The sequence below is a fragment of the Hemibagrus wyckioides genome, linkage group LG04, assembly GCF_019097595.1.
Source record: "Hemibagrus wyckioides isolate EC202008001 linkage group LG04, SWU_Hwy_1.0, whole genome shotgun sequence".
Taxonomy (NCBI): Eukaryota; Metazoa; Chordata; class Actinopteri; order Siluriformes; family Bagridae; genus Hemibagrus; species Hemibagrus wyckioides.
In genome coordinates this window covers 12,225,035-12,285,982 of record NC_080713.1, presented here as the reverse complement: position 1 = coordinate 12,285,982, position 60,948 = coordinate 12,225,035, and the positions used below count along the sequence as shown (strand labels likewise).

The window sequence follows — 60,948 nt, the reverse complement described above, 5'->3', positions numbered from 1 at the left end:
GAATGTTCTACAAGGAAAGCACTGTGCTTTCGACATGCCCCCTAGAGTCATACCAGGAAAGCTTGTTTAACTTTACTAAACTCTACTTTTGTTCTATAATACACTGCTAAGAATTTGAAATGGATTATTTTCATGCTTTTTTCATTTGTATGTGACCATTTTATCCTAAATAAATGAAGAATAGTATATATAATAATGAAATTATTCATAATAATAATAATAATATAATAATTAAAATGTCATATTATATTATAATAATAGATAAATAAAATAAAACAATAAATAAAGTTAGGATTATTTGTAGATATGGTATTAAATTATAATAACATACATTCAGTGGGAATATTCAACATTTGCAAACGTGTCTGTGTATAAGAGAGAGGGGGGGGGGTCAGCGCACAGTATATGTGTGAATAAGTAAGATGTTACATACTGATGAAATTCCCAGAGAGACCAGGATGGATAATGTGATCTAGCCTTGGTGATGCACAAACCAGATGGGGAGGTGATGTCTCAAATCTCTCTAGCTCTCTACACACACATACACACACATACACACACACACACGCACGCATGCACACATGCATGTCTTACCCAAGTGATATATGGTAAATTGGTCACGTTGTGTGTTGAGAATTTTTCTTTACCACTGTGCTAAACCCTCACCATGAACAACTTGCCTTACAATTTAATATAAAGTGGAATTTTAATACTGGTGTTAATACAGTGTTTGGGTATGAAAAATTATTTTCAGCATTGGTCTTTCATGCCTGACATTTGAGGTGGAAAAAAAGACATTAAAAGTAGTCAACCATTTATTTTTATGATAATATAAAAGAAATGATGAAAAAACATGGCATGATTGAAAAGGAGAGAGAGAGAGAGAGAGAGAGAGAGGGAGAGAGGGAGAGAGAGAGAGAGAGAGGTGGATTTTTGTCTGACAACTAAAGGTTAAAAATAAATCCACATCTTTATCAAATAACATGATAGAACCACATGAATTTCGGGCAGTTTCAGAGTGTTTCATTTGTCATGTGTCCACCAAAGACAGAGTGATGAAGCGGCTCTGGACACATAGACATTCTTATGCCAGAGTTAAACATTCCCTCCCTCGTAGTTTGATTCAGCAAAACCTTGAACCCTGACCTGTGAGCCTAACCTACTGCAACCTTTAGTACTGATGGCACTCCTATTATCTGAAATAACCTTCATGTGGCTGGGAGGACCAGGGTATCATTGGACCTGTTGACAGTAGAAGTTCTGCCTTAGCTCACTTTGTAGCTCTTAAAGCCTCAGCTGGCACTACCTGTACAATAAATAATACTGACAGCTTTAGCATCTGACAGGTGGTTTGATGCTTTATAGACGGAATGTTGTTGATGATCCTTAAATGTTTATTTTTGGAAAAGGTTAAGATATACTGGGTATATTGATACAATCATTTCTACATGTTTTACATAGCACTGAGTATGTGATGCTATTGGATGTTTTCCTGTTAGTGTCACTTGCTCAAAGAAAGAAAGACAGCCAGGCCATTGAAGACAGATACAGAACTAACTGGTTAGTGAGTGAAAAGTGCCAATGCTTCAGTTCTTAGCATGGTTATGGCATCCCCAACTGTGCTGGCTCTCACCTCTGGTCCTGGCTCCTTTCTTTTATGCACAGTGTAGGCCCCTTCTCACTATGGTCTGCTCACTTTCTGGCCTTTCACATGTGAATGTGTCCAATTGCCCTCGTGTCCCCTACCCAGGATTTTGTCATGAACTCCCTCTTTGAAAGAGTTCCTCCTTTTTCATTGACATGGTGCCACTGCAGGAGCCGGTGCAAATCTGGCTCCCAATTCCAATGAATTAAAAACCAAACCACTACATAAAAGAATGTGGAGTTTTACTATAGTGAATTGCAAACATTAAAAACTAAATATTTATCTCTTTTAAAACATATCTTACCAATGCAAAGTCAAATCAATCAGCATCTAACCACAACATGAAGAAACTGTCATATACCACCATTCCCTGATTGATAGATGTTTATTGATTTTATAGTTTTTAGCCATTAAAATGGTAGTAAAGCTGCTCATATTCCGTTTTTTTAACAGTAGCATAAGAAATTTTGCTTCTTGTCCAGTTCTTTGGCTAAATGGGAAATTATTTGGCCAATTAATTTTTCTGAGACAGAGTCAATAGCTTTGGTACATTCAAACACTCCATACTAAGCGTTCATTTCTTCAAATGTGTTTATTTCATTAAACCTTCAGTTGAATCTTTGCTAATTGCTGAAGTTTGTGTCCAAAACTGTCTGGATTTTTGATCTGCATCATTAGGCTTTCTAAATTGTAATTTTCAGACATTCTAAAGGCATCAAAAACCTTTTCTGAAGTAAGCAAAAAAGAACCCGTATGTAGTTTTAAAACTATACTATATGTCCAGAAGTATATGGACACCCATATGTGGGTCTTCCATAAACTGTTGCAACAAAGATTGAAGCGCATTTGCAAATCAGTTCCACAAACCTTCCATGTCACGAGTGTGTACAGTCATACAATATAAAACATACTCATCACTCTTCTGTCTTGTCCTGCATACATACACTGTATGTCCAAAAAGCTTGTGGACACATGACCACTTCACATATTTGGGTCTTCCCCAAACTGTACCACATAGTCTGTAGTACACAATTGTCTAGAATGTCTTTGTATGCTGTAGCATCAATAATTTTTCTTTGGGGGATCTAAGAGCAAACCTGCATCAAGACTCCTCTTTGCTCTGGCACCTAACTAGTGAAATGAATTTCCCCTAGATGTCCGAAACACTGAGTCTCACTGGCTGTCTTCAATGTCAAAAAACCTCTCTTGCTAAAGTACTTAAACTAATTGCCTATGTGCTTTTCTTGCTATAGGACCTCCCAACAGAGTTTTATAGACTGATGATATTCTTAGTCAGTGACCTAGTGAACCAGTACCTATGCATTCATTGAGTCTTTAAGGTACTTCTGTAAATTGCTCTGGATAAGGGCACCTTCCAAATACTGTAAATGGAAATGTTAACCGGTTGGAGCATGGTTTGCCATAGTTGGTGAAAAAAAATTCACGTGTCCTGTACATAACTCTGACCTCAACCACAATGAACACCCTTTGGGATGAACTGGAATGCTGACTGCATGCCAGGCCTCCTCTCCTGACATCAGATGAATTATCACAAATCCCAGGTCCATAATCACTCCTCATACCAGTAAAGCTATAATGTGCAGTCTACACTTTCAAAACAAAATTTCAATTCAAAAGATACACTTGTGAATAATGAGTCACATTTCTCTCTCTTTCCTTTTTCTGCCTTTCTTGAGTCAGGGTTTACTAGGCCTAGATTACTAAAAATTAGACAGAGGAGAAAGTGAATCATCTTTCAGCACTCAGACGGCACAGAGCACCTGCTGTCCTGGTCTGCATAGATGCAAGGACACATCTGCTGTTTATACATGGCCATGCATACAACAGGTGTGTTGTGTATGTTTCACAAAGGCTTAACCAGCCAAGAAGTTCCACCAAGACTTGTAAACATAAACTCACACACACACACACACACACACACATACACAAACCCCTACTGTAGAGGAAATGGTTCCAGCCACTGAATAAGATGGCAATTCATCCAGCAATTCTAAAGCCAAAAGCAACCTGTGACCATTAGTTGCACAAATACAGCTTGTACTGAGTCATATTAACGAGCTTTTTATATTGCCTTGCTTCAGCCACTGTTATGGTCAAATTAACACACAGTACATGGATTAATATTAAAAGTGAGTTTAATAGAGAATAATTCAGGCATGCAATTTCTGACTCATACAATGATGCTAGTAAGCTTTCCAAGTGGTCTGTAAAAATACACCTTCATGCTTCATGAACACTCTGAGGAATATAAGAGTGAGCTGAACTGGGGTGCCACTTGCCACTGACTGTATTTTCTCCTACTCACATTCAGAAAGGTTGGCACGGCATTTTGGAGACATTTCTTAAGTAGTTGTGCATACAGTATAATGGGTTTACTCAGTGCTTGAATTTGTGTAAACATTTTTGACCATTTTAGCTGAACATACTGCAGTACAATAAACTAGTAATGTTCTATTAGAACTAGTTAAAATAGAAACTTCTAAACTCGGTTCCTTAAAGTGTGACAGAACAGGCATGAGAAAGATTTTTTTTTAACAAGGAAACAACACCAGCCACATTGATTTTACTTACTGATGATATATACATCAGTGCCTCTTGTACTTGCCCTTTGCAATGTGTGGCAGCATTAGCTAAGCCTCGCAACAAGTTTATTCCTAAGCTCTCAAATATAATTTGACAATACAAATTAGCTGAATGCTAAGAGTCAGCCGTCACAATGCAAACTGTCTTGATTAATACAAAGTGTACTCAGAAAAAGGATACAGAAATATGTATCAGGTCTGATACATAAGTGTGATTTCATAGGAATTTACGTAGATGAAGTCAGTAAGTGATGCTTAATGTCAACACATGTCTTACAAATAAGCTCAATAAGTGTGTTAATACAGTGAGCAAAAAATAGATATTTGTCTTTTGAAATGTAAGTAAAAGCCAAGTCAAAAGGATTCAACCTGTAGCACTGCCATACTACCTCTGGCTGCTTGAGCAAGGCCCTTAACCATCTCTGCTCCAGAGCTACTAGTTCATTGTTGACTTAGCTACCCTGACCCCAAACTTCCTAACAAGCTAGGGAGACATTTTCACTGTATTGTAATGTATATGTGAAATTACATTCTCTCTCTCTCTCTCTCTCTCTCTCTCTCTCGCTCTCTCTCTCAAAAGTATTAGGTAAATGGAGAATTCAAGTAAACTGACATTTTTTTTCCAATTTATTTTGTACAGTACATATTTTGCAATACACATATTGCACGATCATACTGGACGATTTTTGCAGATGTGCAATCAGCATAAATCTCATTCTCTCTCTCTCTCTCTCTCTCTCTCTCTCTCTCAAAAGCATTAGGTAAATTCAAGTAAACTGAAAAAAAACCCCATTTTTTTTGTACAGTACATATTTTGAAATACAATATATTGCACACTTTTTTTTTTTGCACAATTTCTGCAGATGTGCTGATTGCACAAATGCTGTTCAGCCACCAATATTTCTACTTTTTTTTTTTTTACTCCTGTCTGGTTGTGTATGTGTCAAATTTGGAAATCGCAGATATTTCGATCCAAGACCTAAGTACAGTAACAGTTACTTTTCACCACTGCTAATAAATGATCAGTTTCTCTGAAACTTTGCAATGCTGTGCTACATAATAACACCGAGCACACCCTACACTTTGTAATCATGTGTAACTCGTCACTTCGTGCGCGCTCAGTTAAAGAAACTGCACTTGGTTATGCTCCTGGACCACAAATGACAACAGGTATATTTAGGAGAGTCCATTAAAAACATATGCTCTTGTGGTGGCTCTTTTTTTCCTGCGCGGTGTAAGGGGGGCTGCGAGGCCTGCAATATTGCTGTGCTGCTGAAAGTTTGCTAAGAGAGTGGCTGTAGGGCTGTAGGGTTGTAGGGCACCCCCTCCTTCTTCTACTCCGGCACTGCCCTGTTGTGGGCTTGCGGGGTTGGAACATTCCTGGTTTGACGACCAGCCTGCGCCTTCACTGCCATGATTTGCTGAGCAATTCGATCCTCGCCTCGAGGATGTGAGTGTGTGTGAGTGTGTATGCGCGGAGAGAGAGGGGGGGAAAAGACAGTTGCAAGGCGAGAATGAGAAAGCAGCATAAAAACTACAGAGAGCGGTCCGTGTAGTACGTGCTGCGTATAACTTGAGTTGTCTTTTTCTGCTTCACTTCGCCTAGTTGACTTTGTACTCCATGAGCTACGCTGCCTATCAACTCAGCCGCTGCTACCTACAACGAGAGAAACTATAAAGCTGTTCACTCGCTTTTTATTGTTTTATATAAAAAAAACTTTAACCTCCATTACCCTGAACATCGTGTCTAATGGAGGGTCCGGTGCGGATTTGCTGCTTTAAGAATGCTTTTTGCTGCTAGAGTGTCCGGCTGTCTTCGTTTTCCCTCCATCAGAAGGTAAGAGTTTGTGGAAGAAACGCGCAGGAAAGGTTGCTCAGGTTGCATGCCTTCAACACACACACACACACACACTCTCACAAACACAACACAATACACATTTTATGCAGACGTATGGACTGCGAGAAGTAAGTGTTTGGAGACTGTTTAGTTCAGGGTTTTGTATTGTACACCTTGTAAACTTGAGAATAAAGAGTGTATTTGTATGTACTGATTGTAATTTTACGGAGCTGAACAGAGTTTCCTTCAGTAGAAAAGGGGGCGCCATGACCGCGACTTCTCAATCTTGCGCGTGAAAATCTACATCTAGTGAAGTTAAGGGTTTTGTTTTGTTTTGCTTTGTTTGTTTGTTTACATTTCTGTAATTGCAACACACGTATAGACTAATACCTGCACAGTGCCTTTTGTAAATGGAGTTTTAAACAGCCTACTAGCTAACGAGCTTGTTTTAATTATTTAGGGTTTATTTCACCAATTAGTAGACCATTAGAAGTGTGTATGTATGTATATATATATATATATATATATATATATATATATATATATATATATATATATAGTATTGAATAATGGTCAGCTAAAATATTTAAATTGTACAAGCTTATTATTATTATTATTATTAATAATAATAATAATAATAATAATAATATGGCTCTGGCTATTAACAGCAATATTGTTAAAGATCTGATCACTGTGCCAGACTTGAAACAGAATATCTGTCTGCTTCAGTAAAAGGAAAACCTTGTAGAAACAATAATTAAAATAATAATATAAAAAAAAAAGCTCATAGTAGTTAATATAAAAAGAAATTGATATCTCTTCAGAGGCGCCTGCAGGAACCGATGTCAAAATAAAGGATTTGAGCCCTCTGCAGCTTCTGTTTACAATAACAAAACTGATTTTCTTTTGCTGTAAGTCACAACCAGTGATTGTTTCACCATGAATGTGGTGGTGAAAGTATGGCTATTATAAATATTTGAAATAATACATGAAAGTAATAGCAATACTAAGAAAATGCATGATTAATAAAATGGATAGGACACCACAGTCTTCGAGGTCATGATATATTTTGTAATTTTACTGAACAATAAGTTAAGAAAAAACAGGAAACTTGTATGCAAATATGCATATATACACTTATAAAAATATATATATGATGTAATTCATTAACAAGGAATCTAGTCTGAGGTATCTTCTGTTCTCGTTGCTAGACACAAGTTTATGATGTTACTGCGTCTTGACAAGTACACAGACAAAAATATTGACTTTAGTTGTGATTAACATGCCCAGTAAACTGATCACAATGCGACGATTGTAACCCAAATATATAAAAGTATTTTTTTGTTTGGTTGACTTATGGATTCGGACTGTGATGGGCGCCGTAAGATTTCTCCTACAGAACTGCTTTTGACACAACTCTCCCAAAGACATGTAAATGGATGCCTACATGTGGCATGTGAGTGGCTTTTGTCTGATCAGAGAGGTTAAGAAAACATCACTGCTGCACAACAAAACCCCCAATGCTCCCTTTACAGACAGAGAAAGCGAGATCCTTTTTTTGCTGTTTTACCAACACAATATAATTTTCTAAAGCCATGGAGTTAAAGCTATAAATGTATATGAGGGAAGATATTTCGGCGGTATATGTGTTTTGTTTCATTTACGGAATAATTCACACTTGTATTTCGCTTGTTTCATTTAAACCATCATGCTTTAGTAAATGGGTAAAAGCAGAAAGTTATTAACTAGTAGAAAGGACTGAAGGTTAGACTATGCTCATGTTATAAAAGTTACTGAGTCCAGACTTTTCTCTGTCACATCAGATCATCTGTTAATGCTCCTTTTATTGTGTTTTTGTCTGTCTTTCCTTTTCTTTCTCTATGAAAAGTACATAAAGAACTTTGTTGATGGCTTAAACATGTAGTACACACTATAGCTGTAGTATACACTATATTAAAATTGTAGCATTTAATTATAAGTTGAATTGTTCATTTTACTGCCGAAAATGGAATAAGCGTAAATGATAGCAGTATGCTGTGTTTGTACTGGATGAGTCCATGAATCACGGCTTTGTTTTTCTTAAACACATAAGAACATTGGTTTGAAACTAACCAGAAAATTTGCAGAAATATTTCTTAAACTGCATTTTGGAAATGCCGTATATGTAATGTCTTTTAGAGCACCTTTTTTTTGACAGACTTGCATTACATAATAATGGAAGATGGACTGGTAAACATCAACCGTGGGTTTTTGGTAAATGAAAACAGACCAAAAACAAGAATTGAATTTTTAAAAAAGTACACTTTAATTTAAAAAATGGCAAAAGTTTACATAAACCAAGGCTAAAGACATTTAAAGTTCCATACATTTCCTCACTTAGGGTATCTCCTTTATTTACGTAAGTGATCATTTCAAAATAATATCTGAGAGACTAAGGTTTATTTCAGTTTTATGTCAAAAGTTTGCAAAAGCTTTGTAGACTTCAACAAGCATCTCAGTACTTTGCCGGAATTTTTGCTGGATCCTTCTTATAGAACTGGTGTAAACTCGGTCAGGTTTGTGGGCCTCCTTGCTCAGACACACTTTTTTTTTAGTTCAGGCCACAAATTTTCTGTGATCAGATCAAGGTTGTGTGATGGCCACTTCATTACTTTCAATTTGTTGCCTTTATACATTCTGTTACCACTCTGGAGGTAATGGTTAGGATCAGTACTTTTCTGAAAGACCCCATTGTGACTGTTTTAACTTTCTGGCTAAGTCTTGAGGTTTTGCCTCATTATTTATAGATTTCCTTCCTCGTGATGTGGACACCTGACATCATACCTGTGTGCTTGGTAAGCATCCCATTTCAACGTTGGTTCCTTCTGTGCTGCTGTAACAGCCTCTAGTCTTTTGGAAAGGCTCTTCACTAGATTTTGGATCTAGCTGTGGGAATTTCCCATTCAGGCACATTAAGAGCATTAGTGAGGTCACTGACTGATGTTGGGCAAAAAGGTTTGGTGCACCATTTGTGCATCTCCAGTTCATCCTGAAGATGTTCAGTGGGGATGAGGTCGGGGCCTGTGCAGGCCACTGTAGTTCTCCCACATCATCCTTTAGCAAACCATGTCTTTCTGGAGGTTGTTTTGTACATGGCGCTGTACCTTGCTGGAGCAGGTTTAGCCTAGGCAGCTTAGATCCCATTCAGCCCTGCTGTTAACATGCATCCTGTGTGATCGGATCACAGGTTAGTGCGAAGTACAGGTGTGAAAGGGTGAAGCATTGTGGTTTCACTCAATCCATGCATACTTTCCTCCGAACATGGTGCATATCATCATGGTTAAATATTAATTTTTGATTAGTTTTGTTAAACTTGGAGTCAGGAGCTTCTTTATTTCATAATAATTTTTCAGGCCATGCCACTTTAGAAGTCTCTGAATGGTAGATGTACATACTTTTTACTTGATATCTCATGAGATTCTTTGTTGTTCTCTTGAGAATTTATCTTACCCCAAGACATTCATACCAAAGAACATTTGTAGAATTTATCCCCCCTTCCTGAATGATGTAGTTTCTGTGCGGTCCAAAGTTTTTTTTTATATTTATATACAATTGTTTGTACAAATGCATGTTGTGCCTTCAGTTGTTTTGGAAATTGCTTCTAAGGAGGAACAAGACTGATTTTTATTTTATTTTATTTATTTATTTATTTATTTATTGGCTTAGTTAGATTTTCCCATGGTATCAAGGGCAAATTGATATGAGCAGACTCTTTAATAGCCACAGGTGCACTTCTAGTTAATCCCTAATTATGACAATTGGCCAATCAGAAGCTTCTAAAAATCATTAAATCAGTTGGAAAAAAAAGCTGTTGAAAAGGATAATGAACTTTTGGAAACATTTGACCCACTGGAATTCTGATGGATTTCCTGATGAATATAGTGAATTAAAGCTAAAATAAATAAATTTAGCCTGGGTGTGTATAAACCTTTGCCTTTAACTCTTTACTCTGAACATGTTGTATATTTAGCTTTTATTAATATGCATCCTAAGAGGTAAATGAATGGAAAACAGCAGATAAGCAGATGATTTTTTGTGGCAGTAATGCTGTAATAATGCAATAATGTTTTTTGCAATTTCCAATGCCACTTTACTCTTATTAGCTAATAGTAATAAAAGTTTTACATTTCATTTTTAAGTTTCATTCAAGTAAAGCAAGCTGCTTAGATGCTGATTGGTGGAACCTCAGTGCGTGTTTATACTACAATATAGTGATATCTTTTTCCTCTTTGCTTTAAAAACATGACAAAAATGATATCCTCTGCCATTTCTTACCCTTTGATCATTTCCCAGATATGTAAGCAGGTGAAATAGATACTGTTTTATTGAACTCAAACAACTCTTGACTGGTCATTGTTTATTTTGTTTCTGCCACTGTAGACTAATGGCACCCCTATCACACTAGTGTTCCCTAGTGACTTTTCTTTCATAGGGGCTGTATATGGACTAAAATTTTCAGAGGAATGAGGTTGTGATTAATCAAGTGTGTGAAGATGAACATAGATGGGTGCCTGGGAAATAAAGGACCAGCAGGTACCAATAATGTACTATATTGTGTATTTGAGCTGCTACTCAGAATGCAAGTATTGGTTATGATATTTTCTGATGCACCAAACTCGAAAGGAGCTGCTATTGGATTTTTCTAAGTAGGGTTACTGAACCTGGAACCATTAATCAGATAACTGGGCTACATCCTGTGATTTCAAAGGCATCATCCATCAGTGGCTCCAACTATAGGCATTAACAAATCATTAGCATACCAGAGCTTATCATACAGCCTGATTCTAAACACTGCTGTGCCATTACAAGGGCTAGAATAATGTTTGGCCGATTAGAGTGTTTTGGCTAATTCTAACCACATGTGGCTGCTGGGGAGGTATGTTATGTGGCCAATTTGAATGTGTGCTAGTGTAGTGCACTCACAGTCGACTTTTTTGCTCCTTATGCCTCGCTTGTGTTGTGCGTCCTTCTATGTGAAGCACACTCAGTGTGCTCAGGTCGGTCAGACAAGAGGGGTATGGTGATGGCAGCATTGCACTAGTTCAGTGGATGGTTTCGGTACTATGTTTGGACAAAAAAAAAAATGCATAGTGAAATTGAATGATAAATATGTTGTGGTGTAATGATGGGAGGCAGACCGGGTGTGTCCACCAGAGAAAGAGCGAGACGGCGCGGTCTAAGTTTATTTTGGAACTCCTTGGCTCAGACATCATTGCAATACGGAAGTTATGCAGTTTGCTAATCCCGTATCTGGCCTGGAAAGGATAAAAGTGAGTTTGAACTGCTAAATCAGTGTGTGGTTGAGCTATTTTTTTTTAAGTTTCATTCTCCTTTCTTTAGAAGAATCAACCGAGACAGAAGATGACTTTGCAGAAACATCAAGTTCATCAACAAAGAGAGCAGCACAATTCACGTTTCATCATACATGTGCATACGTGTACATATAACCGGGCAAAAATTGTACACCCTATGTCTTATAGAATGTATTGTATTGCATAGGAGGTTTACTGCTAGAACTTCCCTGTACTGTAGAATACTGAGTTTCTCTGTATTTTTTAAGTTGGTTATATAACACAAGAATGAGCGATTTGAGCCCTCTGCTCACTTCATCTGTAAACAATCTACTGGAAATGATCAGGTGTTATGTATTTTTTTTTTCCTTGCACTTTTTTAGCTAGACAGTGCTAGATGCACAGAGTCTCAGGGAAAGCCCCTAACACTCAGCTTGTGGTCTGGACTCAGCAACATGCTGCAAGATCACAGTAGTGCTAGATATTTGCATTCCCTTTGAGTCCTTTTTTTAAAAAAAAAAATAATCCTGGTACTCAGTAATTGTGTAAGTCACATTAATGTGCAAAACAAAGTCTCTTTAGTCTCATACTTCTATAATACTGAGCAGTTGTGAGTCACTAATACATGTGTCAAGGTGTGAACAGTATGCACACAGTGAGCAGAGAGCTGTTTTTGAATGCAATTTAGTAATGTTAAAAAATGAATCTTAATTAAACTTTTGTTAGGCAAAATTTATTACCTATGTAAAATATATGCATACTATATATATATATATATATATAAGTCCACATTCTTCATTACACTTTCTTCATCATTTTGAATGTTTTCCTGTAGAATTCATTATGACTGGGTGGGTTGCTTGGTAAATATGTAATTGTAAACACAAATTGACCTTTAATAAGCAGATCGAGAAATAGAATCTATAGTGAGAGCCAAACTCATATTCCCAAAATAATTTCTTTGGTGACTAGCCCTGTAACTCCAAAGCCATAGGTATACAATGGCTTCCAAAACCATGTTGTCCGCACATAGAGGATTGTTTCCTACCTTTGAGGACACGTAACAGTATGATGTGTTAAAATATTAAAGGCAAAAGGATGAGCTGGAAGACAGTCCAGAAATTTTTGTTTTAATACCAGTCCAGATGCAGGTCTGATGCTGAATTATGTCCACTTTATATTCTTAATGGTCTTGTTGGGAGAAGTTATAGGAAACAACACTCAAAAACATAGATTATATATATTTCCATGTGAATCTTTGCAAGTGTAACTGGAAGTTTCTGAGAATTGAGAAGAGGTTGTTAACCCTAAGTTGAGCAGGTGATATTATATCAAAAAAGGGCGCTCATCCAATAAAGTACCATTTCCCTACTTTTAATTGAGACTCAATGGTTGTAGCACTGACCGTACAGTTCACTGCTTCAGTTAAATTTATAGGCCATACGGACCATACAGTTCACTAAGTTTAGCTGGCTAGTTTAGTGCTAACAGGCTTTCATGGAGGCCTTAATGTTTTTATGCACTTTGTAGGTTGAATGAGACAAGGTTGAGAGGTATGTAACTCAGAGTTTCAATTTTTCCCTTCTGGGTTAAGTTGAATGCCGCATTAGATTGCGCTTAGCCTCATTAGTCCCTCAGGAAACAGTGGAGGGATGACTGTAGATGACTGGGCATTTTGCTGCCAAAACAACCATTTTATTTAATCCTCACGCTGATGAGGCTGTAATTTTTTTTCTATATCTGGGTTCAATTGAGAACAAATTGTCAGTCAGGTGAAACATTTGGACAAGAAGTTATAGACTGGTATTTTGCTGTCAGTTCCACTGATGAATATAAGTATGGTTAGCCATTTTGTATAATGATGTCTATGTCCGTGGCAACTTCCTATTTGCAAGGTTATTTTTTGGGGCCTTTCCCTATACATAACCCTGTCCACTGTTCTGAGAATGAGCTACTTCTGTCCCAGCAACATTTCTTCTTTTCCTTTAGGTTATAACCGATTGCCAAGGTTTTTAAGCTTGGCTTTCAAATACTTTCTGCTTCATTGTATTTGTAGCATTTCATAGGGGTTAAATATTCAATCTCAGTGACTGCTATTTTGAAACCAGTGAAGAACATCAGCACCACAAGACTATATTTTTAGTCTAGAGCTGCTTTTGGATCCTGAAGTGCAGCAAGACTGAACTAGTGCTGTTTTAAAACTGGGGATTAATTACTGAAGTTAGTCAGAATCCATCCATCCATCTGTTTATTTTCTGTACTGTCTATGCATGGCCACAAGGGGGGCCTTAGGGGACTTGGGGCACTCTTAGCAAGGATCTCTGGTGAATGTCCAATATGCTTCCAAATAAATGTACTTCTTTCTGTTAATGTTCAAGTCAAGGACATTTTCACCTAACTGTGGCCAAACTATATGATTATGGTGTTTAATAGCTTTGTTGTTCATTGTTTTGTTGCTGTCATTAGGTGGTGTTGGACTGATATGTCAATGTCCATATTCTGTCCACACCTCCAGTGCTACTCCAGTGAATCCAGAATGCACTTACAAGTGCTCGAAAGGCTGATGTAAATGTTTTCCGAAATCAGCTGAATTGTTTGATGATTTTTGAGCAGCAAGGCACGACCTTTACTCTTTCAGTGAGTCATAAGATTAGACAGATAAACATTTTGACAGCCTCAGTAGATGCCCCTGAGTAGCCTGACTGAGGCCCCTGCTCAGGCATGATTTTTAGTGTGTTCTGAGGGAGAGCAATTTAAACTTCTTAACCTGTTTGACATTGAATTTTTCCTACTCTTGTAAGTAGACAAACATAACCTTAGCAACAGGCCAGCATACTTTTAATCGTCTTTTTGTAGCGTTGTAGTTCTCGCTTTGCTAATTTTACTTCATGGAATTCTATAGTAAATGTTTGTAGTCATACCATCTGCACAAGAAAGCTATCCACGCTGAGCTTCCCCCCTTGATTGATAATTCACAGTTACCTGAGTGTGAGCATTGCTAGCCTTTGGAACGATCTGTTTGGAGACTCACTGTCAACTTGTTTTTGCTTTCCACATGTTTCAAGGCACAGTTTTTAATATATGTCTGTACCCTGGGAGTGCTTTTGGTCGAGGGCCAGGGACCTATCGGCGGGAGACTGAGCAGAGCCTGTTGTGTGGCTGTATGGTCGGCTCGGTTACCATAGTGACAAAAGAGGTGATGGAGTCCAGGAAGATTGGGAAGAGCTGGGGCCTGGAGTGAGACAGAGAAAGAGAGCTGGGACATGGAGGTTGAATGGAAAGCCTTGGGTTGGATCCAACTTTTAATCAACTTGACTGCCGTCCTATCGTAGTCAACAATCGGTGTGATATGTAGTAATGGAACAGGCTTGCCTGGATAAATGAACGGTGGATTGGTGTTTTAAAAGAGAGGGATATTGAGAGAGTAGGGGAAAAAATAGTAACTTTAATTTGACTGGTTTTTTATATTCCTGCTAGCTTAGCTGCTCTCATAGCCTGTGGAATGTGAGTAATCAGACTCCCCCTGGCAACTCCAACATGCAAACACTCGCACACATTTGTTCTTCCATTGCCTATGAACTATGAATCAGATGCATTTGACATTGTCAGCCTTAGACTAGTCTTTCTTGGCCCATCTGCGCTTGCACAGCCTCTGTTTTTTGCTGTCTCCCACATTCCTCATTGCTTTCCAAATTATCTCCCTCATGAAACCCCAGTACTCCAGGGGATGTGAACTTGGCTGGAGGGCTAGTTAGTGGCTCCCACAGTACAGTGGGCAGAGCTGGCTATGCATTGTAGCAGGCTCAATTGTAGGCTTGTGAGAAAGCAGCATCCTGAGATCCATTTCCTGCCGCTGAGAGTGCCCAACTGATTTTTGACATTGCTTTTAATTTCTGTTGTGAAAACCTTGGGAAACACTTCACTCACCTTTCCACCCGACTTTCGCTTTCTTGCTCAGCATTTCCCTTAAACACTTTTCTCCTCCTTGGCTAAACAAGACACCACTGAAAAAAATTATAGTTAAAAAGTGTCTGCACTGTGCCAAATTGATTCTTTAATTAACCCCAGTCCTTTCTAGACTGGCTCAATAAGCAGATTTTTTTATCTCATAGTTTTTATATCTCTGCGGCCTAGCAAGATGTTACTAGTGTCTTTCAGATTTCTGCACTGAACTAAAGGATAGGCAGGTGGGGGAGGATGGGTCAGGGCTGGAAAGCTCTGGAATGGCTAAGCAATATGTTTGTACTTGGTAAACACTGCTTTGTTGAATGTTAACCTCTCAGTCTAGGGGCCAATTTCAGCTTTTTTTTCCCTCTACAGGCCCATCTTCCATCTTCATGCTTCACACACTGGACCATGGATCACTTGCACCATTTTAAATACCTTTTCAGACTCTGTCAGGACTTTTCAGACTCTCTCTGTGATCCCACTGCACACACACACAAACTGCTTATGGAATACGAGGAAAGGTTATTTTAGTAAGAGAACTATAGCGTTGAAACAGTATCATTAATAGAGAGTATAAGGGCAGAGGAACTGAGCAAATGTGCACTGTCCTTCTGTGTGCACTCAGCAGGGACATGTTCACGCTTTGCCATCATTTGTCACTTGCTAATCCCAAGGTTAAGGAGATCGTCCAGATATTCCACATAGGAATTCAGAGTTGAGGGGGTATTTTCTTTTGTTTTACCCAGTCTGAGGTTGAGAACTTATGAATTATGATCTTTAGTCAAATGTAGCAAAAGGTCACTCACAAACACAGTTGCACACAGTGCTCACCCTCACATACTCTAATAATAATCATTCTGTTTAAACTGTCATGCCTATCCAGCTGGCTAAAACACTTTACTCCAATTTCCTTTTTCATTCCCATTCCCACTTCGGGCTAATGCAAAAAATGTCTTATACCTATGTCTTTCTCCCAGGCTTTTCAGTCTTTTCTCTTCATTTTTTAAATCTGCCCGTAGTCTTTAATCAAAGAGCGTCTGCTCAGCAGAGGCTCAGCATTTCCATTCATTAGCATCTTATGCATGGCCTAAGGCTACCTTCATCCAATAGCAGCCAATTATAGACTTGTTGAGGCTGCTGGAGGTGCCTCAACAAGCCTACTGTCTGTCCTCAACTCTCTCTAATTCTCTTTAAGTCTCTCTCTCTCTCTCTCTCCCCCCTGATTGCATATCAAGTCACTAAGTTGTACCATCAGTACACTGAAAGTGCAGTTTACACAGCATCAGTTTGTTTTTCTGGCATTAACAGGGGAAATGAGATGAGGTTTGGCAAGTGTTTACAACCTGATTAATCCTCTCTTTTCTAATGCTACATCCTTCTTCATCAGCCATTTCTTTCTCTCTTCATTTTTTTTTGTAGTGGTGTTATGATAAGAGCAATAGTTTTTTTTTTTTTAGTGACCTTTTGGTTTTTCATTTTCTTTTGCAGCCTTCTTGCCCTTCTTTGCTTTCTCTGTGGAATGTGTGTGTAGCAGCTCCTCTGTCAGCAGTTGGGAGGACGAGTGTAGACAGGTTCAGAGGATAGTATGAGAGACATCTTCAGCATGTCAGATCAGACCATGACAACTCTTAACTTCTTGCTTTTTTCTTTACTTTTCATTTGTTCTTGCTTCTTTTTTTGCTTTCTTTCTTATTGTGCAAATTATGTCTGTTTTGCCGACATTTTACATGTCTGTTTAAATCACATAGCTTTCACTTATTAGCTTTTTGCCTTTCTCTTGCTCAGTCTTTCCCACTTCTGTCCAGTGTGACCTGTGCAGTCTGATGTCTCTGTTGCTGATGCTGTTTTCCTTTGTCCATGTTTAGCCAATACATCTCTGTTGTGTTGCTCTTCTTCTTTAAAGGGATGCAGGTGCCATTCGCCCCCAGGGGCTTTTTCCAAAGTTTATCTTCCTTGGTGTCACCCTGGTAGGACCTTTCACTCCAACAAAAATGTTCATCTTACTGCAACAGTGTGTGTTATCAGCTCAGGGATATATGAAGATAGAGGAAGTTTCCATCATTTGCTCTCCTTTCCAGCAGAAATGTGTTAAAGGAAATCAGCTGCATAGTTGTTTTTGAATAAGGATACTACAAGAATAAGTTTTAAATACTGTTTTTCTCAGTACAGTTTATTTACATTTTTTCAAATCTGCCTTATGGAAATGCTATAGAGTCTTTTATAATCAGGCTGGCTTAGAGAGATGTTCAATCATCAGTAATGTGATGCATTTTTCAAGGATGTGTGGATGCACATTTCAGTTGCTACCCCTGACAGACCTATTTAAAAAGAAAAGAAATATTTTTTACAGTGCCTTCAACTTCATCACAATGCCAAAAACAGACATGACTCTGGATTATGTGCAATAATTGTTCGTTATTTTTCATAATCCAAAAAAATACATAGCTGGAGCATTTATTGCACTCAAATATTAATAATAAATAATATAGCTTACTAGGTCATAAAGAATTGCCTTCAAAAGCTGTTACAATGCCCCTGCTTTAAAGGCAGTCTTGGTAGTCCTTTTAAAAGTAATGAATAATAATTAGAGACATAACATCGTTATGAATAATGAGTAGTGAATATTGTTGAAGGACATAATTATGAATTCCATCATGAATTGGCATAGTACCATAACGTCATTAATGCATATCTGAATGCAGCCATTGTTGGTTTATTCTCAGCTTTCTTTAGGGCAAGAATACATTTCTACATAAGCTTCTAAAAAAGAAACTGCTTTTTGAGGAAGAATGACAGGCACAGAGATTGAAATGATTATTCTCCTAAACCCACATGCGTATGCTGCCAGTGCCGAGATTCTCTCACCATGTTACAGCAGTCCAGAGACACCAGTCAGAAAGTAATTGACGCTTTCTGTGATGTGTCAACACCACATATACAACAACGAACATGTCTAGAAAGAAAGTCTAAACTCACTATTGGATTGTACTTGATTTGGTTAAGCCCCAGACATGTGAATTTATCCATTCCCAAAACGCACTGTAGCTAATTCAATCCAGGAGAGGCACAAGTTAGAGTGTGTGGATTTATGCAAAACTTTAAAAGCCCTTGTGATCAGTAGTGGCTTGCAGTGAAAAAAAACAGTGCACATGAGATTTTTTTCAGCATTCTATCTCTTTTTTTTTTCCCCAGACCCTGGAAAATGGAGCATAAGTCCGACAATCAGTTCTTGAGGATAATTATATGGTTACCTTGCTTTAAATAATCACATCTTAGATAATACAGCGTAGGCCACTCATTAAAGGCTGCATATTAAAGACTGCATTGCCTTTCACCCTTAAACCACAGAAAATATATTGTTCATAAAAGGTTTATCCAAGACAAATAATGAAGGTTTTTTTCCTGTCAAGACTTTTTGATGGTTAATGCAATCTTGTAAAAAACAAAGCAGCCTATAGAAAACAGAATGAAATATGTATGTGCTTCTGTAAATGCAGTTGCAGTGGAAATCTTTTCGTATGCTCCCAAGCCCAGCAATGGACCATTTTATACCCTCAAAATTATATTTCACCAGATTGAGCTGTAGTCATTTCATCTTAGGCATATTTTCAAAAATATTTATTTATATTTACAGCTTTGTGAAAAGGAATTTTACCTAAAAATACAAACAAAACACACAAAGGATACAGTATTGGTGGTCAAGTGAAATGCTGTGTTCAAAAGCCTGTTAACTTTTTTTTAAACTAAAAAGCTATAGTTTTATTGTGCATAGGGGAAATGCAGTATACAGCTCTAGTGTGTGTATATAACAGGGACTGTTTTGCCCACTTGCCTTGCTGTCTAAACAGTATGCAGCCCGTCTTAATTCAGTTTTTTTAGTGAGGTTTTCTTTTCTTTTTTTCCCTGTAAGCACATTATCTTTACCACTGAATAATTGGTATAATATAAACATAATTACGTTGACTACAACAACAAAAAAAACGCACAAAAAAATCGGTGACCATCAATAATAAACTGGTAGGCTGTTGACCAGGTAACCGATTTGGCAAGCTGAACCTTCCTCTTCAACCTACTTTACTTTTTATATGTAAGCATTACATCAACAATGGTATCTCTGCCATCCAGAGACCCTCCAGTATGTCCTTATGTCTGGTTTATTGACTGTGACCACTTAGAAACCATGAAAACAATCAGTGCAGCAATCAGTTCTGCGCTCAGGTCTCCATCAGTAAACAGCTAGGCTTCATGTTATAACTAGAATGAATCTCCTTTTTACACAATTGCATTTTTGACCATATATTAGAGGATGGCTTCCCTTTTGAGTCTTGTTCCTCAAAAGGTTTCTTCCTCAAATCACCTCAGACTTTTCTAATTATTATTATTGTCTCTGGCTTGCTCATTAGGGATAAATTTTCATTAAAATGTGTCATTTATATCCCGAGTTTATATATTCCTATAAAGCCACTTTGCCAAAAAAAGTCCATCGTTAAAAGCAAATCAAACTGAGATCTGTAGTCGACACTGGCTGAAACACTAGCTTTGAATTGTCAACATTGACCATGCTCTCTTAAATCATCCAGCCATCTACCAGTCTCTCACAGCAACACTTTAGGCCTTTAATTTAAGCTTGATTATACTTTACGTAGTTGTGGAATGCTACTAACAGACAGGAGTTGGTCTTGTTATGTACTAAAGATCAGGTGCAGTGATACAGCCAATATTTGTGTGGTACCATATCCTTAGCCATATCCAGCTATTGCTACAATTTTTGCACTTTTGTAACTTCAGACCTAATGGCCTCTTTTTAATGGATGTAAGATTGGCATCAAACCGGGAATATAAGAAGGGGCATGTATCAGACCCTCATAACACACACACTCTTTCTCTCTCTCTCTCTCTCTCTCCCTGATCCCCATGCGTTAAGGCTCCAGACAGTGCCTCTTTCCTACCAGCATCCAGCTCCTCTTGCTTTCCCTCTCTCTTTTCCTCTCTGTCTATGAAGAATGACACCAGATATCCTGTGCAGCATCAGCCTACCCTGAGCCCACTGCCTACAGGCGGATGTCAGTAGAAAGGCAGTGAGATAAGAGGCAGGAATGATGCCTCTGTGTTTCCTCGTCTCGCCAGATTGCCAGAAGAGATAGTAAGAGGCACTATCTTCTGTACCCACCCCGCACTATGTATCCAGTGCTCACAAAAGTGGCATTAGTCCACCATAAAGTGCCACATTTTTGTCTGCTCAGCATTCACACCCATATGAGATGTCAAATTGCATGGTTTTGACCTGGGTTTTAAATGACAGGCTTTTGTTATTATTGAAATTATATATGATTATTCTGGAGGTAAGGAGCAGATTCCACTGATGGCATAGGGGCAATGCTTAAAGCTTGTCAGGACACGCAGCAGTACAGAAATACTGCCCTTAGATTCATAGGACAGAGGCTTATGTGAGTTTTAAAACAGTTTGAGTGAGGACTTAAAATATATATATATATATATATATATATATATATATATATATATATATATATATATATATATATATATATATATATACACACACACAATATAATATAATATATTACACTCTATTAATATAATATTATATATATATATATATATATATATATATATATATATATATGTATGTATATATATATATATTATTATATTATATTAATAGAGTGTAATATATTATATTATATTGTGTGTCTGTATAGATATATATATATATATATATATAAATATATATATATAAATATATATATATATATATATATATATATATATATATATATATATTGAGAGAGAGAGAGTGTAGATCAGACCTCTTGTATTTTTTGGTTCTTAAATCATGTTATTGTGGTAATAATGTACACAGACAAGGCTTACTAAATAGGTTTTACTCTTATAGGAATTTTTTCTGGGTCTGTGGATTAGATGTATGCAAGTCAGCATGTTTGCTTATCCCTCTCCTTCTGTGCTTGTTTATTTCCAATGATTCCATCTACAGCCCTTCCAAGTTTTTGCTTGTGCTGTACACTGAAGACATTGAGGTTTGAAATAAAAAGATGAATATAAGATGATGTATCAGAATTTCACCTTCCGTTTCCCGATATTTACATCTAGAACATTATGCCTTTGTTGGTAGACCACCCAATATTAGAACATAGGTGGGTATTAGAACAGTAAATTTTAAAGTAAATAACATTTTTATAGTTAGTTGCATATTTTTTACTTGCAATAACTGCATCCAATTGGAACCCAACTGACATCATGAAACTGTTCCTTCTTTTGTGATGCTTTTTCAGCCTTGTACTGCAGCCCTTTTAATTGCTGGTTTCTCCTGTCAGTCATCTCTTCAGGAAGTATAATGCATGTTCAGTTGGGTTAAGGTCTGATTATTGGCTTGACCAGTCTAAAACCTTCCATTTTTTCCCCACTTTTTCCACACTTTGGCCTTTCTATCACTTCATTGGAGGTTAACCTTGGTTCCAGAAATTTCTGTATTTTTTATTTATTTATTTATTTATTTTTATTTCAATCTGGCCTTCTGATTCTTTCTGCTGCCGAGTGGTTTGCCTCTTGTGTTATGGCCTCTATATTTTTGCTCTCAAAGTCTTCAGACAGTGATACCTTCACCTCAACATGAGTGGTTTCTTTTTTAGGACATTTCAAATTGTTGTATTGACTATTTCTCGTGCAGTGGCAATTTTCACTTTTTTCCCTCAGCTTCAAAATGTTTTGCTTTTATCCAATAGACAGCTCTCTGGGTTTGATGTCGGTTTATCCTTTTTAACACCAGAGGCTCATACCAATAGGCTATTAATTGTTTTAACAATCAATCTAGCAGGATAGTTGTGTCTTCCAATATTTTTGACTGCATGTCATGGCATGCTCTAAGCTGTTTAACACATCTAGATCTTATGAGAAAATGGAAGTTGAAAATCTGATCTGTTGTTTCATATTAATTGTTTAATCCCAAATGTATTCAGCGTATAGCAAAAGTGAACTATGTGTGTCACTGCTTTAATTTGTCCGAGCTAAGCAACCTGCACTGTGTATCTAGCTCCATGGCATCCACACTGTGAAAGTCTCAGCTGGAAGGCTATTGTCCTCAGCCCTCTAGCCAAACCACACTTACAAACCAGGAGAGGGTGATCAAAGGGCCCTCAGATTAGCTTGGGCCTGACACAGAAGGTGGAGCCTGGAATGGGGGTGGGGTGGCTGCTGGTTCAAAAGGAAGGAGGAATGCCTCTCATTACGTTCCTTCCACTTCTTTTCTTATCTGTCTATTTGGGTTCTCTGCATCAGTGTGTTAATGTGTGTCTGTGTGAATGTGTGAGAGCATGAGCCAGCACCCCATGTCTGCTCTTCAGGCTACAGTGAACCTGTAAGGAAGCTACACACTGTGAGTGGAGAGTGATATTAAGAGTGGATGATGGCATGAATCCCAGGCAGAGTGACTGCGAGAAACACAGAAAGGGTGTTAATAGAGGGAGACAGTAAGTGTATGAAACAAAAGGGGCAGAGAACAGACTAAGTGGGAATTCCAGAGTGTGAATGTGGAGAGTCTCTCAGTGGGAGTCAGGAGTAAGAGATTTCTCATGGGGGGAAGGCTAGCCAAGATGAAGGAATGCATAGGAGGATGTGTCACGATGCGTATTGGGAGTGTTGTTGGGGATTAATAGTGTAGCCTTAAGTTTTACTCTTGAGATTAAGAAGTCTGTATTTACTGCATATGAATTACTGAATAAAGTTACAGAATGTTACATGTAAACAGGAGTTCTGTTGGTTCCTTAAAAAAGTGATGGATTTTATGAATTATGATTTTTTTTGTTGTCATTTTATTTTTTATGTATGTTTCTCTCTCTCTCTCTCTCTCTCTCTCTAACACACACACGCACAATAATATTGCGTCACACAGTGAGGTGTGAATTAAACCAAGGCTAACATTATCTTCTTGTTGAAGACAGAGCAGCGAATATTTAATGCAGAATAAAATCTGAATATACAAAAATCTTCATTTCCCTTTTTTCTGCAGGTTTGCATGTGGACGGTGTGTGTGTGTGAGACCCCTGGTTAGTGTCCTGAGGTGAAGCAGCATCATGGAAGACAGAGGCCTAAGAGGCCTGAAGGTTCTGTCGATTGCACTGTGCATTTGCCAGACCCTTCTTTTCAACTGCCCTTGTGAGTGTACACACACACACACACACACACAGCAGGGATTCAGTATTTAATGTTCTCCTTGATATCTACACATGTCCCTCTCCTATCTCAGTCCATGCATATATGAAAGCACTCAACTCCAGCTCAACGCTTTGCTTTGCTATGAGTGAAACAGTGAAATTGCTGATATACAGTATGTTCTCTCTGCTTTATAAATTGCTGATATATCTTCTCTCTGTTTTTTCCTCTGTGTCTTTTTCTTTCCCTCTCTTCCCTGTAGTTGCATTATCTCTCTTATTCCACACACAACCGGCCTCTGTGGTTCAGAAGCAGGGTAGCACTGTTCACCTGCACTGTGTGGTACATCCCTCCTCAGCCACAGTCACCTGGTTGTTCCAGGGTCGTGCCCTAGAGCTGGAGTCACTACCTGGTGTGGAGGTTCGGTCTGACAGAATCTCCGTGCTTTCTCTACAGCCACAAAACACCGGCACTTACCAGTGTGTAGCACACTCAGAAACAGGTTCCATTACCAGCCAGTGGGCACGGGTAACCATCGCAGGTATGCACACAGACCACTCCCACTCTGACACCCTCTCAGTTCACTCAGTACTTGAGTTAAAATATGTGGAGTCTGCAGCTTTAAGATTGACAAATTAAATAATATTAATTATTTCTTTTGTCCTGAGCAGAACAAGCAAACATCTTTCTCTGATGCATTTTTTTCTTTCTTTTTTTAATAATGACCTTAGCTACAGCTAATAACTCGTTCTGTCCTTAGCTAGTCCTGCCTTCAATTTTGCAAGTGTTCTTGACCTTGTTATTGGTTAATTACTCAACAAACCTGCTAATTCTAACATGTTTCATTATTATTAATATTTTTTATAATATAACAGCACACATTATATATGGATTTCATATATGGGTCATACTTAAACTCCTGCTGTTTCAGTGGATCAGGGACTAAGAATACCATCAAGAAGAGTTGATGAAAAACAGGCATTTCATTATTTTAAAAATACTAAAGAAAGGAAGCCAGTCAATAGACACACATTAAGACATAAAACTTCCCCTTCAAAAACTCATGAATGCACATCATCATAAGCAATTTAACATTTGAAAGAATGGGATCTGGAATTGACAGTAAATTAAACAAATCTAAAATGTCCTATGAACTAAAGTTTATTTTGCAAAATATAACAGGTGTAAAAAAAATACTCTGCAATTTGGATAGTCAGAGAAAGATGTTTGCTTGTTCTGCTCAGGATAAAAGGATTAAAGGAAACATCTTTAGCAAGGTCTTCCAAGTTATTTTCATATAGCTTAAAACATCCTCCTTTCGAACTCATGCATGCAGATTAAAGCCCAAGACTCCCACCTCCCACACACTAGCACACATTGCAGTCATATCATTTGTTCCATTGCATTTGTACCTATAGTTTCATAAACAATAGCTGCAAAAAGAAAACTGCTTATAAGTACTCACAGGAAATTCACAGTGATTTATGAAGCTTTTATGTTTAGACAAATTTTTAGACATATCATGATCCTAACTGCACTTTAACTGGATCTGTAACTATGCTAAAACACGCCAAACATATCTGTCAAGAAAGCTTGAAACCACTGGATATCTGAAACTAAAATCTTTAGAAATATCTCTATTTGGTTGCTATTCAGTTCTATACCCTGTAGCACTCCGCCACACACAAGGTGGCTTTATGACCACCTGAAATAATATGCTGTTGGTCCTCTTCAGGTTGCCAAATATAGAACCTTCTAGGCAAGGTATAGTTTGTACAAGACCTCTGAAGTTGCCAGGTATTATCTGGCATCAAGACGTTAGCAGCAGGTCCTTGTAAATCCTGTAAGCTGCAGGGATCACAGATAAGACTTGTTGTTCCAGCACATCACACAGATGCTTGATCAGATTGAGATCAGGGGAATTTGGAGATCAGGGCAATGTCTTGAATGCTTTGTCATGTTTCTCAAACCAATACTGAGCAAAGTGTGCAGTGTAGCAGACACATTTTCTTGTCCAAAGAGTCCACTGCCATCATTTCCTTGTAGATGTGTAAGTAAGTAGTACATGTCAACTCAACATCCACCTGAATGCACAGACCCAGGGTTTCTTAGCAGAACATTGCCCAGAGCATCACACTCCCTCCACTGGCTTGTGTTCATCCCACAGCGCATCCTTGTGCCATTTCCTCACCAGGTAAACAACGCACCTGCCTGGCTATCCACATTCTTTTGATAGTGGACAGGCATTAACTATCTCTGCTCTGGGGCTATGTAGCCCTATAATCAGCAGGGTAGGATACACTGTGTGTTGTGAAAAATTCCGACTGTAAACATCATTAAAATTTTCTGAGATTTGTGCAGCAGAAGCCCTTCTGTTGGTTTGAACCAGACCGGTTGACCTGTACACATTGAGGGCACACAACACCCTGTTACAATTTTGTGCTTGGTCACTCTTCTGCTTACTTTAGTCACCAGTGCTGCTGGGAGAACACCACAAGCCTTTCCATTACAGACATGCTCAGAACCATTCTTCTGGCTATTACATTCTGGCTCTTGCCAAGTCGCTCCGGTCTTTTTGTCGTGCATCTAACTGACTGCTCATATTGTCATAAGTCTGAACGATGGATGTCAACAGATATTGGGCTTTTTCCTTACTACTTTTTCTATATTTCTCTTTTTTAAATTGATTTTATGAACACGTTTTCGTTACATTTTAGATGGTTTTCTGTCAATTTCGCTGTAAACCTGGCAGAATAATGAGCATTTCATTTTGGGTGTGTCATTCAGACAGAAATTGCATAGAAATCCCCTTAGGGTGAAAGAGTGTATCTGAGAGCATCCATGATTCCCTCTGTCCTGATTAGACCCCCAGTGCCAGCTGAAGAAAAGCAGCCTCAAAACATGATGCTGCCACCACCATGCTTCACTGCTTCACTGGGCTTTAAGCTGTCTCCATGTTGTGACGAACATCTTCTAGATTTATGCCCAAAAGGTTCTGCTTTGGGGTGATTTAGGCTGGATCTAGCCATCCTGTTCTATAGCCAAGAAATGTGATGAATATGATAGATTGTTGTCACATGCAGGGAGTGACTTAGACTTAACAGATGTTGCCATAGGTCTCTGGGCTTCCTTCCTGATCAGTCGTCATCTTGTCCTTTCGTCATTTTGGGAGGGGCATCCTGTTCTTGCTAATTTCACTGCGACTCCCATTTTCTCCACTTGATGATAGCTTTCACAGTGCTCCATGGTACATTTTAATGTTATGGAATTTCTTTTGTACCACTCTTCTGATTGATAGATTGATAATCATTCTGATTTCTTTTAACAATGAGATCCTCTGCATGCCCTTTGTGAGCCATCACATTAGCAGCTGGATGAAACCAAAATGACATCAGGAAAATCCATTAGAAAACACTAATTTTTAGTTGGGGTTCATCAGAATTACTTCTTGACAGATATATGATAATGACTTTTAAACACAAGTTTTACAGTGAGTCTGAGCACAGGTACATGCACCCAGCCAGGTGCCATTTTTTTCCCTCCTAAAAACATTATGTTTACAAAAAATTTTTCAACAGTTCTTCATTTGGATTTTATTGGTTGCTATGTCACATTAAAGGTGGAAAAAGACCTGCAATGATTATCTGTGTTTAATGTTTTACACGAACCTGCAATCGGACCAGGGGTGTGTACACTTTTTATATCTGTATAACACAACCCTGTACAATGGAATCAAAATTATATTTGCCACATATTTTTTGCACCCGTGACCAACACTCAATCATGGATGTACTTTAGAATAAAAAGGAAATACTACAAAAACAAAAGGCTATGTCTGAGCTGCTAACACACTGGACAAACACACTGCAAATCAAGGGCTACTAAGGGAAGGAAGTTGAAGCTTTTTTTTTTGTTCATGCACCTCTTTAGCAGTATCCTTTATTAGCTTGGAGGTTTCCTCTGAAGTGATGTGGGCTGCTGTCGGGAAGTGACTGTTATCAGGAGCAGCACTTGCCTATGTTTCACCAGACTGATTGGTTATGCAGATAATGATTTATTATTATTCAGAAGAGAGGACATGTTCTCAGCTGCCCACACTCGACTTTCAATATTTAACTGAAAAGGGTTTTTGTAGTACAGTTAATAGGTTGAATATGTTTTACTTTATATTATTACAATTTTATTTTTGTTTGTGTTTCACTGTACATTTAGGTATTAAGGAGTTTGGACAGACCCAACGGCGGTCTTTAGTAGAAAAAGAAGGGAACACTGCTGTTATTGAGTGCCAGCTACCTCAGAGTAATCCCCGGGCTTTGCCACGTTACAGAATACGGGGAAAATGGCTGGAAGAGTCTACAGGTATACCACAGTATCCCAGAAGAATATAACAAGACTATAACACAGACGTCTACATACATTAATGTTTTCTTAACTTGTGTTTTATTTTTCAGATGAATATTTAATCCTTCCTTCTGGAAACCTTCAGATAGTCTCTGTTTCTTCAGAGCACCAGGGCATGTATAAATGTGGAGCTTATAATCCTGTTACCAGAGAGGTCAAGGTTGAGCCCTATGGCACTAAGCTCTTAGTGAAAAGTAAGCTGGGTTTATAAAAAAAAAAAAAAAAAAAAACCTTTGTGGCAAACATGAATATGAAAATTGTTTTGATGTGCGTGGATTGCGTTTAGCTCACCCGTCTCCCCCTTCACAGAATCGGATGGTCCTTCCCCTGTGGGGATAGTATATCCAGTCTACTCTGTCAGCCTGACAGTGGTACAGTCCATGTCCTTGGTTCTGGAATGTGTAGTATCAGGAAATCCCTCTCGTGTTGTTAAATGGTTGAAGGATGGCCAAGAGCTGCCTCTTGCTCCCAGACTGAGACTTCTGCATAGTAATCTGGTGCTGAGTGATGTTCAGATAAGTGATGGAGGAAATTACACTTGCTTTGTTCAACCAGAGGAAGGTGGTGTAGCCAGTGCTAACTATACTGTGGATGTGCTTGGTGAGTTCAGTCATATGGAGTAGCAAACATAGTCATATTTCATATTTGAGTCATATTGGGTGGTCAAAACATAGGTTAATGTGTGTAAATATACACACAGCTGTGGTGTTACTTTGAAAACAAACTAAATTAATATCACTGTTTTTCTTTTTCTCCCACAGGACCTCCTGTTATAATAAGAGGTCTGAGTGACCAGACTGTGAAATCTGGCTCATTTGTGCAATTCAATTGTGCCACTTCTGGAAATCCTGTTCCTAACATCAGCTGGCTCTTCAACTCTTCCCCAGTTTTATCCTCATCACGACTACAGATTTCAAACTCCATCCTGCGTATTTTCTCAGTCACTGCCCAGGACCAGGGCATGTACCAGTGTGTGCTAGACAATAGGATTGGCTCTGTACAATCAGCTGCTAGACTTAGCATTCAGTTGGGTAAGAATATTTTATTTTTAATCAGCATAAAAAAAATCCTTTCTTGATATTCTATTAAGTCTCATTTTGAAGAATCATCATTCAAAAGTTCATTACTCAGCACTCTCAAATTTCTATTTGTGGTGTCAGTGAGGGATATATGAGATTAGTGTTTGAGGGGTGTGGGAGTACGCCAGGCTCTGTCGAAGAGTTGGAAGGAGGATTATGGGACGCAGACAGGCTTTTTGGCTGCAGCAGTGCTGGGGGAGGGTTGCGGGAGCAGAGAGGTCTTTGGCGGGCAGCACCAGAGCCATGAGAGTGAGCTTTGTGTGTACTGTCGTGGATAAGCTCTCGAACAGCGGAATGTAAGGAGTAACTGCACAAGGTTATGATGAGAAGCAGACCACCCAGCTGTCAACCTTGCACAAAACTGGTCTTCTACTTATTAACACACACCTATGCACACACACACACATATGCAAAAGCCTGCCCCATTCTGCTCCAGCTCTGTTTATCAGCATTGCCCTGCATTTCTGAGCGTGATTGATAAAGGCAGTGATATGCAAGCTTTATGTTCGAAAAAAAAGACAGCTGAGGTCAGTTCCAAATGTTTTTTTTTTCTGGCTTGCATGACAGAGAATATGGTCTTGATAAAATGCAGGTCGGCTTAAACTCATGATTGTTTATGTAAAGTTGCTCGTCTCAGATACTGGAGGAGTGTATTATGGAAAAATATTGCAGGGTCAGTTGTCTGGTAGATCTATCACTGCAGCCCCAAAAATGTGCCTTAAAATAATAGTTCATCGCCTAGCTCATCTGTTCTGCCTTTTTTTTTAACTGCTCAGTTTTTTTCACTAACACCAACAATAGTTTTAGAGCATCTGTCAAAAATTAAGTAGAGGTGTATTGCTTTAAGATACACGTACAATAAACTGCATCACTGAGTTGCTCCTTAGCAGTGAACAGACCATTCATACATTCATCCTTCTTTAATAACTGCTTTACCCTGCTCAAGGTTGTAGTGGATCAGTAGGTATTGGGAACACTGGGTGTGAGGGAGTAATATACATTCCAGTTTTTCAGGCTCTATGTATACTCATTTATTCGGTGTCATTTATTCGGTGCACAGCCAGTACATGAGTAACCCATGTGGATATCGTTTAAAACTTTTCACAGATAGTTGAGGATCGAACCAGGGAGCTTTGAACAGAACATGAGGCTAAAATACATTGAACAAAATATGAAATATGATCTTTGGATTTGTTTAGGCAAGGCTTCCTCACAAGCCTTTGGAACATGGTGTGTATAATGAGCTCAGGTCAGTCCTGTAATGACAGAGGTATAGAAGCAGGCCTTGTTCTTGCTTCTATAACTCAGCTGGCCATGCTGCCACTCGCTCCTTCTCAAAGGACAGCCCACTTATTTTTCTCAGGTTGTGAGCACAGGGCCTGCTGGGAAATACATCTGTGAGGCTTCTGATGAGCACAGATCCGAATAGGTCAAGGCTTGCTGATTGTGGGCGAGCGGAAGTGATTTACTGTATACACTGGTTTCTCTCTCTCTCTCCACTCCCTCACTTTCTCACTCTCCCTTTTTCTTTCGGTGCCAGATATCAGGACAGTCTTCCACTGGTAATGTTTACAGAACACCTAACATTCCCCCATTAACTGATATTAAGAAGACCTGAGTCAGAGTGATAAGTGCATTACAAAATCATATTCATATTCTGCAACATCCCTAGGACAGAAAGTAGATGAGGTAAAGTTTTGACCCTAAATCTTGCCCTGCTTCACTCATTTCCCAGAAGGGTTTCAGTACCCTAAAAATGTCAGGTGGAACATATCAAAATGATAATATTTTGTTTATAGTATTTAACATTATAGAAAATATGTATGAATGACACAGTTTTGTGTTTGAATTACATAAAACATTGTAAATTGTAAAAATAAATACAATACTTATTTACATAAATAAAAATAATAATAATACCTTAATAAGAAGATTTTTATTTCATATAAAATATACTTATATTTTTTAAAAATTGCTTAAAATTTGTTTTAAAATGTCTAAAGACAGAAAAGTGATTTTAAAATGTATTAAAAAGTTAAAGCTTTTTAAATATGCAATAATAAGCTGTTAGATAGCATGCCAAATCTCATGTAGAGGGTTTCCATATTTCAGCAAACACTCAAAGTATTCAAACACTTTAAATTGTTTGCACCAGGTGATTGCAAATTTGAATTCCGACATTGCCGTAGCCATCCATGGTCAAAAGCCAAAGTTAACAGTGCTCTCAGGATGGGAGGGATGGCGTTAAGCTAATCATGCATGTCTGTCAGCTCACATATGCATAACCGGGCAGATCGTCCTTTCTTCCTAGTGCATTAAGTTGCCCTTTCATCATTCTTGAATGATTCTTTTTAATACTGATTTAAAACAAAGCCTTTTTAGAAGAGAAAAGTCACATGCCAGTTAGCTTTGCAGAAGCAGCTGTGAGGATATCCCAGCTTTATATAGTGGCATTTTATCTTTCTGCAATGTAACACACCCAAAAGCTGAAGTACATCTAGTAAAATCCTATTCAATGGCTATTGCTGAAAATTGTAAATGACAATTTCTTGATTTGGAAGACATTATTGCTTTGAAACATAGTTAACTTGCTCACTTACAGCGCATTAGAATATAGGCGGCTTGACAGAAAGTTCCACAGGTCATCTGAACTGAAGGAAGTGAATACATTTATATTCTGCAATAAAAACATGAATCACTTCATTTTCCAGACATCTTTTTTTTTCCTTCCTGTCGCAAGGACATAGTGGTAGGCTTTACTATAAAAAAAAAAACAAAAAAAAAAACACATGGGATGGAATGCAAGTGCGCTTGTTTTAGGCCCATCCTTTGCTCTACAGTTACCAGATCTAAAGCTGTTTGTTTTGTAAAGTAAACCAGTGCCATGCACCCAGAAGCAGGACAGATAAGAGATGTAGAGATATCATGCCTCAATCTATCTTTTCACTGTCCGCTGTGTACAAAAAAAAAAATTCTGAATGCTGCTTTTTACTCACCCAGATTCAGCTGTCTTCTCTGTTTGGCTTGTGGATACAGACCTAGAGAGAGATACAGAATTCATTCATCTAACAAACAGCAAAACACACGACAATCCTACACTGTTTCAAGGCATCACTCATCTCCATAACGTTTCATCTTCCAACTGCCTGTCTAAGATGTGCTGTAGTAACATTTCCAGCTTTTGATATTTCCCAGGTGGATTGCTTTGGCTGCAGATAGCATTCAGTTCAATAAGAAATTCTAAACAAAGCATCATTGTGCAGTGCTGTTAAAGTCCTGGCCACTGAGTTTTACTGTGTCGATTGAAACAGCTCCATATTGGTGTTAAAGTTTCCAGCTTGGTCTCTAAAGATTTCAAGTGTGCTCAGCAGATTACTCACATACTTTCAGGGAAGGATTTGGAAGCACCATATAGAGACTATTGTCCTCAACACTGTGCTCAGTACTACTAGTTCCCTTAACTATTAAAGATCTAGTTTTACCATTCGAGTATAGCGTATATGAAGAAAAACCTTTGAAAATGTTGTTTGCTCTTTGTGAGATCATGGGTTAAAAATGGTGTGAACATGCTTAAAGGGTTACTAATAGGACTACTGTTCTTAGCATTAGATATTTAACACATATTTAAAAAATCTACGTATTTATCTAAAGCTATGTAACAACTGTTTTGACAGAAACTCCGTCCAGTTCCACCACGGCTGCTACTGTGTCCACACAACCAACTGTCCATCCAGTTCAGAGTGATGAAGGAGAGGGGCTGTTCCTGCCTTCTGATGATGGTCTTGCAAAAGTTTCATTCCCAGAGAGGACCACTGACGAACCCACTCCAGAGGCTCCAATCATTATCAGTCCACCACAGACCCACAGGCCCAATGCGTATGATCTAGAGTGGCGGCCAGGGCGAGACTGGGGAAGACCAATCAACGCCTACTTTGTTAAATATCGCAAGGTGATTGATATCTTCACTTTATATGGACATGCACTTTGGAAGACATTTATATTTGCATATTAGTGATTTATAATAATGCATTAACTTTCCAAGATTCTGCCTGCTCTATGAAATTGGAAATGTACTTGATAAAGTATGCAATTAGGATTAGTGCAAAGGATGCACTGATTTGTGATTTGATACCGAGTATCTGTATTACCCTCAAATATAGATTATATGCATTTTTTCTCTCCAATCCACTGTTGTTCTTTTTTTTACTATGTGAATGTGTGTGATGTCAACAGTTTTTATCTCTTTATGCAAAGTTGCTTACTGAGGATCATCATCTCCATCATTTCCATCTTATCAAAAGCTGGACGATAATCATGACAAAGCAGGCAACTTCACAGCTACCCCTTTTAGAGCTTTTTGTAGTCAATAGTATGGAAAAAGTCTGCTTGAATCTAAATGAGACTTTTTCAGGCATTACCACAGTTTGTCATCATTCTGATTTAAAATTACCAATATGGGTGAAGTAAAGTGAAAGTGGACAGAGATGGACAGAAATCCAGATCAACATCAGCACGTCTGTTTATTATGCTGTATGTAATATCTGGTCATGCATATTGATTTATAACCAAGCTCTGATTGTGTTTGCATGATGTTATAGGTGGATGAGTTGGGCAACGTAGTAGGCGGTTGGTACACAGTAAGAGTTCCAGGTAGTGAAAGGAGCCTCCCCCTGTCAGACTTGGAGTCTTCTAGCCTGTATGAGGTGCTGATGGTAGCACGGAGCAGTGCTGGTGAGGGCCAGCCTGCCATGCTTACCTTTCGAACAGGAAAGGGTGAGGATTACACTCAGTCATTCATTTCATCCACTGTCTTATTTTCTCAAGCTGTTTGGGGTTTGGTGCACTATTCCAAACCCAGCAACGATGAGTTGTTAAAATCATCTTATAAGAGAGTATCACTGCTGTGCTGATAATGGTCTACTACCCATCATATTCTTGAGGTTCTTTCAATTACAATTATTTACTGCATTAATTAACCTGTAAAACTTAGCATTTAATATAAACAGAATAAATAAACCTGTAATTAATATTAGCAAATTTAGTATTATTATTCATTTACATATATTAAAGGTTAACTAAATGTTAATTAAACAAACCTGCATTGATTTGTATAGGCATCAGTCCATGTCTATAAAGACCTCATAATTTTACAAAAAATATGATATGCTCTTCAAATGTTGGAACATTCGGAGGTTTGGTCTCCAGCTGTAAATATCAGAACTAAAGTTTCACTATTTTATTAGTTTATGTTTGGGATTTGTTACATTCCAGAAAGTTCAGAAAAGTTTACTGGAGACACTAACAAACTGTTATATAAGCTGTGTTGCGGTATTTTGTTCTAATAGAATCACACAAGGTTTACAATCTTTTTAAATTAAGGAAAAGATTCGTTTTGGAAAGCCAGCAGAGATATGTTAAGGTCTGCATTAGCTATATAGAGCTGTATGGAGTAATTTGGACAGGGGTCCTGGCAACCCTCCTCATAAGCATCATATAAACTTTTGTATTGTTAATGTATTGTTTCAGTATTTTATTCTGTACAGCCTAACATGTAATGCATGCATACTGTATATACATGAACCCAATAAACCAATTCCAAAGTGGGAGATGATCATGTAATAGTATGCATTATCATAAACATACATGTACATTGCAATTGAACAGCCCTGTTTAATAGAGCTAGGTACACAGAGCAGAGTTTATTAGAGTCGGGTCACTTCCATTAGAAAACATGTAACTGTGTGCAGAAACGCATGGCAGGTCAGTAAGGGTAAATGAGACATACAGGCCTCCACACTGCACTGGCACAGTGAAGCCGCTGTCCACAGAGGGAATAACACAGCTATAAATCACTGCAGATCTCTTCCCAGCACTTCTGTCTACTTTTTCACCCATGCCCTTTCTGCTTCCTTCTCTATTTCTTTTCTCACATTTTCCCCTCTCTCATTTTTAGAGAAGAGCTCTTCCGCCAACAAGAATCCCTCCAAGGCCCCATTTGTGTCTTTGCCTGAGAAACCCCCTGAAGAAGAAAAAAAAACCATCAATACGCACTATGGAGTGGTCATCACTGAGAGAGGTAACCTGTTCAGATGAAAACATTCACAATGATTAGTCTGACAGTAAACAGAATGAAACAATCGAACACTGTGATTGTAACTAAGAGTGCATGTTAGATTTAGTTTGTATAATGTATAGGCATGTATGTGGATTCGTGTGTGAGCGAGACTGTATTTCTTTGATTTACCATTAATTAATATAAATCTTTTTTTTTTGTTGTTGTTTTTACTAACCCGCTCTCCTGGCTTTCTCTTTCTATTTGCCTCTATTTGTCTATGGCCCAGAGCCCGTTCAGTAAGTACATGCTCCACTCTGGCATGTGGTTTGTCTATGTTGTGTGTGTTTCTGTTTATTTTTTCTTTAGCTGCTCTTTTTGTCTCTGTGTGCATTTGATCCTTTTAACAAGATGGATGGTGAACAGTTTCCACTTCACAGGAAACATGGCCATTTTTCATGTTCAGTCAAGAAACTAAAATACTTATGTTTACGGTTTCAGGTTTACTTAGTTTGTTTTGTCTTGCAGTTCCTGAGGCCCCAGATCGGCCAACCATCTCTATGGCGTCAGAGAATTCAGTTTACGTCACATGGATCCCGCGGGCCAATGGTGGCTCTCCAATCACAGCTTTCCGTGTAGAGTACAGGAAGGGCCGTAATGTGGATTGGCTCGTAGCTGATGATAACATCTCACCTCTCAAGCTGTCTGTGGAAGTGCGCAACTTAGAAGCAGGTCGAGTTGCACATACTCACTTGTATTACACTAGACACTGGTATGCCTGCAACTAAAAGCTAACCCTAAAATATCAACCTAGCAAATCAAAAGATATCCTTAACCTTAGTACGAAAATGTTTTAGTTTTAGAAAGAGTTCACTTGAAAGACAATATACTGCACACATACTACATGTTATTGCAGCCTGAAATGTTTCATGTAAGGATGCATTATTCTCACAGAGACTGAAAAAGGATATTGGATAGCCTCCAGATACACCAGTACTGGACTACAACATTTCATTTGACAAGAAAAATAATCTTACTGTAGTTTTCTTCTTGTCAAGCACTGAGAAGAAGAAAAGTCTTGAAGTAAAAAACCACAGCTACAAGCTTAGATGTCAAACATTTTTTTTCCAGGCTATTCTAACAGTGTGCATTTAATCATATGAGTAAACAACACGTACCAGGAGGTCTCAAACCATATGTAGCCAGGGACCCATTAAAATGCAAAGTAAATTCTCCAAATCTCAGCAGATTCTCTTTATAAATGATGTTTAAATGGGTAGAATGATATTTTGTCTGTTTATTAAATAGTTTTTATTCCACTTTCCATCAACAGAGCATATTGGGTCCAAGTTGACGTTGTTTTTAAGTGTATTTGTTTTTGAGTTTTTGATCTTTGGATTAAACCAATTCTGTTCAAGGGAGCAGTCAAACTATCCTTGATAACTATATATCTGTGACTATAACTTGAAAATTAATATAATATTTTTGACAATGGTAGGTTAGGATTTCTATTACTGTAACTATGGCTATGCTTCAGGGGCCCCTGCAGGTCCATAGACCCTACACTCCAAAGCACTAGCACATAACGCATGATTCCCGGGTGTGTTTGATGAATAGCACTTTTTAGCACGTTAACAGATTTGTTAACGGTTTTCACTGTTCCATCCACAGGTTCCACGTACCGTTTTCGTGTCATTGCCATGAACATCTATGGGGAGAGTCCCCACAGCGCCCCCTCCAAGCCACACCAGGTAGCGATGACGAGTTCACCCGTGTCCAACCGCCCTGTGACTGGTCCTCACATCTCTACTACTGATGCTGTCAGTGACACACAGATCATGGTGCGATGGACTGTGAGTACTGCAATGGCATGGACAAGGAATATTTGTTTATATTTATTATAATTATTTTTGTCAGGTTTATCCCCCTTATTTCTGTGGTTTATAAGTTTCTTTGTGTCATCGCTATAGTATATTGCTCTACTGTTTTTCCACCTAGCATGGCTTGGCACAGGAAGCTAACAAACCTTGCCCAGTGTGATTTCATTAGAAAGGATGTAAAAGTGTGCTCAATACAGAACCCGTTGGCTAGTCGTATCAATTTGACGTATTTTTTGTAGGATAACCTGGAGGTTAGCATCACCCTGGTTTCCCTGACAAAAAGCCAATAAGAGATTCCATTGCTTTTTTTGGATTATTTTAAAATAATAAACTCTGGGATTTAAAAAAAAGTTTAGGACCCTTACACATTTTGTTCATCAAAATAATCTTTACAAATGGACACATCTTTTATGAATTTTAAAGCCTAAAGACAATCATCAGAAGCAAAAAGGCTAAAGTTAAAAGCTATAACTGAATAAAAGTAATGTATTTAAAAATGAAAATTGAAAAATGAGTAAGGTATTACTGTTGCATTTTATGTCATAGAATGCATTTGAAAACTACCATATGTTAACCACAGAACTCTTTTCTGGCATTTAACCAGACACCCATAAAAAAGAAACCTGTTGCCTTTGGGATGATGGAACCGGAAGTGCAAAAACGCTAACTCATTTCCAGGATTTAGGACTCATTCCTGCAGCACTCCATTAGGGGCTGTGTCAAGAAGCAGTTATAAGGAGCAGAGTATAGTGAGGTCTATTTTCGAGTGTGGGAATGGGAAGAGAATGTGCTCTGTTTTAAGGAAATGAAGGCCAAAAGTAATTAGTTGAAAGTGCATGAGAGAATGTGGTTTGATTCTTTCTGGGTTTCTTTGTAAATATTAGTTCCTTTAGGTTCAGTGTGTTTGGCAGAGTGATTCTGGGTAATTCAGCATTTTGATAACTTCTGTATCTCTCCTTCATTTTGTTTTTAACAGTACACCCCTTCCAGTAACAACAACACCCCCATCCAGGGCTTCTACATCTACTATCGACCGACAGACAGTGACAATGATGGTGATTATAAGAAAGATGTAATAGAAGGTAGGAAGGATTCATGCCTCATGCTGGTCTTTTTATTTTTAAATTTTTCCAGTGCATCAGCTAGTCCATTCTTCATGCTGATTCATGACCATTTAAGTGCTTTCATCTTCCATGTTGTTCTGTTCTCCATGTATATCTGTGCTAAATTGGGTGTGTTTTTTGTTGCCATGGATATTTTGTCTGTGTATGTCTGGGGGTAATAGAAGTTCGGTGTGATATGTCTGCTGACTGACGTGCAGTGAACCTGCAGCATGTCGTAATGAGCCAGGGTAAAAAAAAATTAAGTAAATGGCTGCCCCTCTAATGGGCCCAAACTGAAACCCTGCACTCAAGACAATGAGAGGGAGTGGGGGCTTACACAGCTGAGGGAATGTCGACAGTGATCCTTAAACCTCCTCTTTTTTTTTGTATTTCTCTCTGGCCTGAGAGCTGTCTTTTTGTTTTTTAACTGACAAGCTGGGAGAAATACATGCATACCTTCAGTCAGATAAGTCAGCCTCAAATGTCCAAAGCCTCAACAGCTATCCATGCTTCTTAATGTTTGTGCTGTTGTATATAGTGTGTATATGTGTGTATCTCTGCATAAGCTCATGAAACTCTTTCCTGCAATCTTTGATTAAAGAGCTGACTCAGAGTGAGTGTACATGTTCATCTGTGAGATCAGAGTGTATGCACAGTGCAGTGTGTGTACTGAAGCCCAGCCAGAGCAAACATTAAGTTGCCTTATAAGGAGTCTGTCTGTAGTAAAGCATGTGTCTGAAGCATCATGGGACGTAGGGAGAAGAGGGAGAGAAAGAAAGAGTGGAAATGGTGAGAAAGACGAAAACAGAGGGAGACTTGTGCGCATACTTAAGCGAGACTGCCCTGTGGAATTATGCCCCAGTGTAACATTCCCCCTATCATTTCACACCCCTATAGGTATCAGACGCTGGCACATGATTGGTCAGCTTCAACCCGAGACATCCTATGACATCAAGATGCAGTGCTACAATGATGCTGGGGAAAGCGATTACAGCAACGTGATGATTTGTGAAACCAAAGGTGAGAGACAGACTAACATTGTACTGATATGGGAATGCTATACTTGAACAGACTACAGGAGGCTATAAAAGCCACTGCTGTAATTACAGACCTGAACACAGCAATGGTTTATTAGAGACGGAGACAATGGGACACATTGTGCTTCATCGCCTTTACGTCATGATCTAATGACTGTTATTAATACAGGCCTGGGGTAATCAAAACAAGTCTCAGTACGCACAGTGACCTGTTATTAGCACAAAGCTTTGAACCTGTAAGAAACTTGCTGCTCAGTACTGTTTAGTAAATGCTTGTTTGTTTCCTTTCATCTTACATTTTATAATCACAGCTGGGAAGGTATAAAGAAATCCATGGTATGTATATACACAGTATATTTACAATATCATGGTTTAATAGGAATAAATGTACACCTGCACATTTATGCAATTATTCATGCATTCATGTGGAAACAGCATCATGCAGATACAGGTCAAGAGCCTCAGTAAATATTCACGTCAAACATCTGAATTCGGATATCATCATCTCTATGACCTTGACAATGGCATGGTTGTTGATCTGGTGTCTCTAGAGTGTACACAGAATGGTACTTCTTTTTCTGTTATTTATTGATAGAAAGCAGTTTATATAAATGGATTGTCATACCCATTCACATGATCAGCAGGTCATTACTTTGAGTCTGCTTAATCTAAAAGCCACTATTTAACTCTTTTTTTTTTTCTTTTTTTCATTGAAACACCAGCAGCTATTATAAATTAGCTTGTGTTATAGCTAATAAGGACTAAGTAGCAAAGTGTATATTTCTTAGCCGTAAGATATGCAAAACTGAATAATCAGCTTGTCATGACAGCAGTTTGTCAAGCACCCAACCAATACATGGCAGGTGTACAAATCTTCACTTGAAGCTTAACTGTGTGCTTTAGCAAGCTAGCAAAGTTAACTAATGCTAGCTAATGTTAGCTAGCTCATTCTAAAAGGCTTAATAATAAGTGGATTGTTTGAAGCATATCAGTATGTCCCAAGGTCTGGAGCTGTGAAAAATAAGTGTGCTAGTTTTAAGAAGGGTTTTGTGGGAGGTTTTAAGAAAATAGTGTTATGTAGCTCTGTATTGACATTAAATGAAACAGAAAATTCAAATCTCCCATTCCTAATGTAGTAATCCAAAGGATGACACTGTTCGCTGAAGTGCATGTTCCTCATGGAGTCTATCCAAAAAAACTGAATTTTGCTAAAACATTTTCAAACAGTTGGACTGGCTGCCTTATAACACTTCAGCAGCAATTTAACTGTTAAATCTTTGGAAGCTAGTGAAGTTACTGTAATGCATTTTAAAGTGGATTTGTAAAGATCTTTTGAGAAATTGTGTTTGGCTTTTAGAAGATTATTAAAACCCAGAAAACAATACCTTTGAAAAATAACTAAGACTTGGCCCTGGGGATTACTTTGTTGTGTCATCATCCATACTGCTCTAGGATAGAGTGAATGATTTGCCATTCTTTCTTTCTTATTTCTTTCTCTCTATGTTTTGATCTATACAGCACGTCAGCCTCCAGGTGTTCCCAGTCAGCGGCCCTTCACTCCACCAGTCGTGTATCCACCCAGTTCAACCTCTTCAGCAGGCGGCGTCTTGTACCTGATTGTGGGCTGCATTTTGGGTGTCATGGTGCTCATCCTGCTCATCTTCATCATCATGTGCCTGTGGAGAAACCGCCAGCAGCACAGCATGCACAGTGAGTCCCAGTCCAGGCCTGTGGAGTGATCCACTGCCACGTTTTCCCCTGCACCAACAGGCACTGTGAAGTTCTGAATGGGGTTGAGTAACAGAGTAAATACTTTGGGCTGTGCATGTAAAAGTAGTAGCCCACATATCCCATTTACAGAAATAGGCTGGCAAACATTAATGTGTTCTTGAGGACATGAATATTCATATGTTCCATTTCTTGGGACAACACTTAATAAAATATATTAAACTTTCTTTCACTATTCTTGTTTTCTCTCTCTTTTTCTTTTTCTCTCTCTTTCTCATTTCTCTGTCTGTCTAGAATACAATCCTCCTGGTTACCTGTACCAGTCTGCTGAGATGAACGGTCACATTATGGAATACACAACACTATCTGGCTCCAGCCAGTTCAACGGCAGCATACATGGTAGCTACGGGAACAGTGGGTCTGTCATGCCCCAGGGTTGCCATCACCTCCACCATAAACTCCCCAATGGTCTGACACTACTAAATGGCTCAGGCCCTCTCTACAGTCTGGGACATTCCCACACACATGACACACCTCTGCCCCACAGCACCGTGGACTTTGAGCATACACACCCTCACCATATGCACAGTGTGAGTAAATAGAGACACACTGTCTGGCTGTACAAATTTATATGGGTTTATATGTACCCAATATATGGGTTTATGTTTATTACTGAGTTATATATCAGAAATATAATACAGAAGATACACAAGAATTAGTTTTTTATGTTGTTTTGGTGCTGGATCTTTATATGTTGAATTGGTAACACGTAAAACTGCATGTGAAAGGTTGGAAAAACGTGAGTTGCTGAACTATAGTCAGTATTCTTTTCTATACAATAGCTTGTAACGTAACATTAGAGTGAAAGTATCTAATTAATTGCATTTCTGCTGTAACAGCGAGGAAACATGTACACATCTGTACCCCAGACGGACTCTTCTGACTGCATGAACTGCCAGAACTTCTGTAACAACAACAGGTGAGAGAAAAGCAACTACGGTGAAAGTGTTCATTCTGTCTACATGCCAATCATCTGGGTCTCAAGAGTCTTTTCTGGTCCAGACATACACACACCAACATGGCATACGTCCATCAGTGTAGCTTGTTTATCTCTTCTAGTGTGTGTAGCACTAACAGTTTATTCGGAGTGCAGCCATGCAACTCTCTTAATGACAGCACTGTTTATTTCTCAACTTCCCACAAGTCAGTGGGGAGCGCCGGAGTGAATGGAACTGATAAGAGCAGAAGTCATTCAGAGTTTGCAGTGTGTGCATGTGTGATTTTGTTTATTTACAAGAATTTGTGATTCTGTGTGTATATTTAAATTTTTGGGTTTAGACACGTGCTTGTATAAGTGTGTGTATAAGAAAGAAGGTGACTACAGCTTTATCACTCAGCATAAATACACAGGCCTTGTGTTTGATAAAATGCATACGGGAGCTGAGTCAGTTGGAAGCTGATTTAATTGGGAAAGTGGTTTTTATAGTACTTGTATAAAACATTCCTTGGATTATAACAACTCCATTTGCTTTGAACATTGACTCACTGGCAGTTTAACAACATGGATAAGTAAAGAAAAAATAAATAAAACTTCATGTGCATTTCTGTGTTTCTGACCAGGTGTTACACAAAAGCCAATGGCAATTTCTCAGGTGGCCTAAAGCACCACTTGGTACCTTGCCAGCTTGATGGTCTCGAGATGGTGCCACTGAACCATGGCTCACTCCTGTGCCATGGTAATGACAGCTCAGCACACCAAGGGATTTGCGAGAGGGTGGATGTGAACAGAGAGCAAATGCAGGTGAACTCAGACTCATCATCATTATCATCCCAGAATTCTGAGAGTGGAATCGGACAAGAAGTGCCAGGCATCAACTATAATGGAGGTGAGCCAGAAACATTAGTGTTTTTTTGTTTTTTTTTAATTAAAACCTTTAAAACAAAAATATAATGGTTATGTAATCTGCCTCTTTTGAACTATGTTATATGGCTAAAATTTGTGTACTCCTGACCATCATACCTTTATGTTCTTTTTGAAGATCCCATTCCAGGTTTGGTTCCACTTTACTGTTATAATAACCCTCACTCTTCTGGGAAGGCTTTCCAATAGATTTGTATCATGGCCGTAGGGGTTTTGTGTTCATTCACCCACAAGAGCATTAGAGCTCAGGCACTGATGTAACATGAGGAGGTGTAACACACAGTCTGCATTCCAGTTCATCCCAAAAGTGTTGAGGTCCAAGCTCAGTGTTAGTCCACTCCATCATTGGCAGACCAGGTCTGCATAGAGCTCACTTTGTACACAGGGGCATTGTAATTCTGGAACATGTTTTGGTCCCTTAGTTCCAGTGAAGGGATATCATAAGGCCACAGCATACGAAGACATTCTATACATTTGTGTGCAACTCATACATTGTTTAGAGAAGGCCCATATATTTGGGTATGATGGTTAGGTGTCTACATACATTTGGCTGTATATTGTACATGATATAAAGATGCTCATTCAGATTATTTCCCTTGACACAGAGTAACTACCGAGCAGTGTAAATTGCTACAGTGCAATTTTTTACATTCTGTATTACTATACAGTTTTGCACACACTAATTGACTTCTGCTTGTCTTCCCATGCCTGCTGTGTGTCTTCATATGGTGTTCATACAGATTCAGTACAGTGTGTGAACTCAGACGAGCCATTGATGTGCTTGGAGAGGCTGGACCTATCTGATTTGGACTGTAAAGAGAAAACCATTTGGATCTCCACCGCAAGTCTAAATGGAGACCTTATCCACCCTACAGCACAGGAGATCTGAACTCAAACACGGCAGCAATCAACAAACAGACAAACACACACACACACAATCATGCATATACTTATACAAGAACAGCAGACAATGAAGAAACATGAAAAATGTATTCAGAGAAAAAGAAACAGCCAGCGCTGAAATGCTCAGACTTTACCCGAAGGACACTATACTGACCTACTGTGCTGGATGTGAATGAGGGAGGAATGGAGGGGGAAGTGTGTAGGCACAGAAGAATGGATTTTGGAAGTGCTATGTCTCTTTTCCATCTGTGCGAAGGACTTTAAAAACAAAAAAGAAAAACTCTTTAGATGGCTTATTTATTTTTTGTATTAGTAAAATATTCTTTCATATGAATGTATCTGTTTTAAGAAAAAAAAGTTAGTCTTTTATATTATTTATGCTTTTTGGATGAAATACTTATTTTTATTTTTGTTTTTAGTTTTCCCACACATTCCACACAGTGTGGAGTTCAGCCATTGTATGTGTAAAGTTGTGTAATAATATAAAGAAGATATGGTAGAGAGTGTATCCTGCTTCTTTGTGTGTGTTTGTGTTTCTTTCTTTTCAGTTATCTAGGAGCAGTGAGGTAAGTTTCCTCAGATTCATAGCTAAAGAAAAAAAATTCCCTATCACTGATCCTGAAGCAATTTTTCACCAAGTCGCAGAACTGAAGTCAAGATTTGAAAGAAGTGGAGGTTATCCCAGACCAGCATAACAGGACATCATCTATCAGACCTTCTTTGTTTTTTAAGCAGTTTACCCGCCTCTTACTAGTCAGCAACAACCATGTTGATTGATCACTTCTAAGACTTCCTGAATGCTTTATTTACACAATAGCTCCTCCTCTCAGTTCTCACTAGTCCTTTGTTATTTCTAAGCCAATGGAGTGCCTGGATGCCCTTTTGACCTTTTGGGCCTATTGTGGCAAACTATCGGCTGTTTTGTGTGGTTGGAGATTCTATATCTGGGTCTGGAGGGACCCAGAGAATCCCTGTGTATACAGACCAATAGGTGTAATGCACAAGGTTGCTCTTAAAGCTAGGGTCATGAACCAAATCATCTCTGGCATATATGTGGAGCATTTCTCTGTAAACCTGATTCCAGGTTTTTTAACTCTATGGTCTTTTTTGGGGGGAACCCTGGAATATTCATTATCACTATGTAAACTGCTTCACTTCCATTCCAGTAATTAAGCAGATGTTGTGCTGATGTCAACACTTACTAATTCAGCAAGCTGGAGTCCTGTTGTAAAAATTAGAAAATTTGCTACAATATGTAATAATACCTGATGGGTCCATACAGGGCTTCAGTGGTGCTGGCTTCATGGCCGCATAGTGGGGCTTAGTACTGGTCTGCATGTGTGAGTGCCAATGGCCAGCTGATTTACATTGTCCTAGGTCCAAGCATTTACACTACACATGCAGTAACCTTCTCTGAAGATTTAGGACTCCTTTATTACCACTGATGATCACTTCCTATATTTGGTTGGAGAGAGAAAAAGCCTAAGGTAGTTCGCTTGAATCTGCTACTTTGTGGTCATATATAATTCATGCCAAGCCACTCTCAGGTGGTTTCATGCTTTTTCTGTTGCAAGATTCTGGCTTGAGGTTAAACCGTCTGGACTGTAGAGTCATTCAGGCTTCTGTTGAGAAACAGGAGCCAGGATAGGAACAGGCAGCCAGATCATAACATTACTTCAAAGCATTTTTCACACTGACTCCCCCTCTTCTCTAGTTTACAGTAGGACATCTGAAAACAAATGTGCTTTTACAGATGTGTTTATACATAAGCTTCATGTTTGTGTCATTGTCTTCTTCTTGTATACAGATTGAAGGAACTAATGAATCATAAAACTAATCATTTTAGTCTTCTGGAGAGTGGTCATTATTTGCTTAAGGTTAGAACGGTGACTGCTGCAGGAAAGTAGTCAGTAGCTAGCTCTGGGGCAAAGCATCTCTTCTCACATGAGATGAATGTTTGGACAAATGGTTCTTGAGAAAATAAATGCAAGAAACTAAACAATAGACAGTAAGGAAGGAAGACCAAAGACAAATTAGGCATTTGTGATAGTATGAGAGAAGAACAAAGATGGGATGCAAACAGGATGCTCAAGTTGATGGTTAGGATGAATTACTGTATATGCAGGGATGGTTCATGTCATTGGGCTTGCAGGGTTACGTCTTTTAAAAATAGGGAAACAAATTAGGACAAGATCTTGTTTTGGTGCCCACATTGTCTTATTTGTGATTTAAAGAGGATTATGATTGTTATTATTTTAGCATTTATTTTTTTATTTTGTGAAGTACAGCACCACCACTAGTGGTCATAAGGAAAACACACAGAATGATATAAAGTGATGCTGTGGGATAACTGTAACAAACCAAGCACTGCAGCCTATCAGAGACAGCTGTGTCAGGTGAATACCCGGAGTGACACACCCAGTAGACTTCATCTCCATTTCGGTTAATATATTCTACCCCATTTTTAATATATATCATCTGCAGTCATGGATATATTGAACATGAATAAAATGGATTATTTATTCTGTCATGTTTTTTCCCTGAAAATAAACTTGTAGGAGAAAATAAAAATATATATTCTAAGTATACATAGTCTAATCAAAACACAAATCTCATACAACAGAGCCATATGTGTAGGTGTGATTATTTATTTGAAGGAAAGTGTGAGATCTTTTCATGTTTGTATGTTACCCAGAGAAAACATGTCATGAAGTCACTGGAGTATTCTCAAGAAACGTTTCAAATCAAAAAGATTTTATTGTCACATCAACGTATACAACTGGTATAATACAAAGTAAAATGAAAGAATATTTCTTCAGCAGTGTTCTTTCCATAGTGAACAAGAAAGAGAAATCACTAATGCAGCTCCTTTTCTTCCTGTTTTATTATTATTATTATTATTATTATTATTATTATTATTATTATTATTATTATTATTGGGAGATATTGTATTGGTCAACCCTGATATTTTAATTCACAAGCTATATATATTGAATTTGTGCCCTGGCATCTAAAACCACCAGCAACTGCCACAGATTATAAGATTATCTGTTTCAATAAGATGTCGTTTTTGGTTCTCTTCCTCCATCAGTCTCTCAACTCTGTTTAACTCTCTCCTGGCCTGAGCTTCAACCTCTTATTAAGGGCATCATGGGAACAAGTGTACCTATTGTCGGTCTCCCGAATTCTTCTTCTACTTTTTGACAGGAGCTGTTAGCACCCTCTCCTGTTTTCCTACTACCCTCCATTCTTTTGCAAGCTCTATAACAATGTTCTAATATAGTCTCTGGGAACAGCCTGATTTGACTTGGCTTTTCAAGCTGTTTATCTGCAAGGAGCCATTCTACCACATGTATCCTTTCAGTGCTGGCCCCGCTCCAGAGCTCTATTACTTTCTACAGCCAAAAGAAAATCCACAGCTTTAGTTCTCTGTATGAGAGCCAGAAGCAGTAGACAAATACTAATGAGTTTATTTTTTTTCTAGTTTTGTCATTACATGATAAGCATACACTATATAATTGAATAAATGTGTTTTTTCCATACAAGCTTTGACTAAGATAAAGACTTTACAGGGCAAGTGTGACCAGGAAGCTGTCATTCTTTCACTTTTGTCAGATTTAGAAATGATAATTAGACAATTATGTGCAAAGAACAACTTTTGTACCATTTAAAAATAAATGTATTGTTTAGAATTTAGAGATGTCCTTCCTGTTTCCATCAGATTCTTTGGTTTCCTCCCACCTCCCAAAAACGCCCGGGTAGGTGGACCGACTACATTACTTTTGTCCCTAGGTGTGAATGGGCATTAATGTGTGCATAAACTGGTGTCCCATTCAGGGTGTAGGTGTAAGCAACTGTGGCGAGGAAAACTCCCAGAGACTACAAGAAACCCAACCTCTTGTGAGTGACACCAGGGTGTGACTATAGATTATTCCATTACTCACAAGAGTATAAACATTAAGTTTCCTTGGTATGGCAGCTCCACAGTGTGTGGAAAGAAATCACTGCAAAGGGTTGTGAAAACCGGCCAATGCTTCATCGGCACCCAACTACATGCCATTGAGTCTCTTCACCACAGCAGATATCTGCGCAGAGTATCATCAAGGATTCCTCCACTCGAGTCACAAACTGTTCAACCTCCTTCCCTCCAGTAGGAGATACAGGTCCATCCGCACCAGAATCAGCAGGTTTAGGGCCAGATTTTTTTCCTTCAACCATAAATCTACTGAACTCTACACTACACCGCTAGGACCCTCATGTCTTACTACACTTACCACCTTGCAGTTCTGTTCCACCCTGTACATTCTGTTATAATATAATATTTTCTCTGTGTAATATAATTTATGTACATATTGTCCAATTCATAGTTTACACCTAGTTTTATATATCTGTCTATCTATTTATATACATTTATATATACTATATTTATACATACTATATCTGTATAAAACACTGTATATTATCTGTTACTGTTGTACATACAATGTACATAATGAACAATTTATAAATATACTTTATCTGCTGTAAACACTACTTGCACATAACTCTATATGCACATTCTGACATAGCCTTATTTACTGATGTACATATTTATCTGCACTTGTTCATTTTCTACTATTTGCACTTCTGGTAGGTGCTAAACAGCAGTTCGTTACTATGTACCTGTACTTTGCAATGACAATAAAGTTAGATCTATCTATCTATCTATCTATCTATCTATCTATCTATCTATCTATCTATCTATCTATCTATCTATCTATCTATCTGTCTGTCTGTCTGTCTGTCTGTCTGTCTGTCTGTCTGTCTATCTATCTATCTATCTATCTATCTATCTATCTAACTTAAAAATGCTCAAAAATGGAGACTTGCACAACATCAAAGAATGAATGATGGCCTCAAATATAAATTCCATGGCACCATGCTAGAAGTCTATCATCTCCTTTAGGAGCTAGAAAATATTTCACATGTCTGAAATAGGTGGAAAATTGCCAGTGTTGGACCAATAAGTACACCAGTGGTGAAGAATGGAATAAAAGACAGTCCAAAGACAATAATTTCAAAATTGAGTTTAGTTGTCAAAATCATTAAAATAAACTATTAAATGTCACTTTCATAACAAGCTGTTTGAAATGTGGTCACATAGAATTAAAATAAATAAATAAATAATACATTTTTTGGTCATGTACACCATCAGCATTTTTTGGAAACAAACAGGGATTGCATATCAGGAAAAACACCATATAATATGTTGCCACTTACTGCATGTGTTATTCCTTTTATAGATGAATTATGTCAGACAAGTGCTGAAATCAATCAGAAACTCCACGTCCTAGAAAACCTTGAGGAAAACAAACATTGCAGTCACAGACCACAATTCCCAGCACAACACTCCTCCAGAGATCACCTGACCTCTTACCTCTCTCAGTTTCAAATTTTTGCATCATGTTTTGGATGTTTCCAGAATCTGGAATTACATCCACAACTCCTCTACAGATGACAAAATGCTGCTTATGCTCTTGTAAAGAGTCAATAATTCTGGAAGCTCTGCATTTAATTTCTATCAATATATAAATGTAAAAGAAAGCTAAAAGCCTTTATTGTCAAATGTACAACTATAGTCCAGTATATAATATTATATAAGTTCATGAAGAGTGGGTTAGTAGATGAGAGGACTCTAAGTGTTTACAAAGGTTTTGTAAATAAAAGTACATGGGCACCCTGTACATTCCAAGCAAACTATATATGTGGGTGCTATTAAATTTTTAGGATAAATATTAAAAAGAGGAAACAAATCACGTTTAGTTACATTTTGCAAACATCCGTTAGTGTTACATCTGAGACAAAGAGATTTATATGATGAATAATTACATGTTGCTAGTTGTTCTTTTCACATTTTCTGTAGGCAGATTACTCACACACTTGACCCCTTGGCTGTGTTTTGCTGACCTTGAAGGTTTAAATGAGTATAGTAGAATGTAACTCTCGGCCCGTTATCTGTGTCATAAAGAGCCTGGCATGAGTAAGTTCCTTCTGCTTCAGGTTTTATCCTCATTATTAGAAGGCTAGATGTGTTGGTAGCCAGGATGGGGTCACCTAGAGTGTCAGCCAGCGGAAGGGTCTTGGGACCAAGGCCGTAGTTGTAGGCAATTGCCTCATTGTTATCAGAGTCTGTTTTTGAAAATACCCAGATAAAGAGAGTTGGCATGGAGGAGCCACAGTGCAGGGACACAGTGCTGTTGATTACAGCCCTTGCCTGTTGTCTGATGTAGTCGATGTGTTCAGGGTCAGGGATCTCCAGCCCTAATGAGCCACATCCATGTTTATGTGCATCACACATGTACAGAGAAGGAAAGACAGGTTGAAAGTTTGTCAGTAGCCTGGAAATCAATTGCTATCTCTTAAAATTAGAAATATTCTGCAATTAAAAGTTAAAATTGCGATGTTTGATGTCAGTCAACTAAGATCAAACATGTGCTTTAATGAAATGTTGAAACTATTTAGGCATAATTATCATTAACTAGTTCCTTTTAAGAGCTAATCTTTGATGATTTTAATGTCTAAGTACTCACATTTAAGCCTAAACCAATGAAAGAATTGCTTTCCTTAGAGATTTATCACAACTAAATGGAGCATTCGCTGGCCACCAGATAGAATAAATATGGCGCACTCAGTTCCAGCAGAACATATGAGGCTCTCCTGATGCCATGCCACTGAACATATAATTTATCTTACCCTGTCTATAATAAAACAGACCATGATACAACACAGTTTGTTCCTTACCTTGTGTAAGAATTAGCAGTGTGCAAAAACACAGAGCTCTTTCCAGGTGAATCCCCATAGTGCCACAAGCCACGGGAAATAGTAATAGCAGATATGCAGACTACAGATGCTTGAAGAATACTTGAAGATCAGCCTACATTTACCAGACCATCCAAACCACCTGTAGCTGCACTTAGGTCCAGGTACCTGACTCTTATAATTTATTAAAGTCTTAAATTCTGCTCTCTCTCTCTCTCTCTCTCTCTCTCTCTCTCTCTCTCTCTTTGTGTCTTAACTCACAACCCTCTGGCTTTGCCAACACTGAGACGATAGAATGTCAGGATTATCATGCATTATTGAGAAGGTAAAGAGGGACAGGCTACTGAAATTCCATCCGGTCATAAAAAAAAAAAAAACTGAAATCAAACTAGCTTCTATATGCAGTAAACACATTATCTGCACATTGTTTAGAATGTAGCTCTGTAAATAAGTCAACTGAAGTCCTATCCAATAATAAACAGTCACTGTTGTCATCATTAATTATCAAGAACTTTTATTTGGTGTCAGGTGTATCAGTAGGTATAGGCTGGCAAATATAAAGGTGCTGGTCTTAAATAGCAAAATGTTTCTAGGAATCTTGAATTTTACTCCTAACTAAGAACCAGAACAAGAGCAATGTACAAAAATTCTTCGAGTACTCTTAAATGGAGCTACTTAAAAGGGCTTCAGGAGTATAAACTGTGAATAGTAGAGAAATATGGCAGTACTGACACAGAAAAGATATTTCTTAGAGGCCTTCTCAGACATTTAATTAGTAAATAAATACAATACTGTTCTGGCTGATTGAGGTACAGTCTTGCTGCATGCGGCCACTCTGGTTATTTGATCTCAAAGATACAACAGCACAATGTAATATGAAGCAACACAGTTTAATTATAAATGGCTTCTGTTCCTAGGCTGATAACACTGTGTACACATATATTTAAACACAGCAGGCTTATTATGGTCTTTAACTCTTATATGACATAGGCACAATTTAATGCTGCCTCCCTTATAAAGTCAATAAGGGACAAGATTTTTGCATGCATTTTTTCATACACTAGGTCTTCACAGTGATGATAATAGCATATGCACATGTGAAACGCAAGAAGCTGCTTAAATATGGTAGCTTTTTCAGTCATCAACAGCATACTGTCTGATCTGAAATATCATGAGACAGATTAAATCCATAAATTCCTTTTACCTCATACTTCCCCTGATGTGGATATTGTATGATGTTGTTTAATACATTTTTATTTTATGTCTTGTTTTTTTTTTTTTTTTTTTAATTAGGGTTTTATTGAATATCATTAAGTGATAAAATATTGCTAATAATGTCCAATTCATAATTGTTTATCCAGTAACTGTGGAACTATAAAGTCAGCTAATATTAAGCTGTATAAATCAGCAGCCAGGGTTGATATCATGCTAGGCAACATTTTGTTAAATACCACATTGTGTAAAGCAGTAGGCAATACCAGTAATATGTTAGCTAACATCAGACTGTAATACTAGGCTATGTAACCAGTCCTACTAAGTTCAGCGCAAATTATCATGCTAATCATGCTAATAATATTAATTTCATTCTCAGAGATTTTAAACCTGAGGTTAAGATTATAAGATAGACTTATTTTATAATACATAAATATGTCTATTAAATTTCTAACAGACTTTCTAGTCAGGCCAACCTATATATTATAATTCATAAAGGCATTTGCGTTTTGTTATTTATTTATTTATTTTTTACTTAAAAAGCAAGGTCAAACTTTCTTTTTTCTATTCAGTAATCCATACTCTGTCAAAAATGATCATTCTTCTATGATTGTAGATATAGTTGAAATAATACATTAATACATCGTCAGTAGCAGGATTTCAAAGGTGGCAATCCTAATCCCATGCTATCTCTATACCCTTAACTCCTTAATCACAGAATAAAACATTTTAACCAAGTCCTTCTTCACCCATGGCAAAAGCAAGATTGGTATAAAACTTTTTCATTTATTCATCTTCGGGAACTGCTTGATCTTGAGTCAATCCGCAGAACACTGGTCAGCAGGCAGGAGAATTTTACCAGGTTAGGTGAATGCAATTTTGGAAAGCAGGATGTGAACACAGATAGTATCATGAGCTCTATTTCTGAATTAAATTGTGAATTATTTAACTTTTGTCAACTTTTTGTCCCCAATTCTTTAATCTCAAAGACTAGAGGACAAATTACTTGGCACCAAAGTATTTTCACCAAGCACTTCCACAGCCTCGCCATAATTACAGCATAATGCCACTGGCAGTGTTGTAAATGCACCTTCACAGGCCTCAGAAGAACTGCTGCCTTTTCAGCAATCTCCCCTGACACTACAGGAGTGCAGTGAAGAGTGAAGTGGGCAACAGATGTAACTTCAAGGCCCGCTAGGAAAAGGAAGAGTAGCTCCTCTGAGGCCCATTCACAGGAAGAACAGCGGCCAACAGAGGGTTTGGTTGCTTAACCCTGTAGAGAGGAGAGAATGAGTGCAGTGAACATGGACCAAATGCAAGAGTGTTTAGAGGCAATGCAATGAAGTGGAGCAATCGAAAGAGTTTCATACAGTTGACCCACATGTTGAGACAGACCCACCTTGGAGTATTGGAATGGAATTGTACTTATTTTGTTATAAATAAAACCATATTGTACTCATTAAAAATGTATAAATGTTTAATATAATGAGAATGTATACAATGTTGAAAAAACATCAGCAATGATGCCACGCCATGTGTTTGAAATACTGAGTGGTTGTCTTTTGAATGTCAGACAAAGACATTTAAGTATTATATATCACATTGCCATTTTCCTCCAATAGCTATAAAAGATATCAGGATAAAAAGGGGCTGGCTGAAGTCACCTGACTCTAAGCCAGTTTTTCACCTATAGACATACTGTTCTAACTATTGCTAGTTTGACTGTGTAAAATGACTTGGAGGTTTGTGATGGGGTGGGGTTCTATCGTTCCATTTTGTCCATCACTCTGGTGCTTGTGATGTCATTTTGTTTCTATTATTATTACCTAGTTTTTTTTAACTAGGATATTGCCCAGTAATAGCTTTCTGATTAATGTCTATCTGCATTCACATGTGGAATATATTATACTTTCTTCCTATTATGACATCATAGGTCTGTTAGTCTTTCATTGTTTTCAAGTCTTTCTTTTAAATTGTTGTTGTTGTTGTTTTTAATTTAACTTAGTTTTAGTTTTTAAGGACATATTTTTAAAACTTTATTCTGTGATTAAGCCAGTGACACTGTATGTTCTGTGATTAGGCTAAACACAAACTAATTGGACAAACTAAAAAGACTGGAAACACTGAAATGGGCTTATATTCATATTTTGCAATTCAGATATAATGCCAGAACCGAGCAACCTCATGACCACATGTGGTTCATGTAAAAATGGATGTGCCTCAGTCAGCTGTTAATGTTGTGTTCATTCATTCATTCATTCATTCATTCATTCATTCATTCATTCATTCATTCTTGGCTAATTCAGCCTTGAAACTCTACCCTCTCAATACCCTAAATGCCGGCACTGGTCTTATCTGCTATCCTTCTTGATCTCCATAGCAACACTTCTGTAGATCTGCTAAAGAGGGTTTCCTCCTGCCTTACCTGATTGAACCAAATATTGTGGAATCAAATATTGTCCTCTTTGCATTAAAAAATTATTGCTAGTGTTTTATTAAATAATGTTAACTTCTTTGTTTTGAGAAATTCCATTTAACAATATGTAAAAGTTTTAGACTTTTACAACTTACTCATTTTCAGTAATCGCTGTGTTCTGGTCAGAATCACAGTGAATACAGAGCCTGTTCCATGAACACTGGGCATGAGCAAGGAATGGAAGCAAGGTCCCAGGTGGACACCCAGGGAACATTCACAGAACCTCTGCACAGACAGTAACCTCAGTTCAGGATGGAACCCAGAACCCTGGAACTGTGAGGCAGTGAGGCGACCACTTTTAGAGCTACAATAATAAAAACAATTTCATGTAAAGGAACCCTAGGGAACTCTTCCCATCCCCTAAAGAACAGCAGATACTAGATCCCAAAGTCTGTGTAGAATCACAGGTTCAAGAGAGGTGATTTGTAATTTAGTGGGAGGATGAGCCAGTGTATGCTGGCTGAGCAAATTCCATACTAGTGAAGCACATCCCTTGTTAAAGCAGTCTCAGCCCTGCAGAACTCTACAATCTTACACAAAGCCCTGGACACATCTGCTCTGGCAGACCCATAGGCCAAGGAGGGAGGGAATGAAGGAGGGAGGAGATGACTGGAAAATGTGAGTCGTTTGAAAAACAAAATGTTGTGGGAGTGGGTTGTATTAAGGAGTTCGGACAAGCGAGAGGAGATAGGGCAGGAAAGAGCTGACTGTGGGGGTGCAGACTGGAAGATCAGAGAATGCTTTGAGCCTTATCAATGTGCTGTGTAAGAACTTGCAGGTGCTATGCCCTTTAGAAGCAGATTTGGCAGCACATGTGCAATGCACTGATAGGAGGAAAGGGAAACTTGTTGGTTTCGTATTCTTCATTCCTACAATAGCTCATATGTAGTAACATGCTTTTATTATTTTAAGTGATATGCACTGTCAGTTTAGAAGAAAATGGATGAAGTGGAATATATATTATAATCACTGGCAATGAAAAAACAGAAAATAAATCAAGACAGCAAGGCATTAATTTAAAAAAAAAGGGTGTGTCAAAGAATGAATTACTCTGTCACATATACTTTATTTTTGGTTACAGGTGACTTTTTTATTGCTGTGTTTTCTTCCTATTGTGAACAGTCAACATACAGATATACAGTATGCATGAATGTTGTTTGTGTATGTGGTTGAAATGCAGTACTATTTAGTAGGATCATATATTTAATGTAGCATTCCTGTCTGAGCTGAGAAGTGTGTATAGGTGCTTGTTTTCCAGACTTCTGTCACATCTCTTGTAAGTTATCGCATTGAGCGTGCATGTACAGTATCAGATCCATTCTTATTAGATGATGGTTGAAAGACCATGATGACCATGATGACCAAAGGTGAGCTCTGATTCATGTACAATAGGGATGTTAATGAATACAACGGCAGCATTCAGACCAAACTGATAATGTGTCCTAAATGAATACAAATACAAGAGTAATATTGTGTTGTATTTTTTGATAGCTCATGAGGAGGGGTTGCCAAGTTTCAGCAAAAATTCCCATCTCAACTTCAACTTAAAAGTTGCACAGAAGACTTGAGACCAACCCTAAAAATAGTTTGGCATGGGAAACTGTAAATGCATTTTACCTTTCAGTGTTTTCGGAAGCAATAAGGTGCTATAGTTGATTTGTTTTTACTACTTACAAGTAACCTGGAAGGTGTGTAGAACATGATACAACAAGCCCAGTGGCTTAATCTGTAGTCTTAGCAAAAGTTTATTAAGTGGTTTAGAAACCTGTTTAAAGGTTGCCTTCCAGAAAAATTGATTGTGGACCTCTTGCCAGTCATTTTATATACACTCTATGATCACCACTGATACTTGGGGTGGAGCTTCGTAAACAACATCAGGAATTGTAGTGTGGGCATGAACTAAATAAATAAATAAATAAATAAAAATTAGTTAACTTACTTACTTAAGTAATTAATTAACTTATTATTATTATTATTATTATTATTATTATTATTATTATTATTATTATTATTATTATTATTAATAATAATAATAATAATAATAATAATAATAATGATTATGTTAAAGCCACATAACCAGTTGAGATTTAATCTTTGGGGGAAAAAATTCTAATTTTATCCCTGCTCACAAACCTTTAAAAACAGAGCAAATTCATAACATGACACCAGTATGTAGACAGATAGATAGATAGATAGATAGATAGATAGATAGATAGATAGATAGATAGATAGATAGATAGATAGATAGATAGATAGATAGAGAATAAAATATTACTTAATTTTCCAGCAACCCTCTTTTCCAGTGTTTCCAGGGTGTTTTTTTTTTTTTTTTTTTTTAAATCTGAGCATAAAAGGAAATATGTATATTTTAAGAACGAATACAGATATAGATAATGGCAATATGTTGCACTTCTAATGTGTAGGTTCAAATGTGCACATTGTTTTCTTTATTATGTAATACTGCATTGACTGTGAACATACCTATAATTGTTATTTTGCTTTCTGTTTCATGTTTTGCAGACAGACTGTCTTTAGGTCCGTGCAGAAAGAAAGCTATTTACAGAAACCAGAGGGCTCATAAAGGACAGTGTGAATGTCACTGAGTAAATAAGTCAATAGTTCCATCTAAACATAGTTTTGAATTGAGATGGCAGTGTGCAAATTATACATTGACGTGCGTCAGGGCTCTTAGTAAATCTAAAAGAAAGAACCTATTATTTTCTTTTATTGCTAGCTGCAAAAAAAAGATACAGTAAATATGTCAAGAAAATTCTATAAGTTGATTGCCGTGTTATGTAACTTTATTCCACAGTGCTGTTGAATTCTCAAATCTGATTGGTAAGAAGGTATTGATTAGTTTTCTATAGCATCAGCTCTACCTGTAGCTCCGGCTGTATCAACGATATGATATTAATGTGCTTGGTCTAATATGTCATCCTACTTTATACACAAGGCGTTGCATAGCATCTGTATCTGTAATAATAAAAAACAGTTGTAACAAGATCCATACCACTGAATTAAATAAACTATAAACAGTTAAAAAGCAAAATGTGTCATTCATTTAGAATCAAAACTTATAATTAATAAATTATATTTATGTCGTATAGGTGGGATACACCCTATATATGTCATATAAATAAGGTATTTTTAAACTATTACAGGTATTTTTAACAATTATGAGGGTATGAGTACAAGTGTGTTTATAACATGAAAGCTAGGACAGGGTTTGCCAGGGTTGCGAAGGAACAACTGTGAAGGAGTGCATAGAATTTTGTCAGGGATGGTGTATGTGTGTGTGTGTGTGTGTGTGTGTGTGTGAGAGGGGGTAGACAAACTGACCTAGAAAAAGGCAGCTGGGGAGAAGGCTGTGAGCACCACTGAGGCCTTCTGCAAACAACATGTGGAAAGGCTCTGGCCTCTAATGTAGCGTGGAGCGTTTATGCACTGTGTGCAGACTCCTCCGTCCGGCCATTGGGGAGCTTCAGTAGTGAGGGCTTGTAGCAGCTATGACAATCTGACACGGCTGCCTCAGCCCTGTCTTCCTGTTCATCTTAATTCACCTCCTGTCCCCACCATTCGAAAGGAAAGACTGCCCAAGCCTGAGGACCATTGCCTTAACAGATCTGCTTCAGCTGTTTGAGTGCAAGGAAGTGCTTACCCACAATGCTCCATGAGCAGGTGGCTTCTGACAGGCCTCTTTGTTTTTCCATGCCATGTAAACAGAAACTGAAGAGATGGGGGCATTAAAAAAGGTCTTTCTTCAGACAAATTATATGACAGGATTTCATGCATACCGGAACATTTCCAAAATAGTACACAAATCCAGAATTGGATTTCCTTCTGTTGGGGACTTGACATGTTTTATCCAGCCACGAGATGACTCAATTTACAGTTGATGTCTCAACACTGGGAGCTCCTACCAGAAGGATACAATAAACAGTAAACATTTGGTGAAAGGCCAGACAGCACACTTGACCTTTGGCACATTCTTTTCACATTTTTGCACTCTCACTAGCCTGCTCAGGAGCCGTGTTTACAAAACCACTGGAGCTCCTTGAGTCTACTCTTACTCCAAAGGAAAGGTGTCTAAGTTTTTTTCTTTTTCTTGACAAGATTAGACCCATAATCACCTATTACTCCAAGCCAGCATTCATTTGTTGGTTTTATGTCAGCCTCAAAACCAGATCTCATCTATGCCCAATTAGATTTTATGATCTGGTCTTGCTTCTTTCGATTACACAGCTAAAGGGGTAAAATCACCAGGGAAAGTAGAACTCCAGCTGCAACCTGAAAGAAATTTGAAGAAAAGACCTTAAAAGACATCCTCACACTGGCCTTCTCCATTCTCCTTCCTGGCCAGACAGCTGCATACTCTGGACATATCAAGGCCAGCACAGCATGAAAAAGGCAGATGATAGGGCCGCTGTTCCTGGCCATGTGCTTTGAGCCTGTCTCTAGTGGATGTTAGAACAGAGGGAGTGGAGCAGAGTGGAAAAGACTGCTTCCTGCTGTTGGCCAACAGTCTCTTAAAAGAGTTACTGTGCAGTTCCTTAAGCACTTTATGGACATGTGAAGCAGGCACGGATAGTAAGCTGATTGTCTATGGGTCTTTACGTATGAACACGATGAGGTAATGTTTAACTCATATTATATGACTGCCAGTCTGTACAGTATTAAAAAACACTACACTGACTACATGAATGAAAGATTAGCTCTTATAAGCTCCTATCCCAGTTGTTTGCAGTTAATTGGACATTTAGAGCTTCCTAAACTGAATGGATCTAATCATTCAGCTCATCAGAGCCACTGAAAGGGCACATACCCAATGCTCTCGCTCTCAATGGGAACCAGACTACAGTTTACACAGAAACAATTTTGAAATGACATTGATGTCATTGAAATGACATCAAAAGAAAATGCTTTTCTTAGCCATTATGAACACAACAGACATAAAAACAAATGAGTAAACAAATAATTCTAAGGAAAGCTCTGCTTCTTTGTCTCCACCTTAACAGACATTAAGTACTGTGCTGTTTGATATTTGCTTCTTTATTTGAAAAGAATAATAAATAAAAAAATATTGTTTAAAAAAACGAACTCCTGTGTGCCTCCCCCATCTGGAAGCGGTAGAATCTATGTCTGTAAGCTTGTATAGTTTGCTCTTGGCAACTCAAACAGCCAGTCTGGTATCAATTACAGGGACAGCATTCTACAAGCAGAAGGGGGTAGGAACTTTGAATAGTGTGTGTGTGTGTGTGTGTGTGTGTGTGTGCGTGCATGTGTGTGCGTGTGTGTGTGTGTATGTGTGCATGTATGCGTGTATGTGTGTACACAATTGAATATGCACATATACACTAAAGTATTCCTCCACAGCCTGTATTTTTTTTTTAAGTACATCCTCATAGGTTGTAAAGGTGGCTGTCATCACATCACCACATGGCAAGAGAAATGTACCTAGCTGTTTGCCCACATAAATGAGGCACACCATTTCTATCAAACATCAGTAATTGTTTCTAATGCCCAATAGACATATACAGATACAGAGGCAAAAGACTGGCTACAAATATACAGCAGCTGTACATTCCACAGATGTATGCTGATGTGTGCAAATTAGATTTCTAGATGCTTTATCCACAAAATCAAAACTGCTTATCATCTGACCAAAAGGAAACATTTAGCTTCGCAAAAAGAGACACATGCCGGCTTACATGCATGCACGCCAATGCCCCTAACTGTGAAACATTTGCCAGGCAGAACTGCATTGTGGGAACGCTGTAGGTTAATGAAAAGAATATGACCATCTGAAAGAGAACGCAGATAAGACAGGAGAGAGAGGGAGAGAGAAAGAAGGAAAAAAGCCAGCAACAGACAGAGAGCAGTGTAATGCAATCCAGATTGCTGGAGACAGTTATTGTTTCAAATGGGGCATACTGCCACATGTGTGTGTAGGTCAAGTTTATAAAAGCTGAAACGCAAAGTGATGTTGGAGTGATTCATAGATTCCTACAAGAAATGCCACTGTCCTCAGAATGATCAGTGCAAACGTTTTTCAATTTTCACTACAAATCAATTTTATTTTAATTTTAGATACAACACTTAGCAATAATCTGAAGTATGGTATGTGAGAATTATTTACATGCCATGCAATACTGTATATTAGTAGGAGTTTTATAATCCTGCATAAATAATGAACCAGACATGGTTTATCATGATTTATGGCAAGATCTAAAGGCAGCTACTGGGTTATTGCTTTGTTGGTTTAAACTTTTCACAGCTTACTTAGGCTTCTGTTCATGCCACTCTAAACGCCTGGGAAAACTTAGGCTATGAAACAGTGCTAGGGCCATCTAGTGGTTACAATTACACAATACAGCTTACAGAGACCTTCTTTCTTTGTAAATATTTGTAATGAATTCAGTTTTATTCAACTTAAAAATGTCAAAGTATTAATGACTTTCAAAAACAATGACATTTAAACACAAACATACACACAGTCCTACCTAACTTTTTGTGTGGCATCTCACCTGGGAACAGGCTGCAGTACTTTCTGTCATTGAGGGAGATAGACTGGTCAGATTGTCCAGCTTTATTAATTGCACTGATTTGTAATGATTTATTAAAGATTTACCAACATGTTATAGTTATACAAGAGTAATTATTAAACAGATAGTGAGAAGAAGTGAGTTTGTGACTGCAGTAAAGTTAATAAGCATTTTCATTCATTAATTTATATTTGCCCTGATATTCAGGGATTGAATTGGCATTAATTGGATTGACGTTGTGATTTGGCTTATCATTGCAGGATGCA

The 60,948-nt window shown here is 38.0% G+C and overlaps 1 protein-coding gene across 1 annotated transcript; it reads left to right on the top strand.

The window, feature by feature from the left end:
• Positions 1-5,636: 5,636 nt before the first annotated feature.
• Positions 5,637-44,167, top strand: cdon (cell adhesion associated, oncogene regulated). The gene is made up of 19 exons (XM_058387729.1): positions 5,637-6,085; positions 23,408-23,553; positions 23,813-24,091; positions 27,763-27,909; positions 28,002-28,145; positions 28,261-28,551; positions 28,713-28,982; positions 32,705-32,979; positions 33,629-33,803; positions 34,984-35,106; positions 35,611-35,814; positions 36,754-36,935; positions 37,939-38,044; positions 38,963-39,085; positions 40,621-40,812; positions 41,125-41,420; positions 41,730-41,809; positions 42,451-42,716; positions 43,492-44,167. Exons 2-19 carry the CDS (start codon positions 23,472-23,474, stop codon positions 43,638-43,640), a joined length of 3,384 nt encoding a protein of 1,127 aa, XP_058243712.1. The 5' UTR covers positions 5,637-6,085; positions 23,408-23,471; the 3' UTR covers positions 43,641-44,167.
• Positions 44,168-60,948: the final 16,781 nt, after the last annotated feature.

Coding starts and splice junctions, on each gene's coding strand:
- cdon (XM_058387729.1), top strand. CDS start 23,472: ATGGAAGACAGAGGCCTAAGAGGCCTGAAGGTTCTGTCGATTGCACTG. Junction 33,804..34,983: donor TACCTTTCGAACAGGAAAGG/GTGAGGATTACA, acceptor TCTCATTTTTAG/AGAAGAGCTCTTCCGCCAAC. Junction 41,810..42,450: donor AACTTCTGTAACAACAACAG/GTGAGAGAAAAG, acceptor GTTTCTGACCAG/GTGTTACACAAAAGCCAATG.